The sequence below is a fragment of the Punica granatum genome, chromosome 5 (genome assembly GCF_007655135.1).
Source record: "Punica granatum isolate Tunisia-2019 chromosome 5, ASM765513v2, whole genome shotgun sequence".
Lineage (NCBI taxonomy): Eukaryota > Viridiplantae > Streptophyta > Magnoliopsida > Myrtales > Lythraceae > Punica > Punica granatum.
Window position 1 is genome coordinate 14,547,605 of NC_045131.1, and position 70,526 is coordinate 14,618,130.

Sequence of the window (70,526 nt, forward strand, 5' to 3'; positions counted from 1 at the left end):
GGGGGGGAGAAAACAAGAAGAAATTGTTTGTTTGTTTCAATTATCGTGGTAGAGTTGTGTCGGCAAAAGTGGGTTGATTAATATTGCAAGACAACCACCACATACATGAGCCCCCAAGTTAATGTTTTGCTTTGACATGTACATGCATGAACTTGCAAGCTAGACCTCTTAAATATCTCACCTGAAAATCATTTTCCCTTTTTATCCAAAAGCTGAAATCTAAAATATTTGGCAAATGGTTGCTGCTAGTGGGCAATGCCTTCGCCCAACCACCGAAAAAATGAAACAGATGAAAGCAATACTAAAGCCATCTTTTTCCCTACTAATTAGGTGGTTGTGTTAGTAGTGGTTGTGGTACACATTATCGCTCTAAAAGTATATGACATGGTACAAATATCGTTAGCGCAACTTGATTTTGAATTTGATAACAATGATTAATTAATCCATAACATTGATGATGGCGACATTTAAACTGAAAAATGATAATTTTTCATTTGGATTAACTTTTTAATTATGTGATATGAAAGTTTTTCAACTTGTACAAAGGCCTGTTCCCTTCATGACATAATACCATTGCTTTGGGATAGCCCAAATTGTACGTGACAGAAGTCAATTGATTGTTTGGAGATTAGAAAAAAGAAAGCCAAATAAATGAGATAACGATAAGGACAACAAACGAGGTTCTTTTCTTTTCTTTCTTTCTTTTTTCCTTTTGCTTGGCAACAAATTGGGGATTTTATGATCATAGTTGTGCAATAATTAAAGGGTAAATTACACTGGTGATCCAAAAGATTTTACAAATGTATCATGTTGATCTAAAAAGTTTTTTTTTGCTACTTAAAGGTACAAAATATTTCAAAGTTGTAACAATATAATATAAACAGTCATCTTACCATTGACGCCGTTAAGCGACGCTGACGTGGTGCACCACGTGTCATGGAAGCTTTCTGACATGGCCATACAGTAACCTATCTCTCTCTCTCTCTCTCCCTCTCCCTCTCCCTCTCCCTCTCTCCTCCTCCTCCTCCTCCTCCTCCTCCTCCTCCTCCTGCTCCTCCCTTCCCTCGCCCCGTTCCCGTTCGATTTCTCCTTCTTCTTCTTCTTCTTCTCGTCCTGCTCCTCCCTTCCCTCGCCCTGTTCCTGTTCGATTTCCTCTGAGGTATCTCTTTTTCTTTCTGACATGAGCGGCTTAACAGTTAACTGTGAACCCTTAAGTTAATTAAAGAAACATTTTGTACCATTATGCAACATTTGTAAAACATTTTGTTTTATTAAGTGACAACTTCAAAAGAGTTTGAACCATCATGTAACGTTCCACCAAAAATAGATAACAGTCATCTTCTTGCCCCATCTCTGCGTAATTTACTATTGTAGTTTGTTTATAATCATCTCTTTCCTTTCCAGATTGCGTCAGTTTCAATCCTTTCTTTTTTCCTCATGAGAGATCGATTGAATCAAAGAAGAAGAAGAAATAGGGGAGAGAGAGACGAGAGAGAGAGAGAGAAAGAGAGAGAGATAGGTTACTGTATGGCCACATCAGAAAGCTTCCATGACACGCAGTGTGCCACGTCAGCGTCGCTTGACGGCATCAATGACGATATGACGGTTTGTACTATATTGTTGTAACTTTGAAACATTTTGTACCATCAAGTAGCAAAAAAAAATTTTTGGACCAACCTGATACGTTTGTAAAACCTTTTAGACCATCAGTGTAATTTACCCATAATTAAATCAACGATTAGTTAGCACTTGAAGATAAGCTTTATTTCTATTTGCAGGGAAATTTTAATAAACACGAGTTGGGTGTTTGAAGACAATGCATTTTTCTTCTAGTAATTAGGTGGTTGCGGTACACATGATAGCTCTAAGAGTACATGACACAGTACAAAACATCGGAGCACGACTCCAAGATGAATTTAGTTAGAGTGATTACTTAATCTCAAACATTTACGACAGAGACATTTAAACTTAAACATGATAATGTTTAGTCTGGATTAACTTTTTAAAATATGATACGAAAGCTTTTCAACTTGTACGAAGGGCTATTGCCATTCTGACATAATACCAGTACTTTCTGATAATCCAAATTGTACGTGACACAAATAGGATAAGGAATTGATGGTTTGCAGATAAGAGAAAAGAAAGCCAAATTTCAGCCAAAAAAAAACAGAAAAGAAATGAAAGCCAAATAAATGAGATAACTATAAGGACAACAACCAAGTTTTTTTTCTTTTTCTTTCTTTTTTTTCCCCCCTTTTGCTTGGCAAAAAATTAGGGATTTCATGATCATAGTGGTGCAATAATTAAATCAATGATTAAGTAGCACTTGAAGATAAACTTGATTTGGATTTGCAAGGAAATTATAATAAACATGAGTTAGGTGTTTGAAGACTATGCATTTATATAAATTTAAATATATGGCAAGTATCAAATATAGTCACTTAGTAAGGCAAGGGAATTGATATATCTTCGAGTTGGTACGATCTAGATAGAACCATGGATGTATTATTATTGTTGTTGTTGTTAATGTTATTGTTATTATTGTTATTATTGTTATGTATTGTTACTGTTACTGTTACTCTTATTATTATTATTATTATTATTATTATTATTATTATTGTTGTTGTTGTTATTATTGTTACTGTTACTCTTATTATTATTATTATTATTATTATTATTATTGTTGTTGTTGTTGTTGTTATTGTTACCGTTACCCTTATTATTATTATTATTGCCCTTAACGCTGTTTACAACAAGCCTTCTTAGGAATAAGAAGGGGGGAAATAGTACGATAAAACTATAAAAAAAGAATTCACATTCTCTTTGTTATAGGTTCGATTGAGTATAACTGCACTGCACTTAGTTCTAATCACGGGCATGTTTATGATAAGATGCATCAATGGCCCTTTGTACTTATCCAAGAAAAATTCATATACCTTAATTTTCAAAAATTGGGCTCAATTTTCACTTTATTAATTGCGTTTCAGCGGAGGGTCAAGATGAGATAATCAAGCGAGTAAGACATAATCACTCATAAAATAGAATAATTCTTGCTTAGGACTTACAAGCTGGCCAAGAGAGACACACGTCGGGAGACGCCTGTGACCAATTGGCAGCTGCGTGGCAACTGTGAGGCCCACTCGATAGTAGCTATCTATTTTTTTAAAAATTTAAGTTGCAAATATTCTAAAACCTACAAAATGCAAAAGATAGAGAGTAGCTGGGTGGAAAACACCCATTCCCTTCACCTTATGCTCTTTGGTTCGAATCTTATCATCTTCTTTTTATTTCTTCCCTTTCTTTTAAATTTTTTTAAATCTAAAAAATTCAAAAATATTTTTGAAAAATTTATTTGAATATTTTTAATTAATCTAAATAATTTTTTACCATTCATTTAAATAATTTTTGTATTTCTTAATTACGTTGAATTAATTTAAATAATTAAATCTATTATTAATATATATTAGTTATATATAGTATTAATTATATTAATTTAATTAATATAATATGTATGTTGGCCCTCATCAGTCTCAGAAAGAGAGACTTGCATGTGAGTATGTGCGTCTGTTTTTTTCTTGAATATATCTATGTTTGACATTGTACCTATGTGGTAATTATATGGCCCACTTCGGAGACTTTGGGAGATAAATGAATTGGAAATGTTCTTAGGATAAAAAATTATCCTATGACTTTTTAACACAATAAAAATGGTCCTTGCTTTGTATTCCAATTCACAAATTATGGCACTCGAGGAAAGTCATAATAAGGGCCACTGACAGTAAGGGTGATCAGGTCCGAGTACCTTGTCTTTCATACGATATTCGGATCATACTCTATAGAAAATATGTTTCTAACATTTGGAATCGAACCCTACCTTCTTATGTTAGGGAACCAAAATCTATCTAAAACATATATTATACCACAGATTTTGACTACTCTGTTTGGAACCTATTTTTTCTTTTCTTTTATGAGATATGGAAGTTTAAACATCATAATATTGTACCAGAAAAAGTGAAAAAAATATAGGAGAGGCAATATGTCCAAATTACTTTTAACAATATCACATAATTATTAAAGAATTAAGCAAATAAAATCATATGAGTGGAATGAAACCGAAATAAATATAAAGAAAATTAATAAAGTAGATTACCTCAAAATAATTTAATAAAATAGAGATGAAAATGTTTAGAAATTAAGTTTTATTTGGTTTTACTTAAAAATAATAATATAAATAAGCACATACATGCATAAAAAATGTTAAAATAGTATATATATTTTCATATGTTCGATTCTAGTTCTGGCTCAGGGTATTTGTCGACTAGATCTGAACCGGAGCCTATTTTTATCATTCCTAATTTTAGTATCCGGAGCCTACTCATTTTTTTTTTATATAGCTATCTAAAACCTACCCTACCCTATTGAGTAGGTTCTAATCGATTTCGTTCTGTACCCATGCATACCCCCTAACTAAAAGGGTGGTAGGGTTGGAAAAAGTCACTGATGACCTCACCTCAGGCGGTAGTGACCAGTGTCATAGGAGTGGTGGTGGCTTCTTTTTCCATCTCTAATTCACTCGTCCTCTCTTCTTTTTTGTATTTCAAAAATTGTTAATTTTAAAAAATTTAAAAATAATGACTTTTAAAAGGATTCTAGTAATTTTACTTTTACATTTTGATAATATTATATTGTATTGTATCATATCATATAATTTTTTATTTTTTTATAACGAACAGGTCCTTGTGGAACTTTTGGGGGCGAGTGGGTTTCATATTCCCACTCGAACCACCATTTTTTTATTTTTTTTTTACATTTTATTTAAAATATAAAAATTTATTTCAATTTACCGCCAAATTATGTAATCTCTTCTATTTGTGGCATCATAAATGTTTTCATGTTGTTCTATTGTAATGAATGATATTATCTTCACATATGACATACGTGATTATTTAAGTAGTATTTTCGAAAAGAGAAGGGAAAATCACACATTTGTCTTTTAGATTTGATTTTTTTTTCTATTTTAGTCATTTCCTATTTGTTTTTATTGCTTACATCTTATACTTTGAATACTTTTTTGATTTAATCTATTTCCTTTTCCTTGGCTCAGTTTCGTCCAACCTTTGACTACTTTTCTATTTAAATTCTTTATCAACATAATTATTAGGACAATATTTAACTTTTATCCTTAATTTTCTATTGCTCATTCTTTTGTCATAATTCTTAATTTTTTTTTTCGAGGAACTTATTGTTCCTCATAGTTCTATCACTCAATTATTGTAAAGAATACCGACATGACAATTGTAAAAATAAATGAATAATAATTAAAATAACCTCAACTCAAGTTGTGCCAACTGTTAAAAGGAGAATGATAACTTGAGAGAGAGACATGTGGCAATAGGGGATAACACTAACAACCACTCCTTTAGGGGCAGTCACTTTAGCCTTGTGCCTATAGATATGTCAATGTCTCTCTTGATCATGATCGCAGCCACCATTGCACTTTGCGACATCATTCCTTGCATCAAGGGTCACCATGCGCTTGCTTAGTTTATCACAACTGACCTCACAAGTGTAGTTGGTGGCTATTAAGCCACAATTGCATTTATTTTTTTCCCATATTTTTCATTTCTTTTGCTCAGAAATTCAAGTACTGTGCTTCCAACGCAGACCACCACTACCTTGCCAAGATTATCTACGGCTTATACGCTTGCCTCTGCTCATTCTCTCAAGTGAGTTCAAGATTTCTCTTTTACTATTTAAATTTATTTTTATTTGATATTTAAATTTTTTATAGAATAATTATAATTATTTTACTTCAAAAAATACTATGTGGGTGTTTTTGTGGAAAATTGAGTGATTGAATTATAAGAAACAAACGTTTAATATTAAGGAATAATTGAACTAAAAAAGGGAATTAGGATGAAAAAAGTAGTTACAAAAGATTGAGGATCATAATTAAATATTTGCTCTAATAAAAAATTGATAAAAGATGAAAATATAAAAGTAATCAAAGGTATTGGAGGCAAGAAAACGGAAAAAGCCTAAAACAAAAAAAATATATTCAAAGTTATAAGATGTAAAGGATAAAAAAATAAAAAAAATGATTAAAATAAAAAAGCAATCAAATTTAGAGGATAATATAGTTTTTCCAAAAAAGGAACATAATTCAATGCGGATAAGCAAGTTGCAAATGAAGGGAGTTGATGGCGGTTGGCCGTTAACACCCAACAAACTGGATTTATGTGTACTGCTGCGGTCTTCATTATAAGAGCTCTTAACAGCTGATCTTAACCCTTTTTAATTTAATGCCAAAATGACTTGTGGCTGTATTTGGACATGGTCAGACATGTTAATTAGCTGAGATTTGGAGACCCGGGGCTTGTGTTCCAATAAGTAACTGGTTTATTAATCATTAGGTACGATCGATGCGGACGAGTGATTTATGAGCTATATATAATGAGAAATGACGGCCTCTCTCCTCGATTAGCCTTCTAAAGGGCATCCTCCTTCCACAAACTTAACATAAATAGCCAATTTTAACAAATCTAAATCAGAATGGCGCAAATTAACATATAAAAGTGATGTCATTGGACATCTGGAAATTTTCCATTCCCTTGTTTAATTTGATTCATAGATTGTTGATGTTTTTCTATATGAACCGAACTCAAATATTTTATAAATAGAGGCGGCGCTCAAGAAAAAAAGGGACTGCTGACAACTTTCTTTCTAACTAGCCCATAATCAATTTCTCTCTCTCTCTCTCTCTCTCTCTCTCTCTCTCTTGTCTCTACAATGGCTCACCATAGCGGCTCCAGCGTGCTTCGACCATGCCCCACCGTGGCTTCGCCATCTCTCCTTATACTATTACCTCCACCCACAGGACCCTAGCTTCACCATTTTCCTTCACTGTTTTTGACTACCTAGACTGTCAATGCTTCACTTAACTCACGATGATGAATAAAAGCATATCTTTGATGGCAAAATGCAAGAAAAGAATCTCTACTGTCTTGTTTGTTACGCTGGAATGGAATGAAAATCTGTCATTCTACTCCATCTCCTTATATGGAGACACTTATATGAGTTAGAAAGATCATTCCATTTGAAGGGAAACTTCTTTATAATATGATGGAATGATTATTTATTCAAAAAACTTGAAAGATGCTCATTCCGTCATTTCTACTCAGTTTTACATACATCATATACTATCCTTTAGTTTTATATATCTAAACATATGATATATAGAATGATATCATAAAAAATAAGTTCATCGAATTAAATTTAATCCTTAATATTATCTAGTTCAATCTAAAAATCACTATTTTTCTTGCAAATTATGTTCACTATGCAAAAATCCATTTAATTCCTCTCAATTCCATTCCGACGTATCAAACAGGCCCTAAAAATATTAATCGTAACATATAGTGGAGAAACGTCATTATTAATTTAGTGCTGGTTTTCATTTGATTGGATCTTCCTCTTCCAAATGACTAGAGGTGTTGACATGTGAGCTTGGACTTGCTCACCATTCCAGTGGGCCGGGCCAAAAACATAAGCTTCGGCCTAGCTTTAAAAGTAGGCCCAAATAATTAGGCCTACTGCCACCATCCCTGGGCTTACATCTTATCGGTTGGAAAGGGTTGCTTGGGAATTGTACCAATGCCAACTCATACTCTTCCTCCTTAATTGACCACAAGTTTCTTGCCATGATACCTCGCTTGCTGGCAAGTACCACAATTAAAAAAATATTTATAATAATAATAAAAAGTACCACCACAAATACATCTCTTCATAACAATTTAAAGTTTAGAATCTATGAAATCTAATATTTTCCATATTTTTATGCATTGGCCATGGTTATTTACATGATTAAATTATATATAGAAGCCGTTTAAAGTATGAAAATATTATTTTCTTGAAAATGTTATTTCTATTTCTAACATGAAGTCCACCACTATTGCATATAATTCAAATTATTAAATAATATGAATTATTTTGTAATATTTGAGGATTAAATGACGTTGGTTATTTAAAAAAATAGAAACATGTAGAAAATATGAAAATGTAGAGATTTAACAAAGCTACAATAATTCTAAAACTTTTATAATTAGAATGCGAATTGAAAATATAAATGACTGTTCGTAAAATACTTTGTTGTAGTGCATGAATTTCTTTTTCTAGTGGCTTGTAAATATTATATAGATTTATTGATACGTTGAAAGAGTTGTTAAGGACTTTTAAAAAAAATCATTACCGGGAAAGTTTTCTTTTGAAAATATACAACGGCCGGATTTTACACATAAGATATATTATGCCTGTACTTTTTAAATATTTAATTTTGCATCTATTGATTTACGTGTACTATGCAATTAAATAATAAAAAAATAACCACAGTAACACTTTATTTGGATAGCATCTTATGAAAGGTTATGGACGGGTGGAGTGGGATGGGTTATGGAGGAATGGGATTTGGTGAGTTATGGAGGAGTTCTTTAATTCTACATAACTTATATTTGGATAAACTTCATGAAAGGGTAAAGTGGGATGGTGTGAGACTTTAAAAATAATCTTGACCATTGATTATTTTTTACAATGTTATCTCAATAGTTGATCTTTTTATTGCTCCATAACACCCTAAATTGGTGAGATAAAAATATAAAGGTTGCGAAGAGTTATGAAGTGATTAGTTATCCCTCCATAATCCTTCCCCTCTTAAAAATTTTAGGCCCTATTTGGCAAATGAGTAAATTTTTTAACTCTACTATACTTTAACTCCACTCATCTTCAATTCAATAAAGCAATTATTACTTTTTTCATTTTTCTTCAATTTTTTTTATCTTAACTATTATTCTATTTCATTTTTAATACTAAATTCTCTCAATTATTCATTATTTTTTCTACAATTCGACAATACAATCATTACTTTCCCTCAACTATTTATTATTTTTTATCACTTTTTCCTGTAATTCAACAATATCATCATTGAAATCCAAATAAATATAATTCTTTATAGTTGGAATGGAGTTGAGTTAACTCTATTTCCAAACAAAGCCTTAAAAGCCAAATATGGATTATTATAATCCTTCCATAATCTATCCCTTCATAACCCTCAATATAACCTTCAATCTAAATAAGATGTAAGTTTATTATGAAAAATCGGTGTTTGTTATTCACGCGGCAAAGCGCGAGCTCTAGCTGGTGCAAATTAAAACAAAAAGCATATTTATTTGCAGTTCTCAATATTATTACAAGACTTTCGGGCCTTAGGTTTCAATCAAACGGCGTCCGGCCCAGCCCAGCCCATATTCATTCATCATCTCTAACACCCAATTCTCTCAGATCACCAAGTCGCAATTGAATTCCGTCAGAGAGGGAAGTGATGCAGAAGAGGGACCTCGGCAAAGCGGCCGGTGGAGGCGGAGGCTCCGCCCCTCCCGCGCCCAAGAGAGGCCGTCCTTTCGGGAGTACTAACAGCAACTCAGCCGCCAATGCCGCCGCCGCTGCTGCTGCGGCTGCCGCTGCCGAGGCTGCCGCTCCGTCGTCTCTCCTGGGGCCGTCCCTGCAAGTGCACAGCTCCTTCGCCGGTCAGTACAGAAAACCCTAGCTCAGTTTCGCCAAATTACTGCCCAGTCGATTCCCATACTGTCCTCGTCTCCAATTTGATTGCTTTACATGAATCTTGTACGGCAATGGAAATCTTGTAAGGCGGAAGCTTTCCTTTTCTTCTGCAGATCAAAACCATAGAAGGATCGTTCTGGCGCTTCAGAGTGGGCTGAAGAGTGAGCTCACATGGGCACTGAACACTCTCACGCTGCTCTCTTTCAAGGAGAAGGAAGACGTGCGCAAGGATGCTACCCCTCTCTCCAAAATCCCCGGCCTGCTCGATGCCCTGCTTCAAGTTGTATGTAAACTTCTCAGTATGATGAGGTTTAGTGGTTTAAATTAACTGAAAGAATGCTGTTTTCCCGAAATTTCACTCCCTGCCGAAGTATTTGCTGCCCCGTTAAGCAATTGCGTATATATACAGCACTTCCCTGATTACAATGGGAGGAGCATTTCCAAGCAATAAGTAGCAAAAACCATGTTCGTCTAATAAATTTTGAAAGTATTTAAGTTGATTGCTGTCGTACTTTCCTAACCTCGAAATGCATAATTCGTTTCACTTGTCTTCCTTAATAGAATCTGAAAGTTAAATTTTTTTTCCATGAAATAGATTGATGATTGGCGGGATATAGCCCTTCCGAGAGAACTCGATAGAAAAACCAGGGTCAGAACACTTGGTGCAAATTCTCTGGTAACAGGATTTGGGAATGAGCACGATGCTTTGGGGACAAATCAAACACTTGCACATTCAGGGTAATGCAATTTTGATTTGTCACCTCGATGTTCTTGGTTCATTAAAAGAATATATATATATATATACACACACACACACACACACTGTGGGATTGGAGCCTGAGCATGGAGAATGTTTGTATGGACAGGGGGAGCGCTGGTTCCTCTGCTACAGAAACAGCCTCGCAGAAGGCTGTCTCTAAAGCTCGTCCTCCTCAATGGTGGTCAGAGGAAGATGGGCTGTTTAATGTAGATGATACAGGGAGAGCAGAAAGACAGCAATGTGCAGTCGCAGCTTCTAATGTTATTCGCAACTTCTCTTTCATGCCCGAAAATGAAGTCATTATGGCCCAACACAGGCATTGCTTGGAGACAGTATTCCAGTGCATAGAAGATTTCAATACAGGTTCGTCGTTTTCCATATAGACTCACTCCCATGGGAAGTTCCTAGATAGTGCATACTATAATTCTTAAAACTGTGGCCTTGTTATATTTTTTATATGTGATGCATATGGAAAATTTTACCTCGTGCCTTTTTTTTTCCAATTATATTAGTGTAATAGTATAATTACTTTTATGTTACATGTGAAAGCTACTACAAATATAGGCATGTATCTGTTCACCTAAGTAGCATATTAAAACACATATACTATATGCACACCTATCCGCAATAATTTTTTTTGGGATTGCTGAGGAGAAAGAGAATCTTTATGTTAAATTACTTGAAGAAAAAGAAATATTTATCCTTTCCCTTGTACTTAAGTTAACCTTTTTGACTGTTTCATTATTATTAAGGATGTAAATGGAAGATATGCTTGATATACCAATGAATGGATGTGTTGCACGTAACTGTGTGTCCCCAAATAGAAGTAAACGCAACAATTCTCAAATGCTTCATTAGGGGAGTCCCAAAAGTAAATGAGGTTCTTAAGCTAAGAAACCTGGAAAACAACTGGTGGTAATTAGACAGGTAGAAATTTTTACATTTGCTAATAGGAAGTATTACTTCCTTTCTTTTAGAATTTGAAAGAGTTTGCGCGGGATTAACAAAGACTAACTTCTAAAATTGCACTAGCTGGCAGGAAGAGAAAAAAACGACAGTATCCTAAAAACTTTTAGCGTTAGTAAATACTTTATTCGTGCCTACATTATATATTTCTTTAGGTTTTGTTGATGTTTTAGATAATAGACAATTTTTGGCTCTTATGTGGAGAGAAGTGTGCATATGTAACCATAATCGCAGATTAATCATGAACAGAACATGAATTTAGAGACTAGCCGTTTTTTTACTGGAATTGCAGAATTCCAATTTCTGTTACTTTTTCTTCTACATTTACAAGCAATGCTAAACACTAAAAGCCACTTTTTTGTCCAACCTAGATTCGATATTCTGACTTAGATCAGATGAATGCCTTTTATCCAATGTTATTTTATTCCGTGTGTATCCCATTTCTTACATGTGTTATTGGTCAATATTTCCATCTGTTGGATTGTATGTTAATGATTCCCATTGAGGATTTTACCCCTAAAACCATTAATGCAGTAGCACTTTATGAAGATGAGACAAAAGGGTAATGAATCTTTCGATGGTAGCTTTTTGTTATGTCTCTATAATCTTCATGGTGAGTGGACAGATTTTCTTTTATTTAATGCTAATCAGAATAAATGTATCAATTTTATTCTTTTCTGGTTTTGAAACCAAAAACAAGTAAAAACAGCAGCTCTCATTGTTTCTCAATCTTTGTTTCATAAATGTAATCCCTAACTTAAGCATCTCTGGTTTCTGTGTTCTGGAAAGCCTTTTGAAATGTCTAATATCTGCAGAGGATGAGGAGCTTGTCACCAATGCACTGGAGACAGTTGTGAATTTGGCTCCATTTCTCGATCTTCGGATTTTTAGCTCAAACAAGCCGTCCTACATCAAAATCACGTGAGAGACCCTACTTTTCTTTCTTTTTGGTTAGTATGCTAATACCTTTTCTCATTCTTGTTGATTGATATGATTCCTTTGACCAAATAGAGAGAAGCGTGCAGTTCAAGCCATCATGGGGATGCTAGGATCTGCTGTGAAAGCCTGGCATTGTGCTGCTGCTGAATTCATTGGCCGCTTGATAATCAATCCTGACAATGAACCTTTTCTTCTCCCCTTTGTTCCGCAGGTTTGAAATATATCAGTCTTTTCAAAGTATTACTATTAATTGTGGATGCAGTAGGTGTGCTATATGTTTCTGATACCTCATCAATGCAGATACACAAGCGGCTGATCGATCTACTGAGCTTTCCAGCCTATGATGCACAAGCTGCTGCTGTTGGTGCTCTCTATAATCTTGCTGAAGTCAACATGGACTGCAAATTAAAGCTTGCAGGGGAAAGATGGTAATTTTCATCTTCTTTTTTGTTTCCTTGGAAAAATAATAATTTTATTCTTGAAGTTTCTCCTAGTGACCATTTTTTCACTGAAATATTAAAAAAAAAAATGTCAAAAGCCATTTCACCTGTTAATTTAGAGTCTGGGCCCGCTATCGCATAGAACCAGTTGGAACCTTGACTTCATCATTTTAATCCAGTTTGAATCTTATTGTTTACATTATTTGAGAATCTTGATGGAAACTTACTAGAAGGAGCTTTCTCATTCCTATGGTCAGTATTGCGAATTTCTTTTCCAATATGACCTCAGATTGTATGTATCATGTGATGTTGCCAGCAACACGTCTTCTGCCAGTTTGGGAAGATGTTGTAGATTCCACGAGGTGGAATCACAATTAGTAGTAGTAAATGCTGGAAGGTTCAAATAAACTTGGAAGTGCAAATTCAAATGGGAGTAAATAACTGATAGAAAACTTTGCGATGCAAAGTGGTCTAAATGTGGAATTTCATATGTGCTGCATATAATCTGATGTTTTCTCTCCCTTAAACCAGCTGAGCTCTAGTATTATTTTAAATTTTTTTTTGTCTTAACTGTAGGGCCATTGACCGACTGATAAAAGTGATAAGGGTGCCACACCCAGTTCCAGAAATTTGCAGGAAAGCCGCAATGATTCTGGAAAGCCTCGTGGCAGAGCCCCAGAATAGGCCCCTTCTGCTAGCATATGAGAACACCTTTGCAGATATTGTCTTCATGGACACGAGGCATTCTGACTTTTTCGCGAGGATTCTGTACGAACTCACAGCGAGACCAAACAACAAGATGGTCTCTGCTCGTGGTATCTGGGGAATGTAAGCGGGGAGCTTCAGCCTTATTGAGATGACTTGACTATCGAGCAGGTATTTTGCCTCTAGCTATGTCGAGCTAGTTAATTTATCTGGCATGTATATATCAAATACTAGCAGATCAGTTTTCTCTATGGCTAAAGTTGTCGAATCTCACTGAGCAGATCAGCTCTCTCTTTTGTGAGTTCATTGACCGAGGTGATGTTGTAATTCTAACATGTAATATTTATCCTACCAACTTATGATGTTTGGCGGGTCCTCGTGTTTATCTGTCGAGCTAAGTTGAAGCTCATGTATTTCTACTTCTTGACATGAGATTGTACCGGTTAACTTACATGTTTTAAGAAAAACCCTTGTAAGAGTAGTCTCCTTAATGAAATGGGAAGGTTTGTCGGCCAATGTTGGTTTCATCCCTTTGATTGCCAAACAGATTTCTGCCAGACTCGATCTATGAGTCCTTCCCTTGCACGAGTTGATTCAAGTTCTCTGAGTGGTCAATTAAACCTGTAGAAGCCTGCGGATGCTTCCACTGGATTTACTTATCTGGCAAGGATAATGGTGCGGTGTTAATGATGGGGCCTCAGAATCGTGCTTTGCTCGTACCTGCATCTGCTTTGAACTTTTATAAAATTTGCCTTAAATGGCTAAATTGGTCAACCCCTGAACGAGGACCATCATCAGAACCATAATTCGTATAATTTTTACAGTCCTCTATCTTATCGACATCGGCAACATCGGCAACGACACTGGTCCCATATCTGACTCCTAACGCTGCCCGTATCATTATCTCTCTTCAGATATTATTATCTCAGTAAACCTTTCAGATAAATGTATTCCTCAATCTTAAAATGTCAGCTTTGAGCAAATTGTCAGTGAATATGGAATGTAATTGATGAATCTTCAATTTCAGGACTTGAGACGTATTATTATTATAAACAAAATTTCCCCTGACCTGCCCGAGAAAAGTATCCCATGAAAATCTACAATTCGATATTATTTTAGGAGTGAAGGATGACAATTGTGGAAGATGTTATGGAATCATAGATCAAGAACAAGAAGTTGGAATTGGAGAAGCCCCTCAATTCTCCGATGGCTCCTAGCGTTGAGTCTCCACTCAGGAATGAGATGCACTGCCTCCACCCGCCCCCCCTCCCTGTCCAGTTAAGTTTTACTTTTTACCAGTTTTTTAAATTTTTTTTATAATTTTTATTTTCAAAAATATTTTTTTTTCATTTAATTTAAAATGTGGCGTCATATTTTTTTAACAAAAAAACTGAAGTTAACATATTTTGTAATGTTGAAGACAATACTGAAAAAAAAATTAAAAGTTCATAACAAAAGTGAAAAACAGTTAAAGTTTGGAAAAAATGAATGTCCTGTCTACTATATTAAATTATCATAAAAAGTGTAATTTTTTTTTTGCTAAGTTCTTTAAATGGTTTATTCATCCATTTACAGCTTTTATTCAATTTCTCGTCTCCTCTTTCGTAGTTTTTCTTTTTCCAACACTAAGCATATATGCTCCAATTTATTTTAGCAATGCATGTTCTTTCATTCATATTTTCTATTTCAAAATTGTTTTTATGTATGTTGCATGAAATATCTACGATTTATGAACATTCTGCATTTGCAATCACTTCTATTTTTTTGACCAAGATATCAAAGTGCAAAAATTGGGAAGAAATTAAAACTACATATAATTTAAATGCAAAAGAAGATTAGTTTTAATTATTTTCATTAATTTTGATGTTATTATAATTGTCCGAGAAATTTATGAGTGTCTAGATTAGACTCTCTATTTTTTCGTCTCAGTTTCTTCCCATTTTTTCTTTTAACGTTTTAATCTTTTTGCTCTTGATTATCTTTTTTTTTTCCCTTGTTTTGCTGAAGCTCTATTATATTAATTAATTTATCACATATTTCAATCCTAAGGTATTTTGATTTTGAAATTATACTATTTCAAAATGGTATTTTATAAGTTGTATTAAATTTCTACGTGCACTTATGATATATATTTTGATTCATCTATTTTTTGATAAATATATAAATTTATGAAAAAAAGAAGAAAATGGAAATGCATATAATTTTCACAAAAAAAGAAGCTGTAATTTTTCATTACAATTAGGGTCATTCTAATTGTTCTGAAAATTTTCGTGCAATTAGACAATACTTCCTATCTTTTTTATTCTCATTTTCTGATGCATCTCTATTATATTAATTCATTTATTGTATATATATTTTTATTTTTAATGATATTCTAAATTATATTATAGGGTAAATTTCAACGACATCCCTTATAGTTTGTGAAATGGTCAAAGACATCCCTCCTTTAAAAAATTAGGCATACATCACCTCTCCTTTCGTTGACGTGGAACCAAGAGAACATTCACTTTACCTGATGGATCTCAAGTCACGGAACTGCACAAAACGACCGGTTAGATGGTTTCATTACCCGAACCAAATCTGACTAGATTTAAGAAAAACAGTAGAAATCAACGAAAGGAGGGGTGATGCGTGGTTAATTTTGAAAGGAGGGGGTGTCCCTGACTACTTTACAAATTATAGGGAGTGTCATCGAAATTTATCATATATTATGTGTTATACTTAACCTCAACATCAAGGGTGTTCAAGTGGTTCATATTCATGGTAAAAACATTATGGAATATTTCTTTTTGCTTGAATAATTGAACTGAAAATATGTCTATCTTCATTTGGATTGATTATTTGTTTAAAAGTCCAACAAGTTCTATAAATTTTGACAATGTAATTTTCGTGCATTCTTTTTTGAAAGTATTCTTATCTGTAGACAAATGATTATACATTCACCTTTTATGTTAGCCTGTTAAAATTTATAGTAAGAGGAATGATGAAAAATTATAAATCTAAAATATGTATATTTTGTCTTGATTAGCTCATTTTATTTACTTTTTTTTTATAGAATATAACTTAATATTGTTTACCACCATAAGATTTTAATTTATTATAAATTGTTTTGTAGTTTTTTGATAAGGACATTTTTCATGCCTACAACTATATTTAGTTTTTGGTGACCGCGACTACAATAATATATAGTTTCAAAAATTAATATTAGTAGTTATTTAGTAATTTAAATTTTATTAATTTGGTATATTTAAACTAATCAATAAGATAATTTGTAATGTTCTATATACTTATTTTTCTTACAAAATGAACTATATATTTTATCTATCATTTTATCATCATGTATTACAACTTGATCAAAAACCAATCAAGTATCATGTGCTACACACATGTAGATCCACATTCTATACTTATTGGTCTATAACCTAGCTATGAATCATAACTCAAAAAACAGGTTTTGTTAAAGATTATAGCATACGAAGTTTAAATGGAGGAGGAACATAGACGAACTGAATGAAAGAAAGCTTAGGGAACAATAATCTTATAAACAATAAGGGAGAGGCTATTATACAGTGTTATCAGAACCGGACCGGATGATGAACCGGAAGGGGTACGGGGTCATGGGTTTATGGGTCCAACCGGGGGTTCGATGGGTCGGACCGCTCGTTTATTTAAAATAAAATAAATATTCATATTATTAAAAAAATTATGATAATTAAGATAAAAGTATGATGATTTTAAAGAAATATAGCAATAGTATAAGAAAGTATCTATATTTAATATTTCTTACTTCAAAATAAATATTTTATTTTAATAAGTACTTAAAAGTAGAGTTAAAAGAACAAAAAAGTGGTGGTGGCTTGGTTGGTAGTATGCTAATATGAAAAGCAAGAGGTCATGAGTTCAAATCCTTACACAACCAACCAATTTTTACATTAAATAGGAAACCCATAAAAACCCATAGAACCGGCCGGTTTAATGAAATTTTGCTTTAAACCGGCCGGTTCAATGGGTCCGACGGTTCAAAGCTGCCATTTCGGTTTTTAGGCGAACCGGACCGGACTTGGTACCGGTCCCGGTCCGACCGGTCGAACCGGCCGGTCCGCTCCGGTTCTGATAACAATGCTATTATACTCTTTAACTTGTATCTCGCCCTCCCCAATCGGACTTATTTATTTATTTATTATTTTTTATTATAATTTCGTACAGTTTATTATTTGTGTTGCTACCTGTGATTTGGTTAGACGACTTCCAAAGACAAAGTAGTTAAAATCCATGTTCTAAATTCTTTTGCTTTCCCATTAAGAAGTGTATTGTTGTAAGCTCCATCACTTACGTTTTGTAATGTAATAATATTCAAAAGTATTCAATTGGTTGTTTATTCCCTTATAAAAGAAATGGAAAAAAAGGGCTTTCCAACGATTTAAAATTCTAGCTTCGTGTGCAACACACGAATTTGCCTACTAATACTAATATAAAAGTGCGAAGCTCAAAAAATGCTTCTCCACATTTCATAATTCCCATTTTTCCCTTCAGTATTTCCATACTATTTTTATTTTATTTCAATTGCCTCATTTATGGTAATGGACATGACTGATGGTGCTAATGGTGCCTCTGGACAAGCATAGGAATAAAATGTCTTTCTATCATACGAGAAAATTTTAGATGGTACTAGCTCAAATGACGTGGTGAGAAAAAACTAATAAGAATACTTTAATGAAGAATAATTATGGAATTATTTGAGTAATTAGCACCAAATCCCTAGTTTCATACATTTTAATTGGTGCTTTCTCACGTCACGTGGCGATGTACTTTCTCCTTTTCTTTCTTTGTCTTTTTTTTTTGGGTTAAACCCTTTCTCATCTTCTTAACATGCATGTGTTACGAACGGACCTTCCTAACATCGAAGATGATCGAGAGAGCCCGAAGTTGTTGAGGTTTGCTAGGGAATGCGTGCGATGTAGTCTTCTAGAGAGCCTCGGTCCCCGAACCTTCTAGAAGTTTCCCGATCCTTCTGTAATTAATGTTGGTAATTGGGATAATTGCATTTATACCAGTAGATGGTAGAAGTAGTTGGATGTACATTAAATACCGAGTGCCTATATAAGGGCATCACCTTCTTAATTGTAGATACACTTGAAAAAGCAATACAAGTATCATTCTCCAGAGCTTCTCTCTCTAGTTTCTCTCTCTATAAGTTCTGTGAAGGAAAAGGCTGCCTAGAATAGCGATTCTAAGGCCGCACGGGTAGGGAACGCTAGATAAAATAGCAAGCCCGTGACAAGTGGTATCAGAGCGAAGGTCTAAGGCAATGGAAACCACTAACCAATTGGAGGTGGTGATCGATGAGATGAGGGCAAAGTCCAAGAAGCAGCGGGAAAACTCGAGGGATCTACTAAGTTCGTTTGAGGGCCGCATGACAAAGATGGAGGTTGTTATGGCGGACGTCCAAGGCAAGACCGAGGACGCGTCCAAGGGCATGTAGGAGCTCTGCTCGGACTTGAAGGAGCTTTAAGAGGGTATGCAGGGCGCCTTGAACATTGCAGTGGATGAGCTGACCAAGCGGGACGAGACGCTAGAAGCCCTTGTCTCGGCCATGCACGCTGAGATCGATGAGCTCAGGGTCGAGCTCATGCAAGTGCGGAGGACTCGTGTCGATGGGGGTGGCATGGGTCAGCTTAGCACACGTCCAGATGTCCCTAGGCCCAAGGAGTTCAAGGGAACTAGGGTGGCAAGGACGTGGACAACTTTATATGGAGTATGGAGACTTACTTTCGTGCGACGGGAGTAGAGGATGATGCTGTCCGTGTGGGGATGGTCTCTATGTACCTTATGGATGTCGCTTTGCTATGGTGGCGTGGGATGTGCGACGACCAAAGTGGCAACACGGTCAACACTTGGGAGGAGTTCAAGGCTGAATTCCGCCAACAGTTCTGCCCTGAGTATGCGGAGGATGAAGCTCGCGCCAAGCTTCGACGCTTGGAGCACAAGGGTGAACTTCGGGAGTATGTGCGGCAGTTCACGGAACTCATGCTCCAGATTCCTTCGCTGACTGACAAAGAAGCCTTCTTCCAGTTCATGGATGGGCTGAAACCATGGGCTAAGCAGAAGCTGCAACGCCGCGGCGTACAGGATCTGCACAAGGCTATGTCGACGGCGGAGTCACTGGTGGAATTCCGTTCATCAAGCAAGTCCGACTCGAAGGAGAAGGGTAAGCCCAAAGGTGGGGGAGATAAAGAGAAGTCCCACCGATCCGATGGTGGCAAGACGGCCAAGTCAACTTTCAAGGACAAGGCGGGGTCGAGCAAGCCAAAGGGGAAGGATGAGCGGATGCTCAAGTGTTTCTTATGCGAGGGTCCGCACATGGCCCGAGAATGCCCTACCAAAGCTAAGCTCGCGGTGTTGGTGAAAGCCGATGATGATAAGGAAGAGGAGACGCGGTTGGGCTCGCTGCGTATCCTTAGCTCCATTACGACCAGGAAGGCCAATCGGTCGAAGGGGCTCATGTTTGCGGATGTTGAAATTGCTGGGAAGGAATTTAGCGCTCTTGTTGACACAGGAGCCTTCAACCTCTTCATATCCGAAGAAAGCGCGAAGAAGCTGGGACTTCGTGTTGAAAGGACAAGGGGGCAGCTCAAGATGGTGAATTCCAAAGAAGTCCCGACATGCGGTGTTGCTAAGGACGTGCATATCCGGATCGGGCAGTGGAGCGGAAAGGAAACTATTGAGGTAATCCCTCTTGATGACTACGACTTTGTTATTGGGATGGATTCCTCGACAAGATCGATGCACTACTCGTCCCATTCGCGGATTGCATCTGTGTGTTGGATGCCAAGTGCCAATGCGTGGTGCCGGTCAAGTGGTCGATGGGAATGGGCAAAAGACTTTGTCGGCCATGCAACTGAAGCGAGGGATCCAGAAAGGAAAAGTCACGTACCTTGTGGCCTTGAAGGTAGATGAGGATGTGGGCTTGGGAGACGACGTACCAGCGGAGGTCGCCCAAGTCCTCGATTCCTTTAAGGATGTGATGCCGACGGAACTTCCGAAGAAGCTTCCACCTAAGAGGGAGGTGGATTATCGGATTGAGTTGGTGCCCGATGCTAAGCCACCCGCCATGGCTCCTTACCGGATGGCGCTGCCAGAGTTGGCGGAGTTCAGAAGGCAGCTCATGGAGTTGCTTGATGCTGGCTATGTCCGACCTTCGAAGGCCCCGTTCGGTGCCCCGGTGCTCTTCTAAAAGAAGCACGATGGTCGTTGCGGATGTGTATAGACTACCGGGCACTGAACAAGCTGACGGTCAAGAACAAGTACCCTATACCGTTGATTGCGGATCTCTTTGACCAGCTTGGGGAAGCTTAGTGGTTCTCTAAGTTGGACCTACGGTCGGGGTACTACCAAGTGTGGATCGCGGAAGGGGACGAGCCTAAGACCGCATGCGTAACGCGATACGGCTCCTACGAGTTTCTTGTCATGCCCTTTGGGCTGACTAATGCACCGGCCACTTTTTGCACCCTCATTAATAAGGTACTCCACCCGTTCCTTGGTCGATTTGTGGTGGTTTATCTTGACGATATCGTTGTGTATAGCCGGTCACTCGAGGACCACGTTGAGCACTTGAGAGACAGGTGTTCGAGGTGCTTCAAGAGAACTCCTTGTACGTGAAGAGGGAGAAGTGTGCATTCGCTAAGAGGGAAGTCCCTTTCCTCGGCCACATCGTTGGTGGAGGTCGGGTTCGAATGGATCCATCGAAGGTGGCCTCGATCATGGAGTGGGAATCGCTAACCAAAGTGACAGAGTTGCGTTCGTACCTTGGTCTCGTCGACTATTATCGACGGTTTATCAAGGGCTACTCAAGCATCACCGTGCCACTCACGAACCTCTTGAAGAAGGCTCGAGCCTGGGAGTGGACAGACGAATGTCAAGCAGCTTTTGATTGTTTGAAGCGGGTTGTCACGGATCAGCCCGTTCTCGCATTGCCTTGTTATGGGAAGCCGTTCGAGGTGGAGACGGATGCCTCGGATTTCGCTATCGGCGGGGTGCTGATGCAAGATGGCCACCCCATCGCGTTTGAGTCCCGGAAGCTTAGTGACGTTGAGTGGCGATATACGGTCCAAGAGAAGGAAATGACGGCGGCGATGCATTGTCTCCGGACTTGGAGGCACTATCTCTTGGGCTCAAAGTTCGTTGTAAGGACGGACAATATTGCCATGAGTTACTTCCAGACGCAAAAGAAGTTATCCCCGAAGCAAGCTCGTTGGCAAGGTTTCCTGGCTAAGTTCGATTTCGTGATGGAGTATAAGCCAGGAAGGACCAATGTCATGGCTGATGCACTGAGTCGACGGGTGGAACTTGCCGCGATCAGCCGACTTGAGAGTCCATTGTTGGGTCGGATCAAGGAAGGGCTGCAGCATGACGCTAAAGCCCGCATTCTCTTGGAGCTCGCTCACGAAGGGAAGTCACGGCAATTTTGGTGCGAGGACGACCTTGTTTACACCAAGGGTCGTCGAGTCTACGTGCCGCTCTATGACAACCTCAGGCGGGAGATTCTATGGGAGTGCCATGACTCGAAGTAGGCTGGTCACCCGGAGATTCACTGCACTTTGGCACTCGTCGAAGAGCGGTACTATTGGCCCCAACTACGGGATGATGTGGAGACTTTCGTGAAGACTTGTCTTGTGTGCCAACAAGACAAGACAGAGAAGAAGTCGCCCGTAGGACTCCTCGAGCCTCTCCCCATTCCAGAGCGTCCTTGGGAGAGTGTTTTGATGGATTTCATAGTCAACCTTCCGAAGTCGGAGGGATGTCAAACGTTGATGGTCGTGGTTGATCGATTCTCGAAGTATGCGACGTTCATCTCGGCCAAGAAGGACTGCCCAGCGGAAGAGGCAGCCCGACTTTTCATGAAGCACGTGGTCAAGTACTGGGGCGTGCCGACCACGATAGTGAGTGATCGTGATCCTCGATTCACGGGGTGATTCTGGACTGAGCTCTTCAAGCTTTTGGGCACGAGCTTGAACTTCTCTACAAGTCTCCCTCCTCAAACCGACGGCCAAACGGAGAGGGTGAATGCACTCTTGGAGTTGTACCTACGACACTACGTGAGCACAACGCAAAAGGATTGGGCGACGATGATCGTCAAAGGAGCGATTCCACCGGCAAAAGTCCTTTCAAGATTTTGACGGGCCAACAGCCATCAACCTCGAGTACGGTGGCATCGGGCTACAAGGGGAATAGCCCAGCGGCGTACAAGCTCGTCAAGAGTTGGCAAGAAGAGGCGGACTTGGCACGGTCTTGCCTCAACAGGGTGACGAAGCGAATGAAGAAGTGGGCCGATAAGAAGCGTCGCCACGTCGAGTATAGTGTGGGCGACCTTGTGTTGGTTAAGCTACACAATATTCTCCGACACAAGGACGTGCACAAGGGCCTTACACGGAGATACGAGGGCCCATTCCAAGTCCTCTAGCGTGTAGGTAACGTGGTGTACAAGGTGAAACTCCCTAAGAAGTTAAAGCTCCACCCGGTATTCCACGTGAGTATGCTGAAGTCGTTCCAGGAGGACAAGGAAGATCCGAGTAGGGCATAGTCCTCGCGTGCACCAATTGGGGCTAAGGCGGCATACGACCAGGATGTCGGGCAAATCTTGGCTGTTCGGGTCGTGAGGAAACGTTGGTGCAAGCCGAAGCATGAGTACCTCATCAAATGGAAGGGGTTACCTGAGAGTGAGGCAAGTTGGGAACCTGCCGAAGACTTGTGACAGTTCACAAAGCAGATCGAGACCTTTTATGCAGAGGATGCGACGAGGGCGTCGCCATAATAGGTGGGGGAGAATGTTACGAACGGACCTTCCTAACATCGAAGATGATCGAGAGAGACCGAAGTTGTTGAGGTTTGCTAGGGAATGCGTGTGATGGAGTCTTCTAGAGAGCCTCGGTCCTTGAACCTTCTAGAAGTTTCCCGATCCTTCTGTAATTAATGTCGGTAGTTGGGATGATTGCGTTTATACCAGTAGATGGTAGAAGTAGTTGGATATACATTAAATACCGAGTGCCTATATAAGGGATTCACCTTCTCAATTGTAGATACACTTGAAAAAGCAATACAAGTATCATTTTTCAGAGCTTCTCTCTCTAGTTTCTCTCTCTAGAAGTTTTGTGAAGGGAAATGCTGCCTAGAATAGAGATTCTAGGGCCGCACGGGTAGGGAACGTTAGATAAAATAGCAAGCCCGTGACCCATGTCTCCAACTCAACAATCTAGATATAAAGCGTTATTTCTTTTCCTTTTGTGCCCAGTTATTATTTCTTTTCTCCCTATATTCTTTTTTTTTTCGGTGCAATTTTCTCCCTATATTCTATCGTAATAAGTGACGGCTCCTTTTGTTTTTTTTACCCAAAATTCTAGCTAACCTCCGATCTGTATTAGTGACAAACACATAAACGGACGAAGTTCGTTCTTTTCCCTCGAGGGAAAAGAAAAAAAGATTTTAACCATACAAGAAAGAGACAGATACAAAACATTTGTCTTCGTATTAATATTCAAGATTTTCCCTTGGAGTCGGGCCAATCCATTTATACTGATTCTCTTGTTGGCATTTTAAAAAATTATAGGCAATATTATTTGAAAAGAAATTATAAACATATAACAAATGGAGATGAACACCATGTACGTGGCATTTTGACTAGTAGCTAATAAAGAATATAAGTAGTCCTTCTGAATATCGAACCGATAATTTCTTGGTTATCAGGTGAGGGAGTGCGTCATTGCACCACACTTCCTTTCAATAAAAAAAAATTACAATTTTGTGTAAATAGAATCCCCGATTATCGGCTACATACATGGAATGTGATGCTAACAATGAGGAAAGCAAATTCCCGCCCTTCTATTAACCCATATTCAATTATCAAACAATCAAAAAGAGAAATCTGAAAAGTGAATGGACAGAGTTCTTCTATGACTATCCAAATCCTAAATATGCAACGCACAAGCAGAAAATCAAACTTTCAAGTGGCTATAGATGTCACTCGTGGGACTTCAACTGGAAATTTATGAATCTCATCCATCCAGGGGTTCTCCTTATCGGGGTTGATTGTCCTAAGGGCTCGCCACACAGCGCTGTTGCACTTAAATCCTGATCCAAACGCAATCTGTATTGTGCGGTTACCCTTCCTGATCCGGCCCTTAGCCTCAGAGTATGCCAACTCGTACCAAAGTGAACTGCTGGACGTGTTTCCGAACCTGAATAAGGTCATCCTCGAAGGCTCCATGTGCCAGTCCGTCAGCTCCAGGTTCTTCTCCAGCTCATCTAGCACGGCTCTCCCACCAGCATGAATGCAGAAATGTTCAAAGGCCAACTTGAAGTTGGGAATGTACGGCCTTATACTTATTTTGAATGCCTTTCGTGCCACCAAAGTCAAGCGAAACAGGAGCTGCTCCGACAAGGGAAGCACTAGAGGCCCTAGTGTGGTAATATTGGCCTTCAGGGCTTCACCAGCGACAGCCATCAAGTCCTTTGAGAGCGAGACCCCAATCCTTCCAGTCTCATCCTCTTTCTGGAAGACACACCCATAGGATCTGTCCTCTGCGCCCTTGTGGGTTCGCACTGTGTGGATGAGCTGGTATTTGGACCGTCGGCGATCAGAAGCCCGGTTAGACAAGAGGATTGCAGCCCCGCCCATTCGGAACAGGCAGTTAGAAACAAGCATCGAGCGGTCGTTCCCAAAGTACCAGTTTAGGGTTATGTTCTCCATGCTTACTACAAGTGCATAGGAGTTGGGAATCACCTATTAAAAGAAGGAGAAAAAGGTTCAGGACCAAGTTGCTTCATGTAACCCAATTTCATCGGGATAAAGTACTGACTGACATTAAACATCGAGCAGGTCAAGTTCATATCATGATCTAAATGATATCTAATGACCTCCTTATCGAACTGTATTCTATGGTTTCCTCGCACCGGTGTTTTGACAAGATCAACATATATGAGACCACGTATATACTTGACAGTTGCATATCACCCACGGCCACACATGTTTTTACTAGACATTTGTATATGAGCTATATGCACTTAAGACTCTTTCCTAACACATGGTAGGTTTCATGTCCCACCAATCTTTGCTAAGAAAATAATATCCGCCTTACCTCACGGTTCAAATTTCTCAATCCCAGTACTTAAATTAATAAGACACTACAAATTATAACCGATCGAGGGAAACGGCTAAAATAGCTGGAGAGCTGAAAAAACAAAGGAATGAATTAGAACAATATATATCATGACTAACCTGCAAGAGTTGTTTTGCTAGGTCAATGGAGATAAGCCCAGCACTGCACCCCATTCCACCGAGGTTATAGCTCAAGATGTTCCCCCTAAGCTTATAGTGATTAACAATCATAGCTGAAAGAGAAGGTGTGGGATTGAACAAGCTACAATTCACCACCAAGATGCCGATATCCTTAACTCTAACCCCGGTCTTCGCTAGAAGCTCGTCGATCGCCCCAAACATGACTGCTTCTGCCTCCTTTCTTGCCTCAACCATGCATGGGTTCTGGGGGACCCTCATCACGGCCTCGGGCAGGTATGTGTCCTGCCCGAGCCCGGACCGCTCGAGGATCTTCTGCTGGAACGCGAGGTTCTCATCTGTGAAGCTGCCAGTGATGCCCGACCGCTCGAAGAACAGCTCCCTTGTGCACTTCCGTTCTGGGTCAGGCTTGTAGCAGGCGAAGTTGACGAGGTAGATGGACCTCGGGCAGCTCATGAAGTAGAGCGTGGCCAGGAAGAATATGAGGGTGGAGCAGAGGACCACACTGACTAGGTTGAACTTGAGCTGGTCCCACAAGCCGAGGAAATCAGCCACCGTGAGAGTCGATAAATGGGCAAAGACTATGCCTATAAGTGGCATAAGAAATATGTACATGGCATTGGAGATTAGGTAGTGGTACCCAAGCTTGACATACTTGAGCCTAATGGAAAGGCGAAAATTCGGGAGATTGCTCCCGTTTCTCCGCAGGGTTTCAGGTTCAGCTTCGACCGAAACTGAACCAATTCCCAGGTTAGGAGTATTCTCCTCAGAGACTGATCCCATATTAGGTAAGCAGCGAGCAATTGCAGTGATTTAGGAAGCAATTGACCTTCTTGGAAACCGGGATGCATGAACTAACAAAGTGTGAGGATAACTTAAAACCCAGAATGCTATTAGGACTTTGTTTGGAGAGAAAGGCAAGGAGAAAATATCGTGGAAGGCTTAGGCTTCGGCGAAAGTGGCCATACTCGAATGAACCAACAGAATATCTAGAGCTTGATTCAGCAGTATCTTCGTCTAACCGAATATATGTGATGCCATATCCGATTCAAATTGTTTTGAGGGCGCAATGATTTATGGAATCAGATACACTAAACTTTGGCCACAAATTTGGCGAATATAGAGTGTTCTCCAGTTTGTTCAACCCTAAAAGATGAAGAAAAATATCCTAAAATAGTAAAACAGATTTGCGAATGTCAATCAGAGATTATTTTCCTCAGTCCATTTGCTCATTTAGATGCATCGGCAGCCTTCACTTCTATAGGAGCACTGGAAGATATGGTTTCAGCTGCACATTGTACAGGAAATAAAATAAGGAGCAAATATAAGGAGAATGGGACGTGTTACTCACGAGATTGCATTCATTTGAAGGACTAAATTATAGGGAGCAAAATATATAAATTATGGACGATCATGATTAAATGTTAAAATATCTAATGGATGAGATTAATGGAATATTTTTTGGTGATCACTCTAGAATCATATTCACTCTAAAGAAAATGTCAATGGCGAAATAATAACTTCATGTCTTAGTTTTAAGTTTAACTAACAAGTTAGCTACTTCCACAATTTTCGATCTCAGACACTCTCTTCCCTTTTCCTCTATCATCATATATTTTGCAGATATGATTTGTGATTGTATCCACGAAAATAGCAAACGTTCTTCATATATATCTAATATATAGTTTTAATGATGGTAAATCAAGATTTATAAAATTCAAAACACACATAATATATAATAAAATTGAGAAAATTATAAAAATTGAACATGTACGTCCTATGCACGGGCTCTACGATTAGTTTCTTTATGATTTTCTTGCATAATTTTTAATTAAAAACTTGTATGTTGACCTATAAAAAGCCACTCATGCTACAAACTTAGATAATTATTTTTATTCTTTTGGGATAATTTAAAATGGCTTACACAAAAATATAAAAATTATTTATAGAAAGCCGTGCGGAACGCTGGTACTAACTCTTGTCATTATTCTCTTTATTATTGTGACCTTCTGCTTTTGTTCTCATGCAACATAAAAACACTAACTAAACTAATCAATTCTACATCTCCAGTTTACATAGAAATGCGAAAGCAATCTCGCAAGTCCGAAACACGTTCAGGAGGATTAGTATACCATAGCGAAATTAGGTTCATGGAAGAAACCTGTCTCCACCTGTCAGAAATCAGAAGATTTGAGCAATGTTCTCAATCTATTGGTGCGTACATGAGATGTATGCCGAAACCGAGAAGCATCACTAACCAGGTCATGCTCGAATGATCATTATACATACGAACAGAGTCTCTAGCTTGATTCAGCAGCATCTTCGTCTAACCCAATATATGTGATGCCACAACTGATTCAAATTATTTTAAGGGCAATGACTCAAGGAATCAGTTATCAGATACATTAAAATTTGGTGATTTCATTTCATTTCTTAAAATGGTAAAAAAGAATTGCTAACTTTCCTAAGCAATTATTTTCCTCAGTCAATTTGCTCATTTAGATGCATCACCAGCTTCAGCAGTCTTCACTTCTGTAGGGCACTGTGAGACATATGGTTTCAGCTGCAAATTGTACATGAAATAAAATAAGGATCAAGAATAAGGAAAACGAGACGTGCTACTCATGAGACTGCATCATTTGCATGGCCATGACCCATGAAGATTAATATGAACAGACAAGTAAAAGATGGGACTGGTGATGGTCTTTCACAAACAGAGGCCGTTGCAAGGTACTCGGCATGACTTGCAGTATGTGGTATTACTCTAGGTTCGATAGACTGATCAAGCAAGCACTAGAAGGGTGTACGAGTGTCGTATGGAAGCACTCAATGAAAACAAGCGAATCGAGGAAGCAGCTCATCACAAGAGCTCAAACTTCTTGAAAGGCCACAGTTCAGGATATGACTGCCCCGTTTATAAAGGTTTGCAAGGCATAAAATGCAATATGCTTCGAAAGAAAAGAGAAATTCAAGATGAATATTGGACACCTTGAAACCGGTCAAGTCAGGGACAACATAGTTTGGCAGCTTTTCTGGCACCACTACGTATCCACCTGCAATGCATATTTGGTTCAAGTATCAAACAATCAATTAGAAATATCCAACAAATTATTGTGATCAACACTCTGAGTTGTTCTCTGTTTCTGATTATACATCAATCTTTCACAAAACTGTAGGATTACGACTCCACTCCATGAATTTTGTAGGTCCTAGTGCAAGGAATTGATCTCACAACAGTTTCAAAGAGCTTCTAGCGTTTGGAGCAGAAAGGGTGTCAACCTAGTCTTATTGACTGTAATTCCAGCTGAAGCGAGATTGCCCAAAATCAGATTGTTTTCCCATCTAGCGGTTTAACCACACCAGTTCATTACTGTCGCACCATATGTAAAGAGAAATTTCAATCTAGCACCTGCTACTGTCTAATCCTAGTAATCTAATTGATATGCCAATTTTAAGATCAATGCTACACTAAATCACAAAAGGATGAAAAGTTTGACTGAGATCATTCTACAAAGTGGAAAGGAAACTGATCAGACCTTTGCGAGTATGAAAACCAGTGGGCTTGCAATTCTTCCCCTTGTAATAATTTCTTGGAGCACGCTTCGAGGAAAGAATGTCAAGAGAGGAAGTACGCTTCCTCCTCACGGCCCTTGTGAGTCCCGCTAGTAGTCCCAAAGGCATCTTTTATCCCTCTTTCAAACACAAGATAGATTCACCTGAAAACCAAAGTTACATCCGCATTATAATTGCACATGGGATCCGGCACCCAGATAAAGCACAAGTTGCAAAGAACCCGCCTGTGCTCCATCGGACAAAGATCATCTGTAGACTTGATTTATTTTTACCTCACCACAGACCCCATACTTCTTCTGAGCTAATCTATAAGCGCAGTGTTCACTAAATCAAAAGGTCCAGTGATCAACTTCAACATAACACATGTTCAATAAAGTTCAACGCATATTGTCCAACCCAACGAAATAAATGGTGAAATCAAAAAATCCATATCCGAGAACAGACTTCTTCACCGCCTTTCGAACTCTCTTCTCATCTTCATAATCGGCTACTCTCTTCATAATCATTCAAATCATTGAAGGTGGTTGTAAGGGAAATCATTGAAGGTGGAGGGATATCAATCAGCTACAATCAGTGAAAATTTGAGCGATGGTCACACTACCAGCTAATCAACAATCGAATGACTAAATTACACTATTAAAGAGAGTGAGGGAGATAGGGACCAGCAGCGGCTCACCGCCTGGTAGGGGAGGGAGCAGCAGCAGCAGCAGCTCACCCCGGGCTCGAGCAGGGGCAGATCGATTTACACTGGCAAGGCAGCCAGCAGCAGCAGCGGCTCGACGCCTCGACCGACGGGGAGAGCGGGGAGGAGCAACAGCTCGGGCTCGATAGGGAGCACAGTAGCTCGACGTCGACTGGAAAGGCAGGATTACTAGCAGTCGCAGGGTCCCCTTCTTCTGAAATGAGGCAGGAGACGAGGTCACGAGAGGAACAAATTTTTTTTTTTTTGTTTTTCTTTTTCTTAGGATAAATTTAATGTATAACACAATATTTCGAAATTTTTTTTTATCACATAACACATATGATATTAATTATATTAAATTGCATGATATTTCGAAATTTTTTCATGACATAGCACGAAGTCAATTTTCCGTTAATCCTTTCATGGAAAGTTGATGTGGCCGATGTCGTGAGCCCACCCTTGCACAGTTAGACTTTTTGCGGGCTCTATTAGCTTCTGTTCATTATATAAAATGGGCAATTTGGTGAAATTACATATTATATGTGCTATATTATGAAAAATTTTCAAGTTTCGTAATATATTGTGAAAAGTTTCGAGGCCTACAAAAAATTCAGCTGTGCAAGGTGGACCATAAATGTCGGCAACGGCAGCTCTCCGTGAGGGAATGAACGGAAAATAGACAATGTGTCGTGTCATGAAAAAATTTCAAAATATTGTTTAATGGTGCTGAAGATTGTAAGGTTATCACTTTTGCTATTAGTTAATGAGACAGTATTGGCTTCAAAAGGATCAAGCTTTGTGCCAGCAAATACTTTTTGTACAGTTCTTGTCTCTTTCTCTACACTGTCTTCGAAGTCAATCAGTTAATAACAAAGGCATCAGCTGCTGTTGCATTCAATTGGATCCCAAAATTGTTATTGATGCTACCTCTCTTAGTTTCAAGACTTCTCCCGCTTGCATAAAAACTTTGTTGAGGGATTTGAAGACTCTGGAAACTCCTATCCTTGATCGAATAAGCTTTTTACCTACGCAATCCGCTTGATCCTACTTGTTTAAACAACAACGAGATAAACGTCATAGTACAAGAGGCATTCCGATTTAGGAGGTTTTTGACACCCAGCCCTCCCTCATCTTTTGTCAAGCAAACTGCATCCCAATTAGCTTTTGCACCCTTGGCATCCCCATTCTTTCCTTTCCATAGGAATGCTTTACAACACCGCTCCATCATCCTTGGAACTTTTTTAGGAAGTTTAAAGGCAACACCCCAGGAATTCACAAGAGAATGAATCACTGATTTGACTAAGCCTGCCGCCATATATGAGGTGCTTGGTGGCCCATACGCCAATCCTACTAGTGATCTGTTCAGTAAGAGGTTGGCAATCTCTATCAGTTAGTCTTCCATGGATTAGAGGCACCCCAAGATACTTGACAGGAAGAGATCCATGCTTAAAACCACTCACTTGCAGAATGTCCTACTCAATAGCAACATTGATGCCAGCACAATAAAATCTCCATCTTGACTGGATTCAATTCTAGACCAAACATCAATTTAAAACTGTCAGAAATAGCCAAGATAGTATGCATGGAGGAGAATCAAGAGATCCTCTGCAAATCCTAAATGGGTGAGCTTAACCTTCCCACACAAAAGATGATAAGCCAGCTGTCTATCTGCTGCAGCTCTATCAAGAGATTGGACATAACTTCCATTGCCATAACAAATTGATAGATTAAGAGGGGTCTCCTTGCCTATTTTGCATATTTTTATGTAACTATTACTTATCATACAAATACAGAAATCATATACTTTTCGTTCTTCAAATAATATTATAATTTTAGGCACCTTTTATGGTAGATTTTAACTTGTTATCAACAATGAAAAATAAATCAAAATATCGATATGTGTAAATAAATAGATAGGAAATACTCTGACAAGTAGGCTTTTATAATTGGTAGTATGGAAGAATTTTGTATATAAAAAGATTGACAAACTCACCTATTAAAAATATGAGAGTTGTTTCTCTTACTTAGTTAAAATTGGAATGTTAAAAAAAAAAACGAGTGAATAGAAAATTGAGTACTATATTGTAAAGCTGTGTAACATAATATAAATATTTTTTTAGTTTTTTAATTTAATAATAGTTATACATTGTACTAATATGAAATATGAACTAATTAACCCAATATAGTTGGACTGGTGGTTAAAGGGTGTGACTTCCTTAGAGAAGTCCCAAGGTCGATTCACCCTGCAAATCATTTAGGAGAATACTTCATATTGGGCCACCTGCATTGCCTGTCGCAAGACTGACCTATCCCTTTCTTATTTTGGTTTAAGAAAATTCCCAACGATGGCAGTGGATTATAGATATATGAAATTCCAACCATAAATTGGTTTTCCGAGAATTGTTTAACTAACATTTGTAATTTGGCGCGATTTCGTGCAATTGCAATATTTGGTCAAAAGTCAAGATGTAAAAGAGTAAATTATTTCAAACCGATCTATTGATAATTCAGCAAACCTCAAATAATGGGCATCCATACTTTTTGGTGTGAACCCTAGTATTTGGAAGCCTAATTAATCCCGATTAATCTAGTCGAGTCAGATCGGCTCACTAAGAGGTAAAACTATCATAACGTGAATTTTTTGCATTCACAAGCAGTCGAACCCAATGCTTTGCTTAAGCGGAATAAGTATCGAGTCGCTTGAATCAACCACTTTACTTGGCCATCCATACTTTTCTTTTCTCCCATTTGCCCATAATCTGGACACTTTCATCGAGCTTTCCATATTTTCTGCAGATTGCTGACTACCTACCCCAACTAGAACAACTACATGTCCCAAACAAATAGTATACGTAATGTTCACACTTCTGGTACCCTCCTCTGAGCTACAAAGTTTGTTTTAATGTCCCTGTACATTAAAGTTTCTGCGAAATGAGATTCTTTCGGTTCACAATAGGGCTCACAGTTCCAATATATGGGATAAGAAAAGTACGAGATTTTTACCGATAATGATCGAATAAAGAACGTTTTTTGGATAATGAACATAGAACCTAATTTTTGTTTCGGGTCATGAGTGACTACCATCATATTAAATTCCATTTCTCAAAAAATACAATTTTATGTCGATCATAAGCACATAGATTGTGACACAAAAAATTTCCAAAGCAAATTGCCGCGCTTCTACCAACCCATATTCAATTATCAAACATTCAAAAAGAGAAATCTGAAAATTGAATGGACAGAATTCTTCTATGACTATCCAGATCCTAATATGCATGGCACAATCAGAAAATCAACATTTAAGTGGCAATAGATGCCACTCTTGGGACCTCAACTGGAAATTTATGAATCTCATCCATCCAGGGATTCTTCTCCTTTGCGGGGTTGATTGTCCTAAGGGCTTGCCACACAGCACTGTTGCACTTAAATCCCGACCCAAATGCAATCTGCCATGTCCGGTCACCCTTCCTGATCCGGCCCTTAGCCTCAGAGTAGGCTAACTCGTACCAAAGCGAACTGCTGGACGTGTTTCCGAACCTGAAGAGAGTCATCCTCGAAGGCTCCATGTGCCAGTCCGTCAGCTCGAGGTTCTTCTCCAGCTCATCTAGCACGGCTCTCCCACCAGCGTGAATGCAGAAATGCTCAAAGGCCAACTTGAAGTCAGGAATGTACGGCCTTATACTTATTTTGAATACCTTTCGTGCCACCAAAGTCAGGGCAAACAGGAGCTGCTCTGACAAGGGAAGCACTAGAGGCCCTAGTGTGGTAATATTGGCCTTCAAGGCTTCACCGGCGACAGCCATCAAGTCTTTCGAGAGGGAGACCCCGGTCCTTCCAGTCTCATCCTCTTTCTGGAAGACACAGCCATAGGATCTGTCCTCTGCGCCCTTGTGGGTTCGCACTGTGTGGACAAGCTGGTACTTGGACCTTCGGCGATCAGAAGCCCGGTTAGACAAGAGGATGGCAGCCCCGCCCATTCGGAATAGGCAGTTAGAAACAAGCATTGACCGATCATTCCCAAAGTACCAGTTTAGTGTTATATTCTCCATGCTTACTACAAGTGCATAGGAGTTGGGAATCACCTGTTAAAAGAAGGCGAAAAAGGGTCAGGGCGAAGTTGCTTCATGTAACACAATTTTCATCAGGATGACTAACATTGAACTTCGATCAGGTCGTGTTCATATTATTATCTAAATAATACCTAATGACCCCATATCGAACTGTATTCTATGTTTCCTCACACCGGAGTTTTGACGACATCATCATATATATGACCAAGTATTTACTTGACATTTGCATATGTCCCACACATGTTTTTACTAGACATTTGCATATGAGCTATGCATTTAAACTCTTTCCTAACATGTCCCACCAATCTTTACTAATGCAATAACATCCGCCGTACTATAAGGTTCAAATTTCTCAATCCCATTACGTCAATTAATAAGACACTTACAAATTATAACCGATCAAGGGAAACGGCTAAAATAGCTAGAGAGCTAAAAAAGCAAAGGGATGAATTAGAACAATATATATCATGACTAACCTGCAAGAGCTGTTTTGCTAGGTCAATGGAGATAAGCCCAGCACTGCACCCCATTCCACCGAGGTTATAGCTTAAGATGTTCCCCCTAAGCTTATAGTGATTCACAATCATTGCTGAAAGAGAAGGTGTGGGATTGAACAAGCTACAATTCACCACCAAGATCCCGATATCCTTAGCCTTAACCCCGGTCTTCGCTAGAAGCTCGTCGATCGCCCCAAACATGACTGCTTCTGCCTCCTTCCTGGCCTCAGCCATGCACGGGTTCGGCGGGACCCTCATCACGGCCTCTGGCAGGTATGTGTCCTGCCCGAGCCCAGATCTCTCGAGGATCTTCCTCTGGAATGCGAGGTTCTCATCTGTGAAGCTGCCGGTGAGGCCCGATCGCTCGAAGAACACCTCCCTCGTGCACTTCCGTTCTGAGTCAGGCCTGTAGCACGCAAAGTTGACGAGGTAGATGGGCCTCGGGCGGCTCATGAAGTAAAGCGTGGCTAGGAAGACTATGAGGGTGGAGCAGAGGACCACACTGACTAGGTTGAACTTGAGCTGATCCCACAAGCGGAGGAAATCATCGACAGTTAGGGTCGATAAATGGGCAAGGGCTATGCCTATAAGTGGCATGAGAAATATGTACATGGCATTAGAGATCAGGTAGTGGTACCCAAGCTTGACATACTTGAGCCTAATGGAAAGAAGAAAATTCGGGAGATTGTTCCCATTTCTCAGCGGGGATTCAGGTTCAGCTTCAACTGAAACCGAACCGATTCCCGGGTTACGAGTATTCTCCTCAGAAACTGATCCCATATTAGGGAAGGAACGAGCAATCCCAGCGTTTTAGGATTAGTTAAGAACGAGCAATCGACCTTCTTGGAAACCGGGTTGTATGAACTAACAAAGTGTGAGGGTAACTTAAAAAGCCCAGAGTGTTACTAGGAGTTGTTTGGAGAGAAGGGAAAGGAGAGGATATTGTGTGAGGCTTAGGCTATATGGCGGGCCTACGGAAATGGGGATTAGCTCACTGAATTTAAAGGCTGTGGGGGGGGGGGGGTTGTGGACACAGAGAGAGAGGAGGTGGAAGGGCAACTAACCCCCAACGAACTTCTTAATAGTAGGCGGGAATGGCATTGAATTTGGCAACCAGTTATGGAACTTTATGAAATCTTATGGGCTGACCCTAAAAAAAAAGGAGAAAGTCTTTCCTAGAAAAGAGCTCTTAATTCCTTTTATTTTATTTTGGTTTTTTAATTGGGAGTTTATCCTATCTGATCCCATAAACATCCTACAAGTTTATCAATTATGGTAAATCCATGTTTATTACTAAGATACGCTTCATTCATATGTTTTTGTACCTCTTCCCTTAACTCGTAAGCAAGGTATCAGTTTGGTTTCATGTGTGACTTAGATTTGATTCATGTGGTTAAACGCCTTTTCAAGGGAGAACACAAAAGTTTTTCATACTCTGACAATTTTTTTAAATTTTACATTATTTTAATAATTCATTTTATTATATTGCATATTCTCAATCCCGTTGCTCATAAAAAATCCCTTATAAGTGGACCGACCATACTAAAATTTGGATTAGATAAGTCCAACTGAGCTTTTGAATATAAGATGGTGCAAACTGGATTAAAAAGAAAAAAAGAAAGTCCGGGTGTAAACACATGCATGGAGGCTAATAGAAAAAAGAATCAGTAATAGGAAGAAGAAACCTAGCCAGAGAAGCCAGTAGTCAATTTGTCATCCATTGTTTTTTGAGTCATCAAGTAATATGCATGTGGAGGAAATATGGGAAACGTCCTAAATAAATTCCCACGAACCCAATCACCAGCCTCGTATTTTTTCGGAATACAATCACCTGACTTATTTGGATATCACCTCAATTATGTCTGCATCTGCACTAGCAAGTTGATATCCCCAGGGACTAACCCGAGATTTCGACTAAGAAGGGGTGAGATTGTTTGAAGGAAAATGATCAGATATAATTAGTGAATTTAGAGCGGATGAATACGAAAAGTTAATTTGCTATAAAACTAGAAGAGTATATGCATAATTCTGTACGAGATCGGTGAGCCCGTTTGGTTTCATGATCAAATTTTAGAATCATGATTTTGATTTTAACTCTACCTACTACACAACAAAAACACACGTTTCCCAAGTCAAATTTATAATACTATCTCATTTATCTTTTTCCACAATCAAAATCAAAATAAAAATCAAAATTACTTTAACTCTAAAACCAAACGTCAAAACTCTTCATTGGTCCATACCTCGATATATTCCAGAACAATGCACAAGAAAGTTTCTGATACAAGGTGAAACCATAATATTAAGTTCCGTTCGTATGTCAACATCTGTTCATTTTGATCATATTTGAAGTGACATGGACTTTCCTTATGAATGATATGTTTGGGTGAAATATAATGGAATGGAAGGAATCGAAGGGGCGGGATCCAAATTTAATTATTATTGTATGGTTTTGTAAAATTTAGGGCTGGGAAGAAAATGGAAGGGACCATAATCTTTCACTTCTCCTAATTTTAAGTCTTCAATTTTCAATTCTCCTACGTTGGGAGAATCGGAGAGTAAGATTTTGAGATGCCACAATAATTTAATCTAAAGATATGAAGTGGTTGATTATTTTATTACTGATTAATACTCGCCCTCGCATGTCACAATGTGAGATTTTGAAGTTTCACGACCGTTTAATCTAAAAAATTAACCTAATTAAATATAGAGTGATTTATTATTTAATTAATCAATAGAAGGGTTGAAAAGCTCAATTCAATTTACAACAGGCTATAAAACTGGCATAATGATTATTCGATTTAAATAATTTTACCCTCTTATTCCTTTCCCTCTGTTGTTAATTCTTTTCAAATAATAAAAATTATATCCTTCCATTTTCCTATTCTCACCTTCCATATAACCATGCTCCCATTAAGAAAGTCTTATTTGTAATGGATATATTACGTATATTACCTTAATAAAATGATTTTCAGAAACTCGTCACGTGGCCAAATCAGGTCATTAGATGTGTCAGGGGCATTCTTGTAAATTACAAAAGTCTGGGTTATTGGTGTAATATCAGTAGAACACCAAAAGAACGGCATCGTTTCTGGCACAGCGGACAGATTCAGATTCCGAACTTGTGAATAGACAAAATCTAGACATAACTGTGCATGACGTTGCATGACTCAGATTCTGTGACTGACTGACTTCTAGAATCTGAGCGGTGACGATGTTGTATCTGAATCATAACTGTTTTAGAATCTGGGCAATCACGACTACTGGGTAGTTACAGATCGAGTAGATAAAGCTTTACCGAGGTGGACTGGGTCAAAGTTGTGGATAATTATCATGTGGGGATAAGACGACGATTAAAAGCAGTTGGATAACAAGAAGCCCACTTTTGCAAGATCAGAGAGGAGATTTTGTAATCGTCAAAGATGGAGGAAAATCTATAAATATTAGAACATCTAGTAGGATTAACACACAACTCATTCAATAGATAGAATCTCTACAGATCTCTCAGTTCAAATGAGCTTTAGTTGCAAGGTGATCCCCTCAACGATTGAATTTCACAAGTATGTGGCAGTAGGATTGCATCATTAACGACACGGTCACGACTCCATCAACTTGTTGACAGAAGGTCTCGCCCACATCCTACGGTCATTCGCTCAGAACATCTCAACGTGGCTGCATTCCTTTTACTTCATCTACAGGCGACCTCATACCTGAGTTCAGAGCCTAAACTACTTGTCTCGATGGAAAGTAGAGTAGACCATCCTCTATAAGTTTGATTTGAGTTGTTTATTTCTCTCTCGTTGGGTTGCAATTCTATCATTGTATATATCTTCTTAATTTAATGAACTATCTTTCCTCATTGATTATCTACTTTCATTAAGTGAATCTCTTTAATACACGTAGTCATTCTACGGAAAGCATTATCAAAATAATCCACTAATGATTTGAAAAGGAAAAAGATTTTCCAGTTTTCACTCATTATAGAGAGATTAGAAACCGCCTCTCCCATCACCAAAATTCGACAACAACATCGTAGTGTCACTAGTCAATTAGAGTTTTTCAATTTTTATTGATTTTTAGAAATATAACAAAAATTCTACTATTAAATATATATATATATATATTTTATATATTTTGTGATACAATATCACATGATATACCCATTAATATCAATACCTTAAAAGTTAATTTATGGATTCTTCCAAAGAAATTTCCGTTCCTCATCCTTTGCCTTTCGGACATTACCATTGATCCTTTGCACCAAATGAAATTGTTGCAATTTAATACACTGTGAACATTAGAATGAAAAAAGAAAAAAAAAAGATTACATTAACGAAAAATAATAAAAGTACCTACTTCGTTTCAAGATTTACGAGGATTTATCCAAGTGAGAGAATTTGATGTACCTCTCTGCTTCTTTGAATGCTTATATCAAACATCATATAGGCGGTTAGTTTTTCTGCAGCAATTTGAGAATTTAATTATTCGTAAGGTTACTGATATCTAAATCTAAGAAATAACCAACATCAAACTGATGAATAACGTTACCGCTCAATTAGAAATTCAAGCAGCAACAAATCCGAATATACCAGCATGGACTGCGAAAAGAGACGAAGTGGCAAATGGTGAGAGGGCACGAATTGCAGGGGAACGCCTCCGTTCGGAGGGCTGGCGAAGTAATAGTTTGCAGCAACCCAATGGCCTTTGTGGACCGACGGTTGTAGGGTGCTCGGGAGTGCAGTCATCGATGAGAGATGGAAGCGGAGTGACCGGTAGAGGTGAGCGAGAGAGAGAAGTGAGCGACGAAGAGATGGAGGGAGCAACAGTTTATCTGGCGCGAAAGGGACTGACCTTTTTTGTGCGAAAGGGTTCAATGAGGCAAGGGTAGATCTGGAAATTTGAAAATATGGGATTCATCATGGAGTGAGCAATGGAGGCCAGGGGGGCGCGAAGACTACCCATCGGTGGTTAAGGGGTAAGGGTATTTTTGGAATTATAAAAATATAAGATTAATAAAAATATGGGATTAACCTCTCTCTTCTTATTGTATTGTAGGGTAGATGTTCAATTTCATTGGATATTAGAAATTTAAGAAAGGGATTTTGCAAAAATATTAGGAATTTAATAAAAATATGGGTTATTTTCCCAATTATTAATAAAAAATAAAGTCTTTCCACCAGGGAAGAAAGGAAAAAAATAGTTAAAGGGGTGTGATCACACACATCAAGCAAGAAATTCAAAATTCGATTATTGCCGTGAGAATTTCAATTTTCAAGAAAAATATTAAATGATCTTACCTCATATGAATTTGAAAGAACGAATTAAATTACCACATATCAAGAATAGTCATGAAAATTACTTGGGCGTTATTAAACGCTCATTTCCTTGTTTGTTGCAATACAATTAGTACTTTTTTACATTATATGACGAAATCTAAAAAATAATTTCTCGATTTTCAGTATTCTTTTATTCAGTTTTCCGTTTCCGCCGTTAATGAATAACTGTAAAGAAGTAATATGGGGGGGCGGGCTAACACCGGTCGCCCCACCTCTCAGTCAGCGCATATCCATTGCAGGTGAAGAAAGAACTTTCCCAGAAAATCAATGCAGCAAAGAACCTCATTTCTCCTCTTCTTCTTCTTCTTCCTCCCCTCTTCCAACCATGGCGTCGCCCTGAACTTTCCTCTGTATTTTCTCTTGAAGAAAATCTTGACTACTGAGCCAACCTTCAACCCCCCAGAAAGTCTTGGTCTTCCCCCGAGGACCGCAACAGAAGTTTTTTCCTTTGCTCATAAGGTTACACAAACGCAATAACTATACGATTGAGAGTTCGGCTTCATGGGGGATTGAAGTGGTTTCGGGTTCCCACAGGTAAACTGCACTGCTTGGCTATCCCTTTTTTTTTTCGCAGAGCACTCATCAGTCCGCAGCCAGAGCAGATACTCTGTGCAGTCAGTTATGTCTTTCTGATTCATGTAATTCTCCCCGATGAACTTCCAAGAGATACTAAGTCGTATTTGAATAAGCATGCTCTTGGCTTGGTGCCTTCAGGCGAATAGATTAGGTGGAAATCTTGTGTTTTTGGATGGGCCGATTGGAGCAAGATTGAAAGATTGCTAAGACATGTAGGAATTTGTTCAAGAATTGGGGTTGGGGGCAACTGCCCCTTCTCTCTCTCAGTTGTTAGAGATTTGTTCTGGCGTATGTTTTTGTTAGAAGTGCGGTTTGTAGAATACATAGGAATCAGTTGAATGCTGATATGTTTGTTTCCTTACGAGGCTGCTGAGCTGGCAAGTAATTCACGCCCACTTGTGTCGAATTGTTTCTGCAGTTTCTTTCGGGAACTCAACTTCGATAGTGAGACATGTTGTGTTACACTTCTCCTCAGTGTCCATGTGGATTATTGTCCTAATCAGAGTACTGGAGGTTTTGGCTAATTTGCGTGTATAAGTACATGTTTTATTCTCTAGCAATCAATGCCAACAAACAATGTCCCTGTCATCCTGGTTTTGTTTCCTTACTGCTGTATAATACTCGAGTACGGTTCGGACAATCATCCTTGAGTTATGTTTTGAAGGGTATTTTCTCTTAGTATCAGTGTCCAATTTAGAAGATTAGCCTACTTTAATCGTGCATATATTCGACAGGGTACAGATGGGCCAATCACATGTCTAATTTCCGAATGACAAACGGTTGAAAGCATGGCTTTGGAGCTGATCCCCATTGGGACCATCTTAGCAGTGCTAACCAACCAGGTGATCAAAACTGCGCAGGCAGCAAAAGACGTCCTCTTTGAGAAGGATAGCTTCAGGGTCCTCTCAAAGCACCTCTTCGACATCGAACCTGTGTTAAGGGAACTCCAGCTCCGAGAGCTGAACGATTCTCAGGCTGTGAGGTTAGCCTTGGAATCCCTTGAGGCCAATGTCAAGAAGGCCAATACCCTTGTGGAGAAGTACCGGGGCAGGTCCCGCTTCTACCTCCTCATCAAGTGCCGTCACATCGTCAAGGAAGTGCAACAAGTCACGAGGGACATTGGTCAGTCCTTGGCTGCTCTGTCCCTTACAAATGCCGAGGTTTTGACCGAAATATCAGAGCAGGTGGATAGACTTCAGAATGAGATGCAGAGAGTAGAGCTCCAGACTTCTCGATCTCAACTCCAGATTCTTGACAGGTTGGATCAGGGGATTAAGGACCAGAAATCCGATCAGGCCTTTGCGAACGATATCCTCGAGGAGATTGCTCAGGCGGTTGGAGTGCCTGTGGAGCCCTCAGAGATAAGCAAAGAGCTGCAGAGTTTCAGGAAGGAAAAGGAAGAGGCTGCGAGCCGAAAAGAGAGGGCCGAGGAGCTTTTCCTCGGTCAGGTCATCGAGTTGCTTTCCCGAGCTGATGCTGCAAGGGATTACGAGGAGGTTAAAAGCCGGTACCTCCAGAGGGTTCAAGTCATTGAAAAGTATGGTTCTCAAGAGTACATCCCACCACTGAATGCTTTCACCTGTCCAATCAATGGAACAGTGATGGTAGATCCTGTCAGCCTCCCGACCGGGACCACCTGCGAGAAGGCAGCCATTGAGGGTTGGCTTGAGCAGGGAGAAAGGACCGATCCCGAGACTGGAGAGTTCCTCCACGAGACTTCTCTGAGGTCCAACATCCGACTGAGGCAGTCAATCGAGGAGTGGAGGGAGCTCAATTACTGCCTCGGGATCAGATCATGCAGGGCAAAGTTGTTATCAGGTTTTGATCAATTAATGGATGAGGCTCTTGCTCAAATGAGAGATCTAATGAGAGAGGATTCTGTTAACAAGGACTGGGTTTCAATTGGTGGTCTGATTGACACTACGATCGATATCCTTGGGAGTTCACATAACAAGGATGTGAAGAAGGAGGTGTTAGTAACCTTGAAGGATGCTGTAGAAGGGCATGCCAGAAACAAGGTTAGTAATTTCATTGCCTTTTTTTCTTTTGTTTGCATTATTATGATAGCAAAACACATAACTTTTCTGAGAATTGTAGTCTTTTCTATTCGTTATAAATAACTGTAAATGATTAAACTATCGGCTCTATTGGTTCCGACTCCCATCTTGCTTCATGTATGGAGATAATTAGATCCATCTTTGACGTGTCAAGTGCTTAAATATTCGCCTTGAATTTTTGAAGGAGCAAGTGATTGAGTCCAAGGGGTGGGATCTCATTGTGCCATGCCTGGGCCGTGACTCAAGCATCTCGAAGGCAGGCGTCACATTATTATACGAGCTATTGCAGGACAGATCGGGTTGGAATGTACCTACTTGCAGAAAGCTTTCTGAGCAGAGCAGTGCGATCCTTTTCCTTGTGACCCTGCTAAGGGGCTCGGCCAGAGAGTCTGCAGAGTACGCGAAGAAGATCCTGAATAAGCTGATCGAGATGGACAAGGAGAACATTTCTCGGGCTGCTCGGTCAGGATGGTACAAGCCCCTTATCGATTGTATAGTCCAAGGTCAGTGTTTCATTGCATCTTAACATTGTGCATGCAAATGAACTTACTAAGGACATCAATTGATTTGAATTTGCTGAGTTTCTGTTACTAACTACAGTTGTCTATGTCAACCTGAAAATCTCATGTCAACCCGAACTCGCAAACATGGAGTATATTTTTGACTTATTTGCTAAAATTCAGAATTTTTATGTGATGTTTTCGAGCATACAATATTTAGATTTCTAGTGTCGATGTGAAGCTGACAATGATTTGGTTATTCTGGAAATTTCAGGCCCAGATTCTTCGAGAATATCAGCTGCGAAATCTTTAATCGATATGGAGTTAGTGGACTCGAGCTTGGAGGTGATTGGCAAGGAAGGTATCATTCTTCCTCTTCTTGAGATGATAACTGGAAATCTCGAAGCCAAAGAACTATCTCTATCTGCCCTTGTCAAATTACTTAGTTGCCGCGCCAACAAAGAACTTCTTGCCACTGCTGGCGGAGTCCCTCGTGTTATCAAGGTAATGGTCGATCCTCAGGAGCGTACATTCATAATCACAAGATGCTGTGAGGTCTTAGGAAAGCTGACCTCCGAGGGTGATGGGATTCGATTCATCGTGGATGGAAATGGTTCTCCCCTTGAACTGGATCCCATCCTTGCCAAGTTGTTAGAATTTCAAATGGCTCGTAACACGTCACAGAGTGTGCTGAAACCCACCCTGCACACTATCCTCGCGATCTGTAAGCCGGAGCCTGAACTCGTTAAGAAGGCAGTTATGACTGCCAGTGGCATTTCAGCAATTCTTCCCCTCCTTGATGAGTCCGATTCTGATATTCGGGAGGTCGCCGTGAGCCTGCTCTTCCACTTCTCTCAGCACGAGCCTGAAGGTGTCGTGGAGTACCTGTTAAGGCCAAGGAGGCTAGAGGCCCTCGTGGGATTTCTTGAGAATGACAATAATGGAGAAGTGCAGATGGCAGCGGCGGGTTTACTGGCCAATCTCCCAAAATCGGAGGTCGGACTCACTATGAAGCTTATTGAATTGGACGGCCTCAGTGTTCTTATAAAACTCCTCCGATCTGGGAAGATGCAAGCAAAGGAAAATGCCTTAAGTGCACTCTTCAGATTTACAGACCCTGCAAACATCGAGTCGCAGCACGTTGCAGTGGGACTTGGACTGTACCCTTTACTGGTAAACCTCCTTAGGGTAGGATCAGTCACAGCCAAGGCCAGAGCAGCAGCTCTTATCGGAAACCTATCCTTAAACTCCACCAAACTGTCCATTTCGACCAAACCGAGCAGGTTGTGTTTTTGCTTCCGACCTCGGGTTCCACTGTGTCCTGCACATGGCGGGGTCTGCAGTGTAGAATCCACATTCTGCCTGCTGAGGGCAAATGCATTGTCTTATTTGGTGGAACTGTTAGGCGGAGAGGTCCAGGAGACCGCCTACGAGGCCATTCAGGCACTCTCCACGCTCGTCCGTGATGGCCCAATGAACAGGGGAGCCAGTGTTCTTCACGAGGCTGAAGCCATTAAGCCTGCCCTCGAGATTTTGACGTGGGGGACGGAACCTCTGAAGGAGGAAGCCTTGAAATTCTTGGAGAAGGTGTTCCAGTCCAAAGAAATGGTAGAATTGTATGGATCGTCTGCGAAATTACTCCTTGCCAGTATCACAGGCAGGAATATTCACGTGGATGGGAATCTCGGGAGGGCGGCAACGAACGTTTTGGCACTCATCGAACGATATTCCAAGTCGTCCACATCTATTATTCCAGGACTTTTTGCATAGTTTTTCGTTTTTGCATAGTTTTCCTTTTCGCTCGGGTCGGGACCAATCTTCTTCGATGCGGTTGCAATGCCCCTACGGTCACCTTATACAGATTGTATGAGAAACAAAATACAGAATGAGAATCGTCATTTTTCGTGAATATTTAAGATAAACACAGCTGCATTCGACGAATATTTAGCTCAATATCGACTTGTCCTAGCCATGAATACTTCCAGTCAGTTTCGGAACACCTGCAACAACTGCAGTCAAATTCATCCGCTCGGAGCATAGTTTGCCACTGCGCCACACATTATGGTTCATTTTGGTTCGTTAGTTTCTAAAAGAAATCACTGTTTATTAATTTGGTAAGGCCTTGTTTGGTTTGTGGGTATTATTTTAAAATAACAATTCTTCTGGGTCCCATTTATACAAAATAAAAGAGTGGGCTTCATTTATACTATTTTTTTCCACAACAAAACAACATAACTCATACAAAGTCAAAAGGTGGGCTTCATTTATACCACTCTTTTTCAAAATCAAAATCTGATTTTAAAATCTTACTATGAAACTAAACGCAACATAAAAACCGCAAGTAAAGGTTGGACCAAATGCAAAAATAAAGCCAAAAATTGAGGAAAACAAAAAGAAGAAAGAAGGATTGGCAACGAAATGTGCCCCAGTGGAGAAACTATTATGTGAACCGAATCCACCATGTTAGAGGAGATGAATTGAGCAAAAAAGTGTCTAATGATCGATTATAATAGGTAGACTAGAGTCTAATATGTATCGACTGACTCGATTGCTGGCGGTAGAATTAGAATAGCCAGGCATTGTCACATGTGTGTTAGCTAATGATTGAATCAATATATTGTTCTAATCGATCATGTAATAATTTCTCGACCATAGTGTTAAATTTTGTTGTGAGGTTTTAATTTCTTATCTACCGTTTCTAACTCAATTACTCCACACAAAGTGTCACTTTCTCATCTCTCTGTCGCCTTTCTGTGCTTTGTTTTGACAAGCAAGACAACTAAATAAATGTTATAGGGGGGAAGCGTCAACCGTTTATGGGAAGAGAATGGCTGAATAATTTGGTGAAAGAACCTTCAGAAAAGGCGAGACAACTTCAGATAAGAGCAAATTAATGGGATACGCAATCAATAACTTCAATTCAAACTAATCACGAGTTGAGGTGCAATTGACAAATTGCTCTGTTAGTAGGCATACTTTGTTTGCAATTGTAGGGATTTGGAATTTTTAAAAATATCTCGTGATGAACACCAAACAGAGACTCAAATGAAAATTAGCATTAGCTAATAGGATGAAAAATCGGAAGAAATCTTCAAATTCAATCTCCTCTTGCAATCATGCTATTTATGTGTTGAATGAAGAAGACTCCTCTCATAGGTCAAAGGCTGCTTGTCTGTCACCTAATGCCCCCACTTGAATTTATAAATCAATTCAATTTCACACGTTATCATGCATGTGTTTGGTCCAATTCTTGTCCTTTCACCGGAAGCTTCCTATTCATTTTGGTTTTATATCATCTAAAATTATAAGAATGAGGAATCTTTCTTAATACTCACATTCAAGTCGGTCCTTGAATACTATATTTCTAGGGGAATTCTATATTTCTAATTAAGCTCCCGACTTGCCAAATTAGAAAATGGACTTTACTCTTTCTCGTGCCTATTGCAAAATGTATAGTTATTAAAATATATGGTGTTGGTTCATGCAGTTCTACGTTTATTATTCTTAAATAAAATTTCGGGTTGAACCTTTTATGAATGAAAAAAATCCACATAATTGGGAAAAAATTTATCTCTTAGTAAAACGGTTCGACTCGAATTGAATTAGTCAGGTGCCATTGGACTTTCAAATACGAAGTTGCACTCCAAAAAATATTTGAAGGGGGCATAAACAGTAATCGCTTATCGTAAATTGCAATTTGGATATCTACATATGAACAATGTTTTTAAACCCGGCCTGGCTCGGCCGATTGAATCGGTTGGCCCGCAACCCACTACCTTCTTCAAGCTAGGTTTAACAAAGAGTCGGTTTAGTTGAAAAACCAGTCAAAACCGTTTGACCCATTAGTCCAATAATTGACCCGCTCTTTATGGTCGAACTGGTAATTAAGGGAATCTCGTGTACATATATGGTGATATTACGGGAATGGTGGAGATGTGTCATGTATTAGGTAACTTTGTACTCCTACCTAGCATAGAGTATTTTGTTTGCTTCTTTTCCTTTGATATAAAGGCACGATCTCCTATTTATGTACTTTCTCGTATGAATGCAATTGAACTAGAAAATTCCAAATTTACTATGGGACTAATCAACTTCTCTTTCTTTAGTTTGAAACACTCAAATTTTAAGAGATTCCCTTAATATTGCGCATGACAAAAATCACAGTATGATACTTTACTCATTTCCAATTGAAATTCAAATCGAAAGAATAAGAAAAAAATAAAATGCAAGGTCGATATTCATTTCATATTTATACTCCCATCTCCATCCTTTTCTTCAAGACTTTAACACTTCTTTTCTTATTCTCAAAAAAGGCATATGGCTATATCATCTTGTCTTATCTTAGTGAATTATAGTTGTTAACTTTTAATTATTTAATGTGTTCATTGCTAGTGTTAATTATTGTTAGGTTATATTAATAGGACAAATTCAATATACATAAAAGGCTATGTATAATTTATTTTAAATTTAAAAACAAAAAAATAATTGACCTGGTGATTGAACCGGTTGGATCGTTTGACTCTCGACCTAGTGAAGAGGCCAGGTCATCGGGTTTAAAAACATTGCATGTGAAGGACACTTTTTTTTATAAGTAAAAGGCTAGATCGGTTTATTAGCCCCGCTGTGACTGCCCCAACTAAGAGAACCTAACCACCACGGAATGTTCCTTTTGCCATAACTCCCTGAGACTTTAGCCCAAGTTGGTCACCGCAGCCCTACCAACACACTAGTGAATTAAGTTCAAGGCCCACTGGATCAAGCATTATAGGCCGGCCACCGCCATCCCATAATACACTCACATAGTGGCGAGCTCTACGTCCTCAGTGAGGTTCGAACTCATAATGTTCAAGTGTAGCGCTTGATGCTTAACCACTAGACTACCATTCTGATGGTTATGTGAATGACACTTGATCGGGGAATTAACATTAGATTCGCTGCAAGGTGAAATCCAGCTTGATTATTATGTAAAGGAAGACTAATAAAAAATTAAAAGACAACGCCAACTATACACTTTGCATCATTTTAGCACGAATTTTTCAAATTATATGGAAAAATACCAACTACTAACTTTGGATTACGTTATGTTGACTTCACTTTTCCTGTCAATATTAATAACAAATGCCGGTATTAGCTGTAAGTGTTAGGAGTCAGAAAATTAACCCTAGCCATCTTGCTCGATATAACATTTCGAGCCCGCTTTGATACACTCAAATTGGCAACTAAATCCAATTAAGGATATTTCTCTACTTATATCTATCGTACATATATCGATTTCCTTGACATATGTCTAAAATGTTCTATCAATGAGATAATATATACTATCTCTAACCCTATATTTGGCAAGTATATCTACTTGTTGTATGCAATTGAATATTTGATATGAATTATGATATCCTATTAGAGATTTGCCACAATGTCTATAAATACCTTCCAAGTGTGCCTAAAGCCTAAGTTCCATTCTTGACTCTTTCCGAGCACACTCTCATTTATGCATCGGAGATGGAGATCTAGACTCCCCTCGACCCTCCCTTTTGTAAGTTGTTCATGGAACTCGTGGCTTGCACGTGATTAATACTTGATTTTTCACGACCCAATAGAAAGGAAGAGGAGTCGATGATGAGGCGTCGCTCATTGCCACAATCAGGATCATTGGGAACCTCAATGGGTATCGATGACCCATGGAGGTGGTGGTGGTTGCTGAAGAAGTCTCCATTAATGCTTCAGATTGTTATATATTTATGTACATGCACATAAAAGAATTATCATGAAAAGTAAAAGAGAGATGGGGGAAAGGGCTTACTTGGCCTCATTGGCTGGCACCGCCTCCCCAACTGGGTTCGACAATGACTTCTGATGCTGCCACCCACCCATGTTACAAGTGTGGTGGCAGCTGACAACGCCTCATTGCCCCCTCCGACTCTCCCTTTAACTTTTTTATAATCTTTTTTTTAATTTGAATAGGGTGGGGCTGCACGAGTTTGAGGGGTGGGGGTGAGGATGGGGGGATGTGGAGGCGAGAGAAGGAGGGTGGCGATGAGACCTCCACTGTTGGCTCTTGGGCCGTCTTTTCCTTGAAAGAATTTGTTTTTTAGATTTTCTTTTTCAATTCAAAGCAGGAAGGGTTTTATCGACGGTCACCACCAACAACCACTAAGTCAACAACAACCTGAACGAGAGGAGGGGGGAGAGGGGTGGCCCCCGGCCACCCTTCACCTCCTATACTTTTGAGGTTTTGATTTTTTTTTTGTCTTTTTAAATTTTTTTTTAATAACTAGTAGGCAGGCACGTGCCTTGCACATGTAGTACGATATATCGATGAAATAAGAATTAAGATTTATTCTATTATTATGCATTATTATAATTAAGATAGTATATAAGTTCATAAGGAGATGTTTGACCTTATTTTAGTGGTCGGTGTGGTCTCCTCTTCTTTGTGGATTTCATCTATTTTATTATAGATAATCCGTTAGATATCCCCACCTTTTTTCTCATGAAAACCTTTCTAATAATTATATTTCAAAAATAAAATTTTCTTGAAAAGTTCGTAAAAGACAAAAAAAAAATATGGCGAAATATTGGTTTTCTTAATTTGAATATTTTGTGAGGTCAAATAAAATTTGATTTCTGTTGAAAATTATATTTTTAAAAAATTATAATGAAATGAATCGAGCGAAGAAGTGGTTCTATATCAAATTACCTGATGGCAAGTCACCTTATTCCAAAAAATTAATATTCTGTAAGAAAAATATGAATCCATGAGCTCTATTTTTGTTTAATGTTTCTATGGAAATCTCATCAACAAATATTTTATTTTTAATAAATGTTTTTTGTGAGAACTTTCTAACCTATTTTCGAAAAAAAATTATTGGTAAGATATTTGAACAATATTTTATCTATAAAATATTTTGACATATTACCATATGAAATTATGGTGAATATTTCGTCGAAAAATCTTGAACACATTTTAAATGAAATTTTCGTGGATAATAATCCATAAAAATGCTGAAAGTTTCTTTACAATGACTCTCCATCTATATCACCCATTATAATCATTTCGGGATATACTTTACTTATGCATGTCCACCTATTTAGACCATAGTGAAATATAAATTTTGAAATCATTGTTGTCGCAACAAAATGTCCATTCATTATCCAGAACAAGTTTTATATAATGAAAGTATATATATCCATGCAACTAATGTATTTGAAGATCAGCTAGCCTCGAACCTAGATTTGTTGAAAACCCATTGACCTTTTGGTTATCAAATGGTGCAAATCGAGTCAAAAGGGAAAATTTTCTCCAGCAGAACATATTATTTCACCATTCTATCAGCCTAATGAACTCTTCCGAAATGAAAATATGCAGTTGAACAATTATAACTAATTGATTCTACAAAAAAAAATATTAGTTTGTCCTCCAAAGATAGGTAAGCACCCGTTGGATTTTAAAATTGGATTTTACACTTGATAAAAGAGTGTCTCACTAACAAATAAGAATAATATATAACAGTCGTTTCTAAGTAATGAATAAATAAAGAAAATTTCAGTTAAAGAATTTATAAGATGGAAATAAAAACTCCTCGAAATTCTTCCCCAAAGAACTCCTTGAAATTGATAAAAATAAATAAATAAATAAATTTCATGACTGAAGTTTTCGGAAAAGTACACAATCGAAAAACTTAAAATCATCAATATTTAATCGTTGAATTCAAAAGGCATGCATACGTAGATATAATTGCATGTGTACATTAACCTTTAATCACATCCCCTGCCAATGATCGTCACAATCCCGGGGGATAAGATTGCTATGTGTTCCTATGCTATTAAATTCTTTTCTTGCTCCCTAAACTAATGACTCTTGCATAGATGTGTATACATATATATTATGGATTAAAAATGCATTTATAAACTAATGATTAGTGCATAGGGTATAATTTGCATGGAAATGTACATGCAGTTATATTTTAGAAAATTATAATTGAATAGACTTATAGAGGGATATAGATGCTTACTTTCCAAAATTGAAAGGGTATTTACAAAAAGTAAAAATCGAGAAACACTTTAAAGGATTTATAATTTTAAAGATGTTATGAATTATAAATTATTTAATTTTTATATTATTATTATTATACTTGAATAAAGGATTTATTGATGAAAATATGTATTTGGACTGAGACGACTGGTGTAAATTACTTGATATATGCGAAAAGGTATGGTGCGATTATATTTTAAAAGAACGCAATAGAGAGATAGAAGGATGAATACAGATGCATTTTTTTTTCTTTCAATGGATATTAATACGAAGGGTCGTGTTGTATTTTAAATACAAAATAGAAAATATGTCTTCATACATTGAATGAGTGATTGGAGTCTAGGAAGATATGCATGTACATTGAATCAACATTATAGGAATTAAGAAACTGTCCACATACATGGAAGAGTAAAATGAGAATTGTAAAATGTGGATAAATACGATAATGAGCTCTAGACTTTTATATATGTAATAATAGATTTTATTAAAAAGCTCTACCAAGCTTACTTGCCAGCAACCCCAAGGGGTTCGGCCTAGTGGTTAATGTGCACCCAAGTTTGCACCGAGACCCGGGTTCGAATCCCCTTGGGGCCATCGGAGCGCTTTTGGCGTAATTACCCGCTCCGTACGCCGCCAGGGGTTTACGGAGCTTTGGAGATTAGTCGGGCGAAACCCGAACACCCCGAATTAGCAAAAAAAAAAAAAAAAGCTTACTTGCCAGCTTTCCACTAGAAAATGTAGTATGGGGAAACTATATTATTAGTCCACTATCATTGAACACTTTTTTATTTTAGTTAATTTTCTATTTTCCTGTTAATTTTCATCTATTAGCTTTGCTTACTGTTTTGTTCCGCAACTTTAGTAACATTTTGAATTATATCCTATTTCTCCCTTTTTTCTTTTTCCAATCCTTTCTTTGGGGTTAAACATTTTGTTCTTTAGTCTTATCATATTGAATTATGCCTTAAAAATGTACTGCAGCATTTTTTTTTACTATAAAAAGCATTTTTAAAAAAATTAAATTATTAAAAAAAGAAGGAAGATTGCAGAGGAAGAAAGTGGACGATGGAGGTTTAATACCGAACGCCGATGCGCAAGTGAGGTGGTCGATGACCTTCTGTTTTGTCCCACTTTCTCTCCTTGCAAAGAGAGAGAGTGAGTGAAGAGATATCAAAGTAGTAGAGGCTAAAATCAGAAACCATTGGTTCGGTAATATCATTAGAGACCTCACTCGGAGTGGTGGCCGCTCACATGTCTTGTTGTCACTAACATTGTTAGAGGAAAGCTCCCGACAACCTCGCATCAGACGGTGGTCGTGTTGAGCCCCATTGTCCCTTCCCTCTAACTCCAGTATATTTGTTTTAAATTTTGAATTTTAACTTTTTATTTTTGCAGAGAGAGGGACATAAGGGAAAATTGCCAATGACCTCGTTTAAGTGCGATTGGGCTGCCACCCCTCTCTCCCTCTCCAGCTTGCATCATCTTTTTTTTAATACTAGTTTGATTTTTTAGAAGTATTTTTTTATTTAATAAAATATCATTTTAGCATTTATGATTAAAAAAAGAAGAATCCAAAATTAATGCCAGACAAAAAGGATTTTTTGCTTCAATCTGATTAAGCTTTGTTCCTATTAATATGGAAGTTCTTCTCAGATAAAAGGAAGTGATTCGATGCCAAAGCCAAAGGTCATAGATCTCGAACAAGCAATTGAAAAGATATTGGAGCATCTTCAGGTTTAGGTATTGTTCCTTCACTAAGACAAATACAATATGTAACATGAAGAACATAATTGAAAGAAAAAGATAATTAGGACGAATCGAACAAGTAATTAAAGTTGAGGACTAAAAATTGAATTTTCTCTAATAAAATATTCAATAAAAGGATGAAAATAGAAAAACAACCAAAGACATGGGACCAAAACGAAAAAAAGACATGGGCTAAAACCGAAAAATAAGCAAAGTTATTGGATGAAAACGAATAAAAAATAGAAAGTGGACTAAAACAAAACACCGTCTAAAGGTAGTGAGTAAAAAGTATAGTTTTCCCCATCTTTATCAACTAATTATTTTCCCATTAGGAAGGGAAATGAAAATGCATTAGAACTTATTCAAGAGGGTGTAGTATAATAGCGTACGCTTTCATCTAGTAACTAAAAAGTTTCAGATTCAATATTTATTGTGCTACTACCTGTACCCATTTATTAGTTATTTAGAATTTTTATTTTTTATTATAGTAACCCCATGAGCCTCTAATACGTAATTGAAAATGCTTAAGAACTTTTCTTCCACTACTTTCGTTCTCTATGAGATGTTGATTCCGCTGCAGAAAACCAAGGCCAATATTTTTGCGATCTTGTGGTGCATATTCCGGAGTTCAGGAGATTGATTTTATTACTGCAAAATGTAGTCTATATTTTTTATATCTTATTTTCGATATGTATTCTGGTATTCAGAAGCTCATTAGTTCCAACTAATCAAGTTCTAGCCGAGACCACCCTGTGTGGATTTTCTCTATACACAAAATTCGAACTTAAAACTTTATTTAAGTGAAACAAATACAGAACTGCTTAAACCAACCTATGTTGGTAATATTTTTTGACTTCTTTACTCTCGTTTATCATTATTATGCATGCGCTACCGAAATCCTAAGGAAAGGGATTACATATGCAAGCGTTCTCTCACATTTGTTAGATTATGTCCAGTGGCCATCTCTGTCGCGTCTCTCATACACATGCGGCATAAGAGAGAGATGAGCAACAAATATGCCCCCACCGGAGCTCGTCTCTTGCGGATAGACCCATCTCTCAGCGAGAGACCAATTAGCGACTATCACGTGGCAGCCATGGGCCTCATGCGATAGCTGCCTTTACTTTTTTTAAAAAAAATTAAGTTGTGGGATCACCCTAGAGACTAAAAAATAGAGATTATGGAGTGGTAAGTTTCTGTTTTGTTTAGTGTATCTCTGAATAATATGAAGATTATGTGGCAATGATGGACCATTTTGGAGGCTCAAATGAGAGATTGTGAATGGAGATAGTATTATGTCCAAAGATTCCAAACTACCACAATTAATATGGTGGTCATTACGTGATTTTTTTTAAGGATGGAATATATATATATATATATATAAGGGCATTTTGGACGGAATACATGATTAATGACTTTAATTATAATGACAACGTAAAAATTAGTTCCTCGATATTCCTTGGAGGTGGACAACCATCCTCAGGAAGTGTTAAGACCTTTCTTTTCTTTTTTCTTTTTCTTTTTTTTGTTAATAACAAGAGGCGTCGGGGCTTTGCCTAACTAACTTTAATAATTTAAGTGAAAACATGTAAGCCATCGATGAACGATAGTGGTATTTGTGAGATTCATTTGCGATTAAGTCCTAAGAATGTTAATTGAGTGAGCACAGTTATGCCCTCCAGTTAATTTAATCTTACTTTTTTTCTTGTAAGTAAAAGGGGTTGGGTGATCGGAGTAGTAACTCCCACTGGAGGTAACTATATGGGCTCAAATCAAGTCACAGAATGTCCGACTTGAGTCATAACTATATCAGGACTAGAGAGTATGGGCTCGTCATTCAGACTTCGATAAGGTATTGGAGGAGCACCACCTATCCACGAGTCCACAGGCAAGTACTATACATTAGAGCAAGCTGATTCAATAACAAATATGAGGATATTCCCACTTATTTGCTCTCAAGTATTCATGATATAGCGTTTGAATCTCTAGCGCGTTACCAATTAAATTATACCTCATTCATAATTAATTACTCATGCGGATTGAAGTGCACTCCCAATCGATCCGACTAGTCAGCCTAGAACGTCTGCGATGGATTGGCGTTGAAAACTAAAGTCGAGCATTTAATTTGTACACCAACAGAGGACAGTAGCTCCAGCACATTGCCAACTCGATATAAATTTTATGAAAAAGAAGAAAAAAGATGTATCGGTTGTCACTTTCGGTAATCCAATTTAAAAATTTTCTTTTGCAAAAAATATAAATAAACAGAAGTTAATCTCATCGGATCTGAAGAAGTTAATCTCATCAAACGACGACAAAAGTGACATATATTTTCTTCTGCTGAAAAAAGAATTGGCTTTGCTTTTTTGGAATGGTGAAAAGTATATAGAAAATGGCGAACTTTTGGAATTTTTAATTTTTTTTTTGATAGGTGGAAATTTGTATTTTCCAGGTACTATTGGTTATCAATACAAACAATTTTGTGCTCAACAAATAGTCTCATGTCAAATTCTTTGGGCTTAATCCATCGAATTGACATGCAGAAAGAAAAGAAAAAGATGAATTTAATCATGAGAATGTGATGCAACCGAAAATTGCTTTTAATGGGCTGACTTTTAGCTGCAATTGTAGGATGGAAAAACCCATTTAAAACATCATATTGTCAAGGTCAATTAATACTTGGACTGAATTAGTCTCAATCTTTAAGCTGAATATTTCAGCGGTTAAAAATATTAAAACAGATTTTTTTTATTTTAAAAGGACAATGGCGTCGTGCTATTCACACGCACACAACATTTACATAAGTGAAACATATGTCTCGCTCCCAGCTGTCATCATAAAGTCTTGTATGTTTGATCAAATTCTTCAAATAAACATCTTATTAAAGATATTTTCTTTGCCAAAACTCTGAACTTCAGGAGGTTTGAGAGTATTTATGAGGAAGAAACCGTGGGTATGATTATGTTAGGTGTACTGGCATGACAAGCGTTGTAGTTGCAAAGCTCCATTTCTTGCTTTGAGTATTAAAATCAGGAATCGGTGAAAACCGATTCCGGTTCTAGTTCCTACCTATAGAGTACTCAGAACCGGAACCGGATGATACTTAAAAAAAAAAAAAAAAAAAGAGTAAAGCTACACAGCAAGGTAGCAGCAGCAGGATCGTCCCCGTCTTTGGCGGAGCTGGCGGAGTGGGTGACGACCTCAATCTCCTCCTCATCGACCTCCTCGTTGGCAGCCTGCTCCTGCTCCTTGTTGACTTGCTCCTCATCGAAGGGCTTGGAGCTGTCGGACATGGCCTCGTCCTTTTGCTACCGAACTCTGCTCATCGAAGGAAACGGAGATTGTTGCACCCTTTGACTGCAACGAAACTAAAGGGGTTCCCGTTAGTTACGGGACTGAGGCGGAGCGTATGCATGGGTTTCTTCCATCTGATATGGACCTTGCAGAGTTTGCAGCCGATGTCGAGAGCTTGCTGGGTAAGGGGCTCGAGAATGAGTCCTTTGGAATGGAAGGACTAGAGCTGATGGATTGGGATTAGGAGAGGGAGAATTCTCAGGATTGCTCCTTCGAGAGCGAAAAATTAGTGAAGATTGAAGACGAGGGCGTACTGGCCCTAGATGTGGGCCAAGGCAACCAAGTCAATGAAGTGATTGACATTTCGAAGGAAACATTCAAATTGAACTTTGACGACTAGGGTTCTCCAACGACTTGCGGAGGGGAGGAGGATGGGAAGGTGGCCGAACCGGAGGCTAACGCAAATGTAGGAACCAGGTCAAAGATGCAGTGAAGAAGAGGCAGAAGATTTTCTTGAAGCTTGACTACGAATCGGTAATCGAATCTTGGTCAAGCCAAGGCTCACCATGGACCTCCAGTGATCGGCCGGATCTCAACTCCGATGACTACTAGCCTGACTGCTTGGTATTCCATTTCTCTTCGCACATTATAGTTTCTCCAATAAGTTTCTCCCTCTTGGTCTTTATAATGACTACTATTCTCCCTTAGGTCAAAGATGCAACGCACATTATAGTTTCTCCCTCTTGGTCTTTATGGAAAATTCCTGTGGCCAACTCAAAGGGCTCTTGAAGTGAAATTTATAGTAGTTGTTGAAAATAGTTTCAGATAGAGATGGTGCTTGCAGGAATTTCCGATGAAGAGATACTACAACAGTCATTAGCTTCTCAACATGTCTGAAAATGACGATCAAACGCCTTAGGTCCTCAATTGTCTCACTGCCAGCTGAGACGAGATTCGCTGTGAAACACAGAGAGCAGTAAGAAGATGTTATATCAATTGACATGATCCCGTAAAGACACAGGACAGGGCAGGGTGTATACCTTGCAAACGCCTTAATGTAGATGCCATTGTAAGGTAGAGTTGATCCATTTTCGTTTCCATTGGCTTCAATCTTCCATAGTTGGTCTGATTTATGGTGTCAGCTGCTGCTCTAAAGGATGTGTAGACCATTTGTTCAAGCAACTGATGCAGCCTTATTGTTTCCAAGTAATGGAGGATCTTTACCAGTCAAGTGCCCCAAAGAGGAGTGATAAATCAGCCATTAGGTAAATAGCATTAGGGTATACGATGAAATTCACCCCCCACTTTTTTGCCACAATTAATCCCATTTACTTACATATCTTTTTGTTGTTATAGATTAATCTAAATCTATGTCGGTATTCTATTTTGCGTGATTACTGATCATGGATAGAATATTTTCGGTTTTATTTAGTGAGAGAAAAAAATTTACAGGTTGGTTCCGAGTAGGTTTCGGTTCCAGGATTCAACAGGGTAGGGTCCGGTTCCAAAATCTTGGAACATGTTCCTTACAGAGTAGGGTCCAGGTATCATGAAAAAAATAGGTACCCAAAACCGATTACGCTATGTTATAAGGACCTAATTAATGCAATTTGAAAAAGTGAGGGACGAAATTGATGCAAAAAATAAGTCATGGACCAAATTGATGTAACCATCAAAAGTCATGGATCAAATTGCCTACTTACTCTTAATAAATTGATCATCAAAATAAAAACTGGTCAAACACTTGCAGTTTAAATAGAAAATATCTAAATTAATGAACATAGTATTCAATCATGGTCAACATGAGCTCTAATCTTACAAGTCTCAATAACCAAACAACAAGTGGGCATTGCACTATATGCTCACACAGTTGGTGATCAATGAGATCAAACCCATGTACAATAGTATTTCGACAAAGGCATCTACCTCGCCCTACACAGATCCATTTGACGGAAACGGAAAGTGTCCCTACAACCCCACAAGAAACCCTGTTCTGGATCTCTATCGATTACGCGATCAAATCGCTCTACATGTCTCGCCAAATCTAATCCGTTGATTGCGTCGGCCAATGCGAGGATGTAGAAGGCAATGCGTCTGCCAGTGGATTTGGCGTTGCTTTACAACTACTATTGCTTCCTGCAATATTCTATAGCATGGTTCAATATTTTCGAAAATTAATTGTGTGCCATGGACTAACTAGGCATACAAATTCACAATGTTTGATGCGTCCTCCTGGAAGGTTCTAGCAGTTACACTAAGAATCATAGTCCAATATACAACATGAGCGAGTTCAATCTTTCTCAGAAAGGGAGAAACTAGCTGTCGAGATCGCGCAACCTCTCATTCAATTAAACTTTGGGTTTAGAAAAATATCTTAGATTTGAAGTTAATGATGGAAAAAAAATAAGAATAAGAAGTTATTTATGCTTACACTAGGCGAAGATTCATCACGCTTTCAATATCCCCGGTGGCCAACACAGTCCAGATGACGAGAAAGAACACCTTGTCATTGTATTCTTTTCGGGGCGGCATTGTATAGTTTGTAGTGCATATGGAAGGAGGATAAAAAGAATAAGATTTGCAAATTGATAGTATATTCATCAGTCCTAGGAATGAGTTAATATAAACTAAGAAACCGAAAGGGTGAGAGATCACCAATGGGATTATTAAAAAAACTAATATCATTTGTCAATTGTTTACTTCGTTTACCACTCGAAGAGGCACAAAGCAATTCTAGGTGAGGTTAAGGAAGTTCAATAGGATTAACAACATAAGTCCTGAGGGAAGTGGGGCCATACGCTTTTGGCAAGCTTCAACGCCTCTCCTGGGCAACATGCTCAAGCCCCTGCATTCCGTCACACATCTTCAGAACTTATACCGTTAATTCCACTGATTCCCTAGGATTACCTCATATCGAATATTTGAGCGACATTATTCGTTCTGATGTGTAGGATCCTCATGAGAGGTAAGCACATAGCATACTCAAATCCTTTTTGATGTGCAGGATCCTCATTCGAAGCAAGCACAGAGCATACTCGGAGTCAGCTTCTGGTATTGAAGAATTACTTCAAACTCTAAGAACCCCTTTTGCCCGGAAGGAAGAAAATGAGAAAGCCATGAAGAGAGTGTTTCAGAAAGAGTAGTTTATTGCTCGATCTGATCTGTCCTATTACAGAAGACGAACTCGCAATTTATAGGCGGGAGTCGGTACAAACAGACAAACAATGAACTGGAGACCCTCCGCTGTTATGCAGAGTAGGTCCACTATCACGGGCGCGAAAGTTACGTCGATACATCAAACGAAATGCAAAAATTCAACACTACTACAATAACTGCTATAGTGACAACCGACAAAATAGTACATTATCTTAGGCTGAAGTAGTTGGATCGTCTCCGCTTTCGGTGGAATGGTCGTTGCTGTTGTAATCACTGCCCATGACCCTTTTGTTGACCATCTTTCTCTGCTTGTCTCTTATCTTGTGTAGAGCCCAATCAATATCTTGAACGGTCAAGTCATCATCCCACTATTCACGAACATGTGACTGTGTAGGTAGGACAGGCTGAGGCCAACTGTCAAGGTCATGCAAGTTTGCAGTTCCACTTGGTCCTGCCTGATCATTGGCCTGGGCTGCTTGCTGGGCAGTAGAGCTAGACTGGGCTTGGCCTACTGTAGGAGGATTGAGATCCAACTGCATGAGATTTTCCAGTTGCATGAGGGCTTCTGGATCAGAAGAGTACGGGTCTTGAGAGTTAGGAGGAAGAAGAAGATTAGGGGATTGCTGATCCTGAGAGACAGTAGTGGGAGGAGGATTCTCTTCATTGTATTCCTTCAGGGCCTGCTCAAGAGAAGGCCAAGTGCACTGATAATTGTCTTGATAGTCCCATTCCATAGAAATGTGGCCTGGTGGCCATATAGCCCGTGGGACTACCCCATTCTTCTCACAGATAATCCTTTGAAATTCATTGTATTCGTTATCATTGTCAAGGATATCTGTGAGCAGAGTCTTCCAGACCTCTGAAGCGTAGGTCCGTTGGAACTCTGAAGGCTCCCCTTGGGCTCGTGCTTGGGCTCGAGTGCTTCTTCTCCTCGGAGGTCCAACATACCACATTTGCTGGAACATGACAATGACATGCCTATCCCCTTGTGGATGTGGTCGTACCTTTCTTGCTTCTAAGGTGAAAAGCTCTTCTCATTGCTGAAGTGGTTTGAACCATTCAAGGAACTGGCTAAAATGGGTGTCCGAATTCCTAGCTTCAGTCGGGTAGCTGATCATTTCTTGTACTGCAGCATGACGCCTAAAGAACCTAAGCATCTCTACCAGTTTGAATTGGATGCCAATGATATAACAGTGACATGCATACCAGTAGAACCACTTCATCTCTTCAGGATATGGCGTGAGTGCGGAGTATCTGAATGGATAGATGTACGGGAAGTGAGGATGCATTTCGAAAGGAAGGAGAGTGAGTCCTCCATAATATCGGAATATCCTCCATTGATATTGCCAGAGGAGGTTGCATGCCCCTGTTTGAAACCGTTTTTCCCGTACTAGGTCATGGACTTCAGGGGGTATGTCTCCCTTTATTCTTCCCGGGTTTCTCCAGTGAACGTCTGCAGCTTGATTTTGAGCTCGCAGGATTGTGAACTGTAATCTTGAGAACATGCAGATTACAGGCAAAACCTACAGAGTCTGCCGAGTCAGTGCTTGTTCCTTCCTTGATAAGAAGTCCGCCAGCGTATTGTGTTTCCCCTTGATGTGTTTAACTTCAAAGTCGAACTTAGAGAACCATTCCGCCCACCTGAGCAATTGAGGGTGAGGCAGTTGCTTCTGCTTGCCCTGCAACATCTTGGGGAAGCTAGACATATACATTTCCACCAGGAATTTGTATCCCCCAGGTGGAACTCGAACTTCTTTATCCCATTTATGACCACCAGGATCTCCTTGAAAGTGGAGTGATAGTGCTATTCTGACGGCTTGAATCTTCCACTCATGTAGCCATAGATATGGCGTTTGCCATTTAGTTATTCAAGTAGGACCACTCCCCAGTATCTGTCATTTGCATCTGTCTAGAGGATCCTTTTTCCCATAGAGGGAATTTGGAGTGGAGGCAGGGACTGTAGTTGAGCCTTAAGCTCTTTGATCGCCTTGGTCTGAGAGGAACCCTAAGAAGGAGCATCCTTCTTTAACATCTTCTCCAAGGGGCGAGTGAGCTTGGCTATCTTCGGAAGGAAATCTCTGAGGTAGTTGACTGTGCCAAGAAACTGTTGAATTTGCTTCTTGGAAAGCAACTCCTCAAGGTACTTGAGTAGCTTCTGGGCCACATGTCGCTATGGTTAGTACTGGCCATTGGCAAGCTGCATGCCAAGAAAGTTGATCTCTCGTTGGCCAATCATCATTTTCTTCTCAGAGAGCATGATTCAACAGTCTTGAACAATCTTTGAGAATCGTCAGAGCAGAAGGATCTAGGCTTCTTCTGATGGGCTGAATAAAAGGATGTCATCAATGTATACAAGGGCTTGGTCCATAATAGGAGCAAAGACCCGACACATGGTCTTCTGGAATAGCGATGGTGCTGTCTTAAGCCCAAAAGGCATAACCTTCCATTGATAATGGACATTCGGGATACAGAACCCAGTTTTGGGCCTGTCTTCTGGATGGATCCTGAGTTGCCAAAAGCCCGCTTTTAGATCAAACTTTGAAAACACCTTAGTCTCTAAGAGGCTAGAGGAAAGGGCTTGTTTGTTTGGTAATGGAAACTTGTCATCCTAGAGAAAGTGGTTGAGGGGCTGGTAGTTGATAACCAACCGCAACTTTCCTCTGACTTGCTCAGACCGCTTGTTTACATAAAAGGCCTCACAAGCCCACGATGCATCAGATGGCTCTATGAGATCTTGCTGAAGCAGTTCAGCACATTCAGCGGTAGCAAGTTTCTAGTGCTCAGGATTCATTCTTGAGTGACTGGCTTTAGTAGGATTGATGTCATCGTTCTTCTTAAATGGCAGTCTGACAAAGAATTGCTCATTTTTCCACAATGGGTGAGGACATTTCTTGAGGAACTCCGAATTAGAGTCCGCATTATTAAATTTCCATTGGGTTTATACGGGCTCGGGCCGATTTTCACTTAAAAGCTCAAGCTTATAAGTGGTGGTACCCAAATCTCATATAAACCAGTGGATTTTGATTCATCTTTCCTATGTGGGATTAATATCCTCAACACCCGTCCTCACGTGCAACATGTGGTCTATTTTTGCCTACACGTTGTCACGTGCCCTTAAACACCCGCCCTCAACAATTGACCTCGAGCCGGACATAACACAAGGGAGGACAGTAACACGAGGCGCACTATTGGCTGCACTCGGATATATTGGGCATGGCGCGGTGTGAATGCGCACACGCGCGCGGGTGCGCTACGCATAACCTGGGCTTTGATACCATATTAAATTTCCATGGATTTATATGGACCTGGGCCCATATCCACTTAAAAGCTCAAGCTTATAAGTGGTGGTACCCAAATCTCATATAAACCAGTGGATTTTGATTCATTTTTCCTATGTGGGATTAATATCCTCAACACGCACAAGAATGGCGTTTCAACTCTTGTACCAGTTCACTAAGGATCTGCTTGACTTCATCTTCTCGTGCCATGAAGAGTCGAGGGGTCTACACATACGGTTGAAAGTAGTGCTTAAAACAGACTCCTTCTGGCATCATCCTGTGCTTGTTCACCTTAGTGATGATGTCCCAGCCAACAACAATGTCCTTCTTGGGTAGGGCTGAACCCAATACCCTAGTAATGAGATATCATCTAGGAAAGAACTGGATCTTGAGAGGTCAGCTGATGAGGTAAGTGGAGAACATCTCACTGGAGGCAGTGTCGAAATGCTTAGTATGTGACTTCCAACACTCTTTAGGTAGTACCTCTAGGTTCATGATAGTCTGGGCAGCTCCAGTGTCAAGGAACGCAATAACCTTGATAGGTTTTGCGTATTTTGAGATGTAAACTGAAACTGGAATATGAGGGACTGAATTCACCAAGTTAATCCCCTCAGTATCCTTTGCTGCCATGTAGCATGTGTCTGAGTTAGACCTTGAAAAACTTGAGTCTGAGTCAGTGAGGACTTTGAGGGCCGCTAAGGAAGATGGCCTAGCTTCTTCATCTAAAGAGAATAAGGATTCGACATCATCTTTTTCCAGTGAGATCTCTATGGCATTTTCTAGTTGTTGGACAAGCCTTACTCCTTGCTTCGGGGCCCTTGGACAGTTCTTAGCGAAGTGGCCTGGTCGATTGCAAATATAGCATTGGGAGGATTTGTACTTCTTTCCAAACATGCGCTTCTTCCTCAGGCACTTCCATTTCTTTTCAGAATATTTTTTGGACCTTGCTTTCGACATTTTCCACTTCTTATAGTGTTTTTTCTTCTTGGTTGGGCAGCCATAGTCTTTGTCCCTCCTAGAGCACTTGATGTACAACTCAGGCTGTTTGTAGGCCTTCTCCATTGACTTGTCTCCCTTTAGGACTTCTTTGATGGCTTGTTTCTTCATGCAGGCATCTTCGAGGGCCACGTGAATCTCCTGCTGGATTTCTCCAACAATGCAGTCAATAATTCTTTTGCCTCTAGCCTGCAGTAACCTTTCCGCTGCTCCTGCCAATGACGCAAGAATAGAGGAGAGGAAAACTTGTTTCAAGGAGATGTCCACTCCGAGCTCATAAAATAGCCGTACCATGTGCTTGAAGTGTAGGTCTAGATGCTTTCTTTTGTAGGAACAACACTTCCTTTAAAAGAAACTCTTTTCGTTTGAGTTCTCTGAGATCTCCAGGATGTCCCACAAAATAAACTTGCAGGATATGGACTGCTTCTGTAGGGCTAATTACAATGAACTGGACCTGATCTTGATCTGTAAATCCAATCCACCAGTTCTGTAGAGTCCCTGTAAACTGAGATATGAAATCTTTCATGAGCTCATGGTTGTCACGAACTGTGAGTGCTCTAGTAGTGAGATAGGCCAAGAACTCTTATAGCCTAACTGGCCATTTAGAGTATGGAATATCATCTAAAGTAAAGACAAGGTTTCGCTTGGTTGGTGCATTGGTGCTGCCGCTGGTGGTGGATCCGCCATTTCAGACCTAGCATCGTCCGAATCAACTCCATCTCCCATTCCCATCATCTTTATCGGGGTATAGGAGTCTTCTGTCTCCCATGAGTCTTCTAACTCCTCGGGAGAGGCATCTGATTCTTCCTCTGATACTGAGTCAGATGTTTCTTCTTTAACCACCATCTGACTTGCTTCGCCTTGCTCCTTAAGAAAAGAGCTCAGAGGATTTTCCTTTGGGAAAACCATAAAGGCTCCCTAAGGATCTTCTTCTTCGTCATCACTTCCGTTTTTCTTCTCCTTTTCTTGTTTTGAAGGTTTGGAGGCAGATGGAATTAATCCTGGAGGGGTTTCATACACCTCCTTCTTTTTCTCCTGGCGCTTTCGTGCTGCCTCTGTAACCTGTCTTGCCCTTTCCCTTATTTCCACAAGTGTAGCCTTTTTAGGTTGTCGTTCTTCCTGAGAAGGAGAAAATAATGAGAGCCTTGCAGGCTTGCTTCTTTCTCCACGTGGTCTCTCCAAAAAGTTGAAGACACTTGTGGTCGGGGAAGTTGGTGATGATGGTGTTGGAGTCCTAGAGAGAATCGCAATTTGATTTTTTAGCTTGCGAATCTCTTCTTCCTTTCTATCCAGATCAATCTGGAAGTATGAGACAGTAGGAGTATCTTGAATCTCTTTAAGTCTCTTCTGTAGTGTCTGGAGGAGTGACCTGGTCTCTTGATAGTGCCTGTCAACCTTGCCATCAAGCTGGGTGACTTTTGCCGTAAGTGAGTCCACCTTAGTCCCAATGGATGAGAAAACACGGTTTTGTGACACCGCGTTTTCAGATTGCCAATTAAGAACAGCCTCCCTAGAAGTGACAAATCTGGGTCTCCCTTACTCATCTCTTGAAGTTTGGATTTTGGACTTTGAAGGCATGAGTATGCCGCCCTTCACCATCAGTAAACTGTCCCAGTTGAGGGAACTGTTCATCATAGTTTGGTGAGGATGGGCGGAACATGCAGGCGGGAGCTGCTTGTGGAATAGCAGCCAGTTCGCCTTTCTATTCCATCTTGTGGACAAGCCTCTCAGAAATAGAGGCTGGCACCATATCTTTGAGATAGTCCCGAATTTCTTTGGGATTTTTCCACTTCTACTTTCTAACCCATTTGAGGATGGGCTTGTAACAGGGTATCACCTTCTTCTTCTTTAGGACGGTTGATAAACTAACATTTGCACTCAGATCTGGATCTGGCTTAGGATCTGCTTTCTTCTAGGCCTCTTCAAAACAAGGAGGGCCTTTTCGTTTTTTCCTGTAGCAAACATCACAGTTGCAGACATCCTAATAACAGTGTTTTCCTCCAGGTTCGCGGAAGAAATACACTGGCATCACATTACCCTTAAAAGAGTGAATAGGAGGCATATGTTTTTGCACCTTCGGGTTATCCCGCACTCCTTCTTCTGCGAGCTGCATCATCATCATCGTTTGGAACATGGGAGGAGCAGATGGCTCTGGGTTTTCAATCGGACGATGGTCAAACGAGATCACGACCTTTCCGTCCGGTCTTTTTCCGAACTTAGGCTCAGAGGACTGGATCGGCTGAGCGTTTTGATGGAGACGCTCATAGTTGGTGACCTAGGTTTCTGGGCGTCAAGTTTACTTCCGAAAGACTTCTGGAAGGGAGTCTCAACGGAAAGACTAACATCAGTAACGGGGGGACTATTTTCAGAAGAGGAAGTCATGGTGTTTGTAAACTCCAGGCTTGGGGGGAAGAGCAACTGCCTCACCCTTGACTGCTCAGGTAGGCAGAATGGTTCTCTAAGTTCGACTTTGAAGTTAAACACATTAAGGGGAAACACAATACGCTGGCGGACTTCTTATCAAGAAAGGAACAAGCACTGACTCGGCAGACTCTACAGGTTTTGCCTGTAATCTGCATGTTCTCAAGATTATAGTTCATGACCCTACGAGCTCAAAATCAAGCTGCAGGCGTTCACTAGAGAAACCCGAGAAGAATAAGGGAAGACATACCCCCTGAAGTCCATGACCTTGTATGGGAAAAACGGTTTCAGACAGAGGCACGCAACCTCCTCTGGCAATATCAATGGAGGAAATTTCGATAATATGGAGGACTCATTCTCCTTCCTATCGAGATGCATCCTCACTTCCCGTACATCCATCCCTTCAGATACTCCGCACTCGCGCCATATCCTGAAGAGATGAAGTAGTTCTACCGGTATGCATGCCACTGCTATACCATTGGCATCCAATTCAAACTAGTAGAGATGCTCAGTTTCTTTAGGCGCCATGCTGTAGTACAAGAAATGATCAGCTACCCGACTGAAGCTAGGAATTCGGACACTCATTTTATCAAATTCCTTGAATGGTTCAAACCACTTCAGTAATGGGAAAAGCTTTTCACCGAAGAAGCAAGAAAGGTGCGACCACATCCACAAGGGGATAGGCATGTCATTGTCTTGTTCTATCAAATGTGGTATGTTGGCCCTCCGAGGAAAAGAAGCACTCGAGCCTAAGGGGAGCCTTCAAAGTTCCAACGGACCTACTCTTCAGAGGTCTGGAAGACTCTGCTTATAGATATCCTTGACAATGATAACGAATACATGGAATTTCAAAGGATTATCTATGAGAAGAATGGGGTAGTCTCATAGGTTATATGACCACCATGCCACATTCCTATGGTATGAGACTATCAAGAAGATTATCAGCGCACTTGACCTTCTCTTGAGCAGACCCTGAGGGAATATAATGAAGAGAATCATCATCCCTTTACTGTCTCTCAGGATCAGTAATCCCCTGATCCTCTTCTTCCTCCTGACTCTTAAGACCCGTACTCTCCTGATCCAGAAGCCCTCATGTAACTGGAAAATCTCATGCAGTTGGATCTCACTCCTCTTACTGTAGGCCAAGCCCAGTCCAACTCTACTGCCCAGCAGGCAGCCCAGGCCAATGATCAGGCAAGACCAAGTGGAACTGCAAATTTGCATGACCTTGACAACTAGCCTCAGCCTGTCCTACCTACACAGTCACATGTTCGTGAATGGTGGGATGATGACTTGACCGTTGAAGATATTGATTGGGCTCTGCAAAAGATAAGAGACAAGTAGAGAAGGATGGTTAACAAAAGGGTCATGGGCAGTGATTACAACAGTAGCGACGATTCCATCGAAAGCAGAGACGATCCAACTATTTCAGCCTAAGATAATGTACTATTTTGTCGGTTGTCACTATAACAGTTACTGTAGCAGCGTTGAATTTTTGCATTTTGTTTGATGTACCGGCGTAACTTTCGCACCCGTGATGGCGGACATACTCTGCATGACAGCGGAGGGTCTCATGTTCATTGTTTGTCTGTTTGTTCCGACTCCTGCCTGTAAATTACGGGTTCGTCTTCTATAATAGGGCAGATCAGATCGAGCAATAAACTACTCTTTCTGAAACACTCTTCATGGCTTTCTAATTTTCTTCCTTCCGGGCAAAAGGGGTTATTAGAGTTTGAAGTAATTCTTCGATACCAGGAGCTGACTCCGAGTATGCTCTGTACTTGCCTCGCATGAGGATCCTGCACATCAGAAAGGATTTGAGTATGCTATGTGCTTGCCTCTCATGAGGATCCTGCACATCAAAACGAATAATGTCGCTCAGATATTCGATCCGAAGTAATCCTAGGAAATCAGTAGCATTAATGGTATAAGTTCTGAGGATGTGTGACGGAACGCAGGGGCTTGAGCATGTTGCCTAGGAGAGGCGTTGAAGCTCGCCAAAAGCGTATGAGCACACTTCCCTCAGGGCTTATGTTGTTAATCCTATTGAACTTCCCTAGCTTCACCTCATAAAGGGTGTCAAGTTTACTTCCGAAAGACTTTTGGAAGGGAGTATCAACGGAAAGACTAACATCAGTAACCGGGGGAGTATTTTCAGAAGATGAAGTCATGATGTTTGTAAACTCTAGGCTTGGGGGGAAGAATTCTTCAGTAAATCAACAAAACCAGGCTCTGATACCAATTCAATGTGAGGCTAGGGAAGTTCAATAGGATTAACAACATAAGCCCTGAGGGAAGTGTGGCCATAAGCTTTTGGCGAGCTTCAACGCCTCTCCTGGGTAACATGCTCAAGCCCCTGCGTTCCGTCACACATCCTCAGAACTTATACTGTTAATTCCACTAATTCCATAGGATTACCTCAGATCGAATATCCGAGCGACATTATTCTTTTTGATGTGCAGGATCCTCATGAGAGGCAAGCACAGAGTATACTCAAATCCTTTCTGATGTGTAGGATCCTCATGCGAGGCAAGAACAGAGCATACTCGGAGTTAGCTCCTGGTTTTGAAGAATTACTTCAAACTCTAAGAACCCCTTTTGCCCGGAAGGAAGAAAATTAGAAAGCCATGAAAAGAGTGTTTCAAAAAGAGTAGTTTATTGCTCGATCTGATCTGCCCTATTACAGAAGACGAACCCGCCATTTATAGGCGGGAGTCAGTACAAACAGACAAACAATGAACAAGAGACCCTCCGCTGTCATGCAGAGTAGGTCCGCTATCACGGGCGCGAAAGTTATGCGGGTACATCAAACGAAATGCAAAAATTCAACGCTGCTACATTAACTGCTACAGTGACAACCGACAAAATAGTACATTATCTTAGGCTGAAGTAGTTGGATTGTCTCCGCTTTCGATGGAATCGTCGCTGCTGTTGTAATCACTGCCCATGACCCTTTTGTTAACCATCTTTCTTTGCTCGTCTTTTATCTTGTGTAGAGCCTAATCAATATCTTCAACGGTCAAGTCATCATCCCACCATTCACGAACATGTTACTGTGTAGGAAGAATAGGCTGAGGCCAACTGTCAAGGTCATGCAAATTTGCAGTTCCACTTGGTCCTACTTGATCATTGGCCTGGGCTGCCTGCTGGGCAGTAGAGTTGGACTGGGCTTGGCCTGCAGTAGGAGGATTGAGATCCAACTGCATGAGATTTTCTAGTTGCATGAGGGCTTCTGGATCAAGAGAGTATTGGTCTTGCGAGTCAGGAGGAGGAAGAGGATTGGGAGATTGCTGATCCTGAGAAACAATAGGGGGAGGAAGATTCTCTTCATTGTATTCCATCACGGCTTGCTCAAGAGAAGGCCAAGTGCGCTAATAATCCTCTTGATAGTCCCATTCCATAGGAATGTGGCCTGGTGGCCATATAACCCGTGGGACTACCCCATTCTTCTCACAGATAATCCTTTGAAATTCATTGTATTCGTTATCATTGTCAAGGATATCTGTAAGCAGAGTCTTCCAGACCTCCGAAGAGTAGGTCCGTTGGAACTCTGAAGGCTACCCTTGGGCTCGAGTGCTTCTTCTCCTCGGAGGGCCAACATACCACATTTGCTGGAACAGGACAATGACATGCCTATCCCCTTGTGGATGTGGTCGCACCTTTCTTGCTTCTTCGGTGAAAAGCTCTTCCCATTGCTGAAGTGATTTGAACCATTCAAGGAATTGGATAAAATGGGTGTCCGAATTCCTAACTTCAGTCGGGTAGCTGATCATTTCTTGTACTGTAGCATGGCGCCTAAAGAACCTGGGCATCTCTACTAGTTTGAATTGGATGCCAATGGTATAGCAGTGGCATGCATACCAGTAGAACCATTTCATCTCTTCAAGATATGGCGCGAGTGCGGAGTATCTGAATGGATGGATGTAAGGGAAGTAAGGATGCATCCTGAAAAAAAGGAGAGTGAGTCCTCCATAATATCGGAATATCCTCCATTGATATTGCCAGAGGAGGTTGCGTGCCTCTACCTGAAACCGTTTTTCCCGTACGAGGTCATGAACTTCGGAGGATATGTCTCCCCTTATTCTTCCCGGGTTTCTCCAATGAACGCCTGCAGCTTGATTTTGAGCTCGCAGGGTTGTGAACTGTAATCTTGAGAACATGCAGATTACAGGCAAAACATGCAGAGTCTGCCGAGTCAGTGCTTGTTCCTTCCTTGATAAGAAGTCTGCCAGCGTATTGTGTTTCCCCTTGATGTGTTTAACTTCAAAGTCTAACTTAGAGAACCATTCTGCCCACCTGAGCAGTTAAGAGTGAGGCAGCTGCTTCTGCTTGAATCTTCCACTCCTGTTGCCACAGATATGGTGTTTGCCATTTAGTTCTTCAAGTAGGACCACTCCCCAGTATCTGTCACTTGCATCTGTCTGGAGGATCCTTTTTCCCGTAGAGGAAATTTGGAGTGGAAGCATGGACAGTAGTTGAGCCTTAAGCTCTTTGATCGCCTTGGTCTGAGAGGAACCCCAAGAAGGAGCATCCTTCTTTAACATCTTCTCCAAGGGGCGAGTGAGCATGGCTATCTTCGGAAGGAAATCTCTGAGGTAGTT

At 39.7% G+C, this 70,526-nt stretch overlaps 6 protein-coding genes and 1 pseudogene across 10 annotated transcripts; 4 read left to right on the top strand and 3 right to left on the bottom strand.

Annotated features, from left to right (window-relative positions):
• Positions 1-9,330: 9,330 nt before the first annotated feature.
• LOC116208755 (armadillo repeat-containing protein LFR) lies at positions 9,331-13,949 on the top strand. Its single transcript, XM_031542306.1, has 8 exons — positions 9,331-9,578; positions 9,726-9,895; positions 10,208-10,350; positions 10,479-10,735; positions 12,154-12,259; positions 12,350-12,488; positions 12,578-12,705; positions 13,294-13,949. The coding sequence occupies exons 1-8, from the start codon at positions 9,374-9,376 to the stop codon at positions 13,547-13,549; spliced, it is 1,404 nt and encodes a 467-aa protein (XP_031398166.1). The 5' UTR covers positions 9,331-9,373; the 3' UTR covers positions 13,550-13,949.
• Positions 13,950-18,730: 4,781 nt separating this feature from the next.
• Positions 18,731-21,992, top strand: LOC116208999 (annotated as a pseudogene).
• A 2,201-nt stretch (positions 21,993-24,193) lies between these two features.
• On the bottom strand, positions 24,194-28,037 carry LOC116209574 (3-ketoacyl-CoA synthase 11-like). The gene is made up of 4 exons (XM_031543246.1): positions 27,970-28,037; positions 27,844-27,882; positions 25,694-26,999; positions 24,194-25,198 (listed from the first exon to the last, which is right to left on the bottom strand). Exons 3-4 carry the CDS (start codon positions 26,492-26,494, stop codon positions 24,419-24,421), a joined length of 1,581 nt encoding a protein of 526 aa, XP_031399106.1. The 5' UTR covers positions 26,495-26,999; positions 27,844-27,882; positions 27,970-28,037; the 3' UTR covers positions 24,194-24,418.
• LOC116209575 (39S ribosomal protein L41-A, mitochondrial-like) lies at positions 27,942-30,235 on the bottom strand. Of its 5 annotated transcripts, none has more exons than XM_031543249.1 (5): positions 30,000-30,235; positions 29,729-29,848; positions 29,248-29,427; positions 28,700-28,764; positions 27,942-28,274 (listed from the first exon to the last, which is right to left on the bottom strand). In XM_031543249.1, exons 3-5 carry the CDS (start codon positions 29,390-29,392, stop codon positions 28,206-28,208), a joined length of 279 nt encoding a protein of 92 aa, XP_031399109.1. In that variant the 5' UTR covers positions 29,393-29,427; positions 29,729-29,848; positions 30,000-30,235; the 3' UTR covers positions 27,942-28,205. The 5 variants fall into 5 exon arrangements, with proteins under 5 accessions (XP_031399109.1, XP_031399108.1, XP_031399111.1 ...); XM_031543248.1 differs by having other exon boundaries at positions 29,961-30,235; XM_031543251.1 differs by lacking the exon at positions 29,729-29,848.
• Positions 30,236-33,026: 2,791 nt separating this feature from the next.
• LOC116209628 (3-ketoacyl-CoA synthase 11-like) lies at positions 33,027-35,503 on the bottom strand. Its single transcript, XM_031543328.1, has 2 exons — positions 34,513-35,503; positions 33,027-34,048 (listed from the first exon to the last, which is right to left on the bottom strand). Exons 1-2 carry the CDS (start codon positions 35,311-35,313, stop codon positions 33,266-33,268), a joined length of 1,584 nt encoding a protein of 527 aa, XP_031399188.1. The 5' UTR covers positions 35,314-35,503; the 3' UTR covers positions 33,027-33,265.
• Positions 35,504-40,058: 4,555 nt separating this feature from the next.
• LOC116208037 (U-box domain-containing protein 44-like) lies at positions 40,059-44,943 on the top strand. Its single transcript, XM_031541229.1, has 4 exons — positions 40,059-40,403; positions 41,180-42,463; positions 42,687-43,005; positions 43,277-44,943. Exons 2-4 carry the CDS (start codon positions 41,234-41,236, stop codon positions 44,770-44,772), a joined length of 3,045 nt encoding a protein of 1,014 aa, XP_031397089.1. The 5' UTR covers positions 40,059-40,403; positions 41,180-41,233; the 3' UTR covers positions 44,773-44,943.
• Positions 44,944-55,634: 10,691 nt separating this feature from the next.
• Positions 55,635-57,461, top strand: LOC116209000 (zinc finger protein CONSTANS-LIKE 16-like). The gene is made up of 2 exons (XM_031542575.1): positions 55,635-56,315; positions 56,540-57,461. The coding sequence occupies exons 1-2, from the start codon at positions 56,190-56,192 to the stop codon at positions 56,684-56,686; spliced, it is 273 nt and encodes a 90-aa protein (XP_031398435.1). The 5' UTR covers positions 55,635-56,189; the 3' UTR covers positions 56,687-57,461.
• The last annotated feature ends 13,065 nt before the right edge of the window (positions 57,462-70,526 follow it).

What these genes read in the sequence shown, in the direction of transcription:
- LOC116208755 (XM_031542306.1), top strand. Translation starts at nt 9,374, where the DNA reads ATGCAGAAGAGGGACCTCGGCAAAGCGGCCGGTGGAGGCGGAGGCTCC. An exon ending in CATAGAAGATTTCAATACAG is followed by an intron (nt 10,736 to 12,153) that starts GTTCGTCGTTTT and finishes TAATATCTGCAG; the next exon opens with AGGATGAGGAGCTTGTCACC. An exon ending in TTCTCCCCTTTGTTCCGCAG is followed by an intron (nt 12,489 to 12,577) that starts GTTTGAAATATA and finishes TCATCAATGCAG; the next exon opens with ATACACAAGCGGCTGATCGA.
- LOC116209574 (XM_031543246.1), bottom strand. Translation starts at nt 26,494, where the DNA reads ATGGGATCAGTCTCTGAGGAGAATACTCCTAACCTGGGAATTGGTTCA. An exon ending in TAGCAAAACAACTCTTGCAG is followed by an intron (nt 25,199 to 25,693) that starts GTTAGTCATGAT and finishes TTCTTTTAATAG; the next exon opens with GTGATTCCCAACTCCTATGC.
- LOC116209575 (XM_031543251.1), bottom strand. Translation starts at nt 29,392, where the DNA reads ATGCCTTTGGGACTACTAGCGGGACTCACAAGGGCCGTGAGGAGGAAG. An exon ending in TGGTTTTCATACTCGCAAAG is followed by an intron (nt 28,765 to 29,247) that starts GTCTGATCAGTT and finishes TATGCATTGCAG; the next exon opens with GTGGATACGTAGTGGTGCCA. An exon ending in CTGACTTGACCGGTTTCAAG is followed by an intron (nt 28,275 to 28,699) that starts GTGTCCAATATT and finishes TACAATTTGCAG; the next exon opens with CTGAAACCATATGTCTCACA.
- LOC116209628 (XM_031543328.1), bottom strand. Translation starts at nt 35,313, where the DNA reads ATGGGATCAGTTTCTGAGGAGAATACTCGTAACCCGGGAATCGGTTCG. An exon ending in TAGCAAAACAGCTCTTGCAG is followed by an intron (nt 34,049 to 34,512) that starts GTTAGTCATGAT and finishes TTCTTTTAACAG; the next exon opens with GTGATTCCCAACTCCTATGC.
- LOC116208037 (XM_031541229.1), top strand. Translation starts at nt 41,234, where the DNA reads ATGGCTTTGGAGCTGATCCCCATTGGGACCATCTTAGCAGTGCTAACC. An exon ending in AAGGGCATGCCAGAAACAAG is followed by an intron (nt 42,464 to 42,686) that starts GTTAGTAATTTC and finishes GAATTTTTGAAG; the next exon opens with GAGCAAGTGATTGAGTCCAA. An exon ending in TATCGATTGTATAGTCCAAG is followed by an intron (nt 43,006 to 43,276) that starts GTCAGTGTTTCA and finishes TGGAAATTTCAG; the next exon opens with GCCCAGATTCTTCGAGAATA.
- LOC116209000 (XM_031542575.1), top strand. Translation starts at nt 56,190, where the DNA reads ATGCATGGGTTTCTTCCATCTGATATGGACCTTGCAGAGTTTGCAGCC. An exon ending in TAGAGCTGATGGATTGGGAT is followed by an intron (nt 56,316 to 56,539) that starts TAGGAGAGGGAG and finishes GGCTAACGCAAA; the next exon opens with TGTAGGAACCAGGTCAAAGA.